This window comes from Staurois parvus, unplaced genomic scaffold (genome assembly GCF_062004578.1).
Source record: "Staurois parvus isolate SC_StPar_1 unplaced genomic scaffold, SC_StPar_1.0 ptg000141l, whole genome shotgun sequence".
Taxonomy (NCBI): domain Eukaryota; kingdom Metazoa; phylum Chordata; class Amphibia; order Anura; family Ranidae; genus Staurois; species Staurois parvus.
Window position 1 is genome coordinate 1186107 of NW_028317937.1, and position 67397 is coordinate 1253503.

Here is a 67397-nt window from a genome sequence, read left to right on the forward strand (position 1 = left end):
TCAGTAAAGGAGAAAAATTACCTGTTTGCAAAATTTTATAATAGAAAAAAAAAACAGCAGCCATTGAAGTTTTATGTGTATTTCTATATTGGGACACTTTTTGTTGACATTTCTATCTAGATATTTTCATGATATTTGTAATAAAATTATAATTTTTTAAACTTTGGTGTGAAACTCCTTGTTGGCCATCCTAGAACACCCTTTACTTTTTCTTATATGGAAGATGTTACCTTCAAAAAGAAAACACAAAGCTGGCCAAAGCACCTCAACAGATGGGCAAAGAAAGCCTAACCATCCAAATCCTGACTTGGCCTTGTGGACTTGGTAATTGTGGCAGCAGGATTATGCCAGGAATAAGGGGGTCATCACTGTATGAGCAATAGGTTGCCTGCTTCACACTGAAATAGTACTACCGGGAGCCACTGTCACCCCACTCTCATCACCATTGTCTGACATGGCTGATCTTGCTCAGATGAAAGATGTAAGTCAAAAGCTGGTTCACAGAAGTAAAAGCACACCTAAACAGAAAAGAATTGGTAGTTGAAACTGTGGAACATGGCCCACTCTCAATCTGCCCTCACTAAGGTGCCCAATGATGGCGCTACAAGAGAACAGGTGACACAGGATTCCCCAAGGCGTAAGTCTAAGAGCTAGTCATTTTTCACCAGGGTCCCCCACACAGGGGTTTGGACTCATCTAAGTACTGACCCCTGAGTTCATCTTGCTGTAGACATGATGGACCACAGAGAATACAGGTAACCTGGATACAAGCCTCTGGTGAGGACAGGCAGTAGACACGGATAACCAGGATACAAGCCAGAGGTCAGGGCAGGTAGCAGACACAAATATGCAGAGTGCAAGCCAGAGGTCAGGGCAAGCAGCAGACATGGGTGACCAGGATGCAGGGCAATGAAAAAAAAAAAAATTGTTGTTGGAAACCTTCCACGCCTAGACATGATGGAATGGAGCCTTCTTTCTAGGCAAAATACTGAGTAAAAAGAGAATATCCAGAACAGGATAATCCTCCAAATCTTCACTTTATTATAATAACATTAAAAAGCTGATTTCTTTTTAAAGCACAGCCTTGTAGCCTTCGCCCGCTACAAATCTGCCTTCCACACCTACACCTCCTCCCTCCACACAGCCAAACAAGTCTACTTCCTGACCCTCATCAAGACCCTCTCCTCCAATCCTCGCCGACTCTTCTCCACCTTCAACTCTCTACTCTCGCCACCCCCACCTCCACCCAGCACCTCACTCACTGCCCTTGAGATTGCCAATCACTTCAAAAACAAGATTGACACAATTCGCAAGGACATCGCCGCAACTCACACGCCCTCTCAACCCATCCCCTCTCACACAGCTACCCCCTCATCCCCCCTCTCCCTCGACATAACCCGCAGGGACTTCGTCGCTGCTCAAACTCTCTCCAACCCCGTTCCCCCTCACTCAACTACCCCCTCATCACCCCTCTCCCACGGCCCCACCACTGCTCTGACCCCCACTTCCACCCCACCCTACATTCCTCATACTGAAGCCCCCCCAACACTCCACACCTTTGACCTTACTACCATCGAGGAAGTCTCCAAGATCCTCTCTGATGCCCGCCTCACCACCTGCCCCCTCAACCCTATCCCCTCACAACTCCTACGACCTCCCTCCCCCTCCATCCTACGCTCCCTCACCTACATCTTTAATCTCTCCTCCCTCGAGCGCCTACAATAATAAAAAGCAGTGTTTAAAAAAAGTGAAGATTTGGAGGATTATGCTGTACTAGATATTTTCTCTTGTTACTCAGTATTTTGCCTACAAGGAAGGCTGCATTCCATGCACTTGTAGGGGTGGAAGGTCCACATGGAAGTGTTGACTTATTCTAACCTGCTTATACACTGGATGGCATTCCATATTTGATTCAACCTCATTTAACCTCTGCTGAGACAAATTATGAACCACACAGGGAGTCATTTAATAGACTTGCACTGTGATAAACAGCAGTAAATTCTCAATTCTCAGGCTTGGCAAACAATTCATACATACAGTTTCCACTCTGAACAGTGTCCAAACAATATTGAAGCAACATAGTTCAATTAAAAGCTAAACAAAGAATTACACCCCCATTACAAGAAAATAATAGTAATTAGCTGATCCACCTGCTTTGTGAATCAGTTTGCTTATCCCAATTGATGACAGTCTTCCCACCCTTAGACCCCCAGTACAGCTCCCACCCCTTAGCACCCCTAGTACAGAATACCTCCTACACTCTAGCCATCCCCAGTACAGAGCCCTGCCCTCCCACCACACCAGTACAGAGCTCCCTCCATCCTTTAGCACCTCCAGTACAGAGCTCCTTCTACCTCCTATCCCACTACTACCCTCCTCCCACCACACCAATACAGAGCTCCCCCACCACCACACAGAGATGACCCTTCCATCCGCTCAACCCCCCCCCCCCCCCCATTAAATATAGCGCTCTACCACCCAACCCTGGCTATTTACCTGCAGAGTGCCTCATGCCCAGACTCTTGGCAGCTCCTCCTTCTAAACTGAGAAGGCGCTGTCACTTGAGGCATGCTGTCATTTGTTAATACAGAGTACCACTGCGCTCTAGATTGAAAAAAAACACTGCTGATAGGAATGACATTTCAGTCACTCCTGTCAGTGAGAGCAGGGATAAGGGAGCTGCTGGAGCTCCCAGGGTGCCCCTCCCACCCCTAGAGGGGCCCCCTTCTGTCCTCCCCCTCCTTGTCCCAGCCCTGGTCTAGAGTCATATATGGTGGCTATGTAGCCAGAATTATATCTGTATGGTCCTCCCAATATGTAGCCAGAACGAAAAGCCCTAATGTTAAAAGGAAGAGAACTCAATTTCATGAAGATCACATGCGGTATTTGTGATTTTTGAAAGTGTGAAAATGTCATTTTTCAGTGACTGACAGAATTTGTGCCAATGCTCCACTCATCCTTTTTTGGCCAGAAATACTTTAAGAAAAAGAAATTCATCAAAACAGAAAAAACTGGGCTTTATACTTGATGTACAAGTGCTTTCTCAAATTTCAGATCTGCTACGATTACTTTTTAAAGTGAAACACTAAAGGATCCCAAGATCATCAGAATGTTTGCCCCAATGAACTATGTACTGTAGTGCAGCACTGTAAAATGAAACAGATTTTTCAAGGTATGCAGTTTCCATGCCATCTAGCGCCCTCAGCCTTTTTACCAAATGCTAGTTAATTTTTAAAAGTGTACAGAATATTTGCAGATTCAATTGCATGATTTTGAGAGAATAATATAAAAATAGAAGTCACTCGAAAGTGGGCAATAAAGAGAGACACTATGGCCCTGATTCACTAAGATGTGAGTGTAATAGCAGAGACTGACCATTCAGGCAGACTCCGGTCAATCAATCAGTGGTCTGACCAGCGTCTAGCAAGCTCATTAACGAGCGTCTACTGACTACTTTGCCATTAGTGAATGAGGTATCCTGTCTGGCACATTTTTAGGTGCAATACCGGATATATTCGCTAGATGGCGCACAAGCGCGGGCTTTATTAACATTGGCGTCTTTCTGATAGAAAATTCTAATACAGCTGTACTATTACATTCTGAAAATTCTCTTTTGCTATTTTTTTTTGGCTGTTTCTCCAAAATGATCAGGAAAGTATTGCATTTACTAATGAATGTCATACATTTTATTTTCAAATTTTTTACACTTATATCTCAAATAATTTATATACTTCTAATTTCCCAATATAGTTATATATCTTCATTCTCTTTAATCACATAACTATTCTATGTTAAAGACAAGTGCAGCGCTATAAATGCATGTGATCAATAATGAACGCATGTAAAAACCAAAAAGTGCAAAGAATTGCAATAATGATGTAAACTGGTAAATCGTGCTAAAATAAGTTCATAGAATCATTCCTGAATAATGGAATGTCCTTGGTGTGAGAGTACCAACTCAGAGAGTGCCTATGAATGGCACGTGTGGTCTCTCCGTGACGGACAGTAGTGCATGAACTCGTGAAAGGTAAACCACCCTTGGGACTGGTCTACACTCACCAGAAAAAAAGTATTAATGTGCATGGGTTATACACATCGCACATCTGGGGGTGCAGCGGTATGCTGGCAGCTATGGGTTAGTCATCCAGCTCCATCCATCCATCCATCAGGGTGGGTGCCCAAATGGTCCTGGGGAGGAATTAGCTCAGCCACAGGAGCCAGAAAGGTGCTCAATAGTGTAGTACACTGTCACAGGGGTGGATGACCTTTCACGAGTTCATGCACTACTGTTCGTAGTTATATTTATCTTGTGTAAGACCATTTTACTAGTCTATATCATGTGACCAGCGCTCGCTTTATCATTTTTAAACAATGTAACTATTCTACATTATAGCTCAAACTGTGTTTCCCACAGTGGTTTAGTGGTTAGAGCTCAGAACTTACAGCACTTGGGTCATGGGTTCTAATCCCAGTCTTGGCAACATCCCAAAAAAATGGAGATCAATTTTCTGGGTTGTGGCAGGAATATTGATCAATCAATTATGATTTTGCCTAGTGACTAGAAAGTGGATGAATGTTACTTGCGTACTGTTCTTCTGCCAATTAGGTCATGTGCAAGGTTCATGCCGTGTATATTTCATTGCAACTTTTTTCTCTTTTAAATCTGTCTCCTTATACAACTTGACCCCCTCCCCCACCCCATCATCACCTGTCCCATATGCAAATCTATGGATCACCGCCCCACTCTTTAACTATCTATTTACTGATCAAGTGAATGTGTCTCATTTTCTATCAGCTACAGTTCAGATCTCACATTATTATACAATTGCTGATTGTATCTCACCACTAGTCTGATTGAATTCACAATTCCTGGTCAGTCCTGTTCCCTGACCTCTAATAACCTTTAGGGCCAGTTCACACTACATGTGTTTCAGTTGCTTTTTCAGCATCACAAACGCACAGAAAGAAGGTTATATGGTTGTCAATGTCATAGTTCACATCAGCGCTTGCATTTTCAATGCATTGCAGGTGCTGTAAACAAAGTTGACCACGCTGCATTGTTTCTGCACAGAACTGTACTGGAACACATTGAAACGTCCTTGAATGTACTAAAACGCACATGTCCCTAACTACATTGAATACAAAGAAAATAGAAAAAAATAAGTGGAAGGGATACAAAAATGCAATGTAAACATGTCCAAAACGCATCCAAAATGTACTGGAACACACTAAACATGCATGCCAAAAGGGCATGAAAAAAAAATATCAGGAACACATCTAGACTGTTTCTATAGTGTGAACCAGCCCTTAGGACTTGTTCACACCATTGGTGGTGCAGAAACGCATGCAAGAACACACATTTTCCAGCACAGCAAAGAAATGCAATGCCCTATGTAGATGTGCGCAGGTACCATGATGAAAACGTTGTTGCACCTACACACGTCTATTAAAAACAGCCCCATTCACAGCCACAAATACGCATGGCACCACACTACTGTGCGGTTAGGTGCGACACACTTGGAAAATAACATAAAAATAAGCCAACATGGCTAAAACATATCTTGAAAATATGGGGACTCTGATATCCGGCGACAGTCCGTTCACGAACGAGAAGCAATTCTGCACCCTAAAACCAACATAGAGGAAAGGGATGGTCAAATTGCTGTGCTGCTTCCAAACCACCTCTGGCATGCCAGGGTCATTATGCAGGTCCTCGATGCCAGTTCTTGCCTGCGGCCACAAAATATCCACTGGCCACAAGTGAAGGTGAGTGGAGGACGTGAAGGTGGATTTCTACCAGCTTCAACCGCAAGCAGTACCACTCCTGAAAAATGAGAGCAAATAATCATTGACACGTCATCATGACAGTCAATTCTCAGTGCAGGCTATCTAGAGTGTCTTTCCTTTTTAACCATTTCAAGAGTTTAAGGAAACATTCTTGGAGCATCTACTGTGTTTGGAAAGGCCAAAGGTCCCCCCCTCCCCCAGGCACACTAATGCTTATGCAGGCCATAGACGGGGAGAAAAACAGCCGATTTTTCTTTTAAAAAATGAAAAATCGGTTGTTCAAGCGGCCGACGTTACCAGCAATGGTAAAAAAAAAAATCGGCCGATTTTCATCCCGTCTACAGCCGGCAAAAAGTGTCCCTGCAGAGAGCTCCGCTATTTCTTTGACAGTTCTTTGACATTTATAGCGGTTGCAACAATGTATTTGTATCCATTTCGGATACAGATGTTTTTATTCGGAAACAAATAGATACAATGTTGCAACCGCTGTAAATGTCAAGGAACTGTCAAAGAAATAGCGGAGCTCTCTGCAGGGACACTTTTTGCCATACTGGAATTCCTCTCATTTTTCATCCTTCTTCTTCCTCTTCTTCTTCCTCTTCTTCTTCATCATCATCCTCTTCTTCCTCTTCATCATCTTCTTCTTCTTCTTCATCATCATCCTCTTCTTCATCATCATCATCCTCTTCTTCTTTTTCTTCTTTTTGTCTTCCTCTTGCAGGTCACTGCTCATGTGCAGATTTTTTATCAGTAAAAAAATTGGCCGATTTGCCCATCATTGCCGCGAAAATCGGCCGATCGGCAAATTCGGCCGTTTTTTTCCAACTTTACCGAAAAAAAAAATCTGCCAAAATACCGAAAAACGGCCGAACAAATAGCCCACTAACGATCCGAAAATCGGCCGATTTTATTTTCGGCCGAAAAATCGGCCAATTTTCGACCCATCTATGGCCTGCATAAGATATGGTGTGGCCCTAGGGTCAATGTGTGTTTAGAATACTTCCAAAATGCACATACAAAAACACTACATCCAAATGCATGTTGCATTTCTATAGCATGTTAAACAGAAGAATAACGCACTTACATAATGTTAACATGCGCAAGTAAAAATAGACAAAATCCACATCCTTTTATTCTGGCTTCACATACATGCATTGTGGTCTAACACCGCACTCCTGGGCAAATCACATGCAATTTGTGTGCGTTGCAATTAGAGACAAACATTTTGCACACCTCAAATTGCACCGCATCCGGGCCAAAAATGTGCAGGACCCTTTTTCAGGGTATGCACATGGGTGTGAATAGGCATGCCATCCAATTTGGCAAATCGCAATACGCTTTGTGTACCAATATTGGTGTGTTGGTAACTTCACCTAGAAAGCCGCAGCAGGTGGCATGAAGGGGTTGCGGTTGTGATGCGGTGCAGCGCTTGCACAGAAAACACTGCAAATTTCACATCGCATCTGTGTGACACCAGAATGTGCCAATATGTGGCTTGACAAAGCACAGTGGTCAGTGCAGATTATTTTCAATCCATGTTTTTTTACACTTTTCATTCACTGGTTTAACTCAGGTGATCATTAATCACAATTATCTCCGGAGATCACATGCAGCCCCTCAACCATCTACACATATCTCTGGAAATCTATACAGATCTCCTTGAAAAAATGTCTCCTCTCCTCTTCGGAAAACAATTGTCCTCCACCTCATAAACAGGGGGACAGAGAAGACTTCTCCTTGATAACTAAAATCAGATGAATTATCTGTGCTTAATAAACATACACCAATACTGCAAATGCATTGTACTGTCCAAGGCATTGCACACTAACGCATTGCACACTAGAAATGTCAAATGCGTTAGTGTGTACAGTGCATGAGTGTAAAATGCTTTAGTGCACACTGCAGTGTACAACGCATTGCACACTGTAATACTCTGTACAAAGTAATACCGTGTACACCCACACATTGTAGACTGTAATGCACTGTACTCTGTCATGCAGGATGGAGCAACGCATTGCACACTGTGATACCGTGTACACCCACACATTGTAGACTGTAATGCACTGTACACTGTCATGCAGGCTGGAGCTACGCATTGCACACTGTGATACCGTGTACACCCACACATTGTAGACTGTAATGCACTGTACTCTGTCATGCAGGATGGAGCAACGCATTGCACACTGTGATACCGTGTACACCCACACATTGTAGACTGTAATGCACTGTACACTGTCATGCAGGCTGGAGCTACGCATTGCACACTGTGATACGCTGTCCACTGTCATGCAGAATCCAGCAACGCATTGCACACTGTAATACCATGTACACCAACACATTGTAGAATGTAATGCATTATACGCAGTATACATGTCCAGATATTCAAAGATTAGCCATGAAGGCCTAGCTGGTTACCTATTTGGCGACCGCAGATAGCCGAATAACGCTACACTGCATCCAGGCAGCTCTGGGAGGGTGTCATATGACATCCTGGCAGAACGCGCTCTCCGTGATTGCTGTGTCCTAAGGACACAGCTGATCACGTGATGTGGTAAAGACCAATCACAGCGGCTTTTTACCATGTGATCAGCCATGTCCAATGACACGCTGATCACCGGGAAATGCATTTGCCGGGTCTTGGCTGCACTTTCATCACGCTGTCAGAATGTGTGGAAAGTACTGCCGAGAACCAGCAGTTATCAAAGCAGGGGTCGGCCCCGATGATCAGTGCCCACCAGTGCCACCCAACAGTTCCGCCCACCTGTGGCCAGCAGTGCCGCCTCATCAACGCACATCAGTGTTGCTAAATTACCAGTTTACCAAATGTTATAATATAAACAGCCTTTTATTCATTATGAGCTATTTTGTGGTTTATCGAGCAAAAAGTGAAACTCACAGCAGCAAGTCAATACCACCCAAAGAAAGCTCTATTTGTCTGAAAAAACTGATACAAATTTAAGATGGGTACAATGTGGCATGACCGCACAATTGTCATTCAAAGGGTAACAGTGCAGAAAGATGAAAATTGGCCAGGACAGGAAGGGGGAAGGAGTACCCAGTAGGCAAGTGGTTAATATAATTGACCCATCAATACCCAGGAGCTAATGTACAGATAAGTAGCATGTGCACCAAGTGAGATTCTGCTAGGCCCCACCCACAAAATTACAATTACTTGTCCCTCACATGTTATAAACATATTTGCAATGGCCACAGTTACTTTACATATAAGGATCATCTCCTCAGTTGAGAACTGTGCTCTCGCCATGTCCAAATGCCAATAAAGTTATCAAAATTTTCAACCAACACAAAACCTCCAACCACTTCTCATCCACTTACACTCCCCACAACCACTTCCGGGTGCGCGCGCACGTGATGACGGACTTCCAGGAGGATAGCTGCTCGTGCGCCATGGGGGACACCTGTTTGGCGTTTATTTGTGCACGATCGCTCATATCTATGCACGATCGCTCATTTCTATGCACGGCTATGATAGCTTTCGCGAATGTGTGTTGTGATTTTTTTTCTTTTTAAACCTTGGCTAATATATCTTTGTTGCCAAAGGCCAAAAATCAACATACAGTGGGGACTATTTTATTACTGTAAATCAAATTGTAGAAAACCTGGAGCTGGCTGCACAGTGAATGTGACATATTCATTAGTACATAATATTGTGGTGCAAGCAGGTTTTTTTATTTTTTTGTTTGGTTTGGAAAAAGCCAGTTTGCACCCACTTGCATATTCACGCTCTTACAAGCTACATTTGAGCAGATTATATAAGTATACAAAGTAACTATTAAGGTTGTTCATATATTGAACATAAAATAAACACAAAAACATCGGTGAAACATTTATTGATCAAATATATCTTCATTTATTTGGTCAGCAGGAACAAGTAGGTACAGTCAATATCTTGGTGAGTCACAAAAATAGGATTGATGTGGCAAAAATAAAACACTCCTGCTCATAAGAGCTTACAATCTAAAGATACTTCTAATGAACTGTGTGTGCTCAGGTTATAGCAGGAAACAAAGGGGAAGATGAATCAAGTAACATTTTCGTGCACATAAGGTTTACTTACACAATCATTTAGTATAAAGATCCATTCACAAAAAAAGTCTACACATCAAAATATAAAGAAAACAAGACATATGTGAAAAACCCCTCCCACCTCTACAAACCCCCTACACATACATTTGTCAGCAGGTTTGTAAGAAAAATGCATTTGAGTCTAAATAAGCAAGCAAAATTAAAACAAGAGCAGATTTTAAACAAAACGATTGACATGTGTGAGGCTTTCAATGCAAAGAGAAAAAACACAATCATTGTGCAGTAACACACAAACACTTTACAAGGCCAAAAATATGCAAACATTTCCAGCCCACTTCCAAACACAGCCTGAGTGGTGTCTGGGGCAATTCAGCACAAAATCTCTTCCTCCCCCAAACCACTACAAGCAAGGACTTAGTCACAAACCACCCGGCCTAGTAACAGGCCAAATCACTCCCTACTGCACATCTTTATATAAACTAGGTTGTATTTGGAGCGTGCCAAACAAGGCCCCACACCCAATGAAGCCACACCCACCACTGACCTTAGTTTGGTCAGTGAAAGTGTTTTCACCTGATGAATCCCCTTCCTACCTGCATTAACCCTTGGTATACAGGCCCCACAAATCAGAAAGATATATACAGTGAAATGTACGTGTGCAGCATACAACAGAACATTGAGCAGGGATGTGAAAGGGAACCCCAATTGGAACCTTTATTGCTACTATGGTCACAATTCCCTCCAGATTCTCGCATGAGTTAAGACAGTCACATGACCACATCTTGTATGCAATACTGAAAATGACAAATCGATTTGACTAGTATGGTGAATTTCCCATCAATTGGTAAAACACTCCAGAAATCAAACATCACCAAACATTACACTCTGGGCAAAGCTGATTTACAAATCATGCAACTTACAGTAAAGTTGACCATTTCAATGCAATTTTCAAGACATCCGACACAGATCTCTATGCAAATTGCCACTAAAGTAGTACATGTACTACTATAGAAATCAGTGTTTGAAACGCACCCATATGGTCACTCTAATAGCAGACAATAGGGTGCGACTTTGCAGACGATTTACAGCTTGCATGTTGTGCAAATCACATGCCAAGTCCCACTCAATGAGCACGCTATTGGAGCGTTCATATTGTTGTGGTTCAAACTTGGTAGGAGCCGCAAGTAATAATAGAGTAATGAATACACTACTTTTCATGCAATTTGCTGAGAGATCGATGTCGAATGTCTTGCAAATTGCACTTGAAATCACCATGTACCCCGACTTTGAAATCATGCAACTTCTATGCAAGTCACATGATGTGACTGTGGTGTCAATAACACCACTTAGAAATCTGCTTTAATGTGACCGGGTAGCCCCCAGTAACATTGTTTGCGATTGCCATGCAATTGGCATGACAGGCGACTTGCAAATCGTAGACCAAGTCGCATCCTATTGGCCACTGTAGGCTCTGTTCACATCCAATTGGATTGTGAACTCGTGCAACTTCACTGTAAGTTGGACAATTGCCGCATCGGATTAGATGTGACAGTGGTGTTGGCCCCCAGTAACATTGGGTGCAATTTGCCATGCAAAGAGCAAGCTGCTGGCCATGCCAATCACATGACAAGTCACATCCAGGGTGTGCATTTTCAGGTGCGATTTGTGCATTGACATCGTACCTGATATTGGATATAATGAATGTGAGTGTATTAACATACACCATTTGTTGCAGCGAGAGTTCAAAGGTATTTGAGAATTGTGGCCATTTATTAGCAATTTAACATCTAGACTCAAATAGAAATCGCAATGCTACACACAATTGAAAACACAACTAGTTAGTAATTCTCTAGAAAACACATTAAAATTGGCAACTTAAAGAGTAATTTTCAATTGCATATAGTGTGAGCGAAGCAGGAAAATCAACAAAGGAAATAAATCTTTGAAGGCGTGCGGTACCTGCCTGCTGGGATAAGGGTCTGCTATGCATTTGGGGGAAAAATGCACGCCAGGATTTGTGACAAGTTTGATGTGTGGATTCACCAACCAAGTCTTTTCTCTCTCTTTATCACTCTTCTGAATGTCTCTCTTTATCACTCTTCAGTATGTATCTCTTGCTCACTCTTCTTTGTCTCACTGGCTCGCTCTTCTCTCTCGCTCACTCTTCTGAATGTCTCTCTTTATCACTCTTCATATGTATCTCTCGCTCACTCTTCTTCGTCTCACTCTTCTCTCTCTCTGTCAGCTCTTTGCTTGCCAAATCCTTCACAAAAGTGGGTGGAGTGTAAACCATCATTATCAAATCTATTAGTGATTCAGGCCCTTATCTTATCCCATTGTATGACATTCACATAAGGTGCAGCTTTGAAGGTGTTTCAACAGACAAGGCCTCATTCTAATTCACATTTTAGGGATCATTTAGACAGAAAGCAAAGATGTTGCCAGAATATGTATGTGAAGACAGCCACACAAGGAGATCATGCTACTACCACGCCGGGGTTGGGATTCAAACCGAAAACCCTAGAGTTATGAGGCAGTAGTGCTAACCACTAATCCACGGAGCTACATTGCTAACCCAGCCTGTATTTCTGTGCTGTGAATCAATCCTAGGTCCCTGGGCATGGTCAGTATAACTAGCCAGATATCTCCAATGTGACACAAATGTTGTGCTATGTTGCCAATTCAGATGTATGTTGGTTCTATGTATCCCAATACAAAGGATTGCAATACTAATACAGGCGTACCTCGGTTTACCAACGCCTCAGGGAACGTCATATTTGGGGTACAAATGCCAAACCATTTCAGTTAATTGGTCTGTTTACAAATGTTTGAATAATTTGGTATGGGCATGTGGCCTGGTATGGTTCAGGAGGGGGGGAGGCGCTCGCTTGTCCCCCCCCCCTTTCCTGACCTGCTGGGCTGCATGCTCGGATAAGTATGTGTTATGGATTTTGGGGGGTACCCCATGCTGTTTTTTATTTAATTTCAGCGTGGAGTTACCCCTTAACATCCATACGAGACCCGAAGGGCTTAGTATGGATGGGAGGGGGGACCCCACGCTGGTTATTTAAAACACTGTTTATAATTCCCTGCAATACTTTGACATTCAACTGTCAGTGGGGAACTCCGCCGACAGCTGAAACATGAGCGCTGCATTGGTTTTCACTACTAAAACGCTGCATGAGTTGATAACATAACTCATGCGGGATTGTAGGAGCGACAGCCATGTGTTAATGTTTCAGCTGTCAGCGGGGTTCCCCACTGACAGCTGAATGTAAAATAATTCCCTTTATTGCAGAAATAATAAAAAAAAAGCGTGGGTCCCCCCTCCCATCTGTACCAAGCCCTTCGGATCTGGTATGGATATTAAGGGGGAACTCCACGCTGAAATTTTAAAAAAAACAGCGTGGGTCCCCCTCAATATCCATACCAGACCCTTATCCGAGCATGCAGCCCGGCAGGTCAGAAAAGGGGGGGGACCCTGTACTGTGTTTTTTTTACACCACACTTTTTTTTTTTGTGAAGGAGTCTGCGGGAGCATGTACCGCAGACTCCTTCACGTAGGGGGGGGCGGGATCTGGGGGCCCCCTTGTTAAAGGGGGCTTCCAGATTCTGATAAGCCCCCTGCCCGCAGACCCCCACAACCACCGGCCAGGGTTGTGGGGAAGAGGCCCTTGTCCTCATCAACATGGGGACAAGGTGCTTTGGGGGGGAGCCCCCCCTGCCCCAAAGCACCTCCCCATGTTGAGGGCATGTGGCCTGGTATGGTTCAGGTTTTCTGACCTGCCGGGCTGCATGCTCGGATAAGGGTCTGGTATGGATATTGAGGGGGACCCACGCTGTTTTTTTTTTAAATTTCAGCGTGGAGTTCCCCCTTAATATCCATACCAGACCTGAAGGGCTTGGTAAGGATGAGAGGGGGGACCCACGCTGTTTTTTTTTTTTTTTTTTTTTTTTATTGCGGACCTTTATTTTTACATTCAGCTGTCAAAATAAATATTATCTAGACCTTTGAAATAAGTAAAATCATTACAGAAATAATTATAAAGTATAAGAAACAAAAATAGAATCACTAGAACTAAGGAAATCTAGTTAGATTACATGAAGATATGCCGAGTGCTGTTTATTAAACACAGTAGTCGCGACCGAGTGCCGGCTGTCAGAGGACTCCACAGTAAGATTCACTATTAGTCAGTGGCTAAAAAGCAAAAGCCCATGGCAGAGGTCTAAAATGTGTTCTGCACATGCTCAGTTGTATCTGCCAAAGACACTGCACGGGCGTCTAGATTTTTACTGTGTCGATTTCCTTCAAAAAAACGATTTTTAACACATTCTTAATTTTTTTTGAAATAGCAGATATTGTTTAAAGTGAAGTCCTGATATTTGGCAAAGCAAATTTCTAAGTGAACATGTCTCTGCAGTGATTTTTCATGGTGTTAGACTTGCTTCTTAGCAAGTCTGCTTTGTGAGTCTGATTTCGGGCGTGTGTCTTTTTGTGAATTAGATTGGGCATCTGCTTATGGGCTCTGGTCAATAGTGAATTAGGTTGCAGGGTAAAAAATAGACAGACGCCCATGAAAATTGGGCTTAAGCCCATGAATATGCGCCCACGCCCAATAGTGAATCAGGGCCTATATGTTGCCATACCCAAGAATGTTTTCAAATCCCTGGCCAACAAAATTACAGAAACCTTTTTGTGACTATGTACAAATGGAAAAGTCCAAATATTTTGGTTAGGCGATATTCCAAATCGACTGGAACGTTGTCAAGTGATGTCCTGGCACAGTTGTGTATAATGTGTGTAGGACAATCAGGGGTTGATTTATTAAAACTGGAGAGTGCAAAATCTTGTGTAGCTATGCATAGAAACCAATCAGCTTCCAGGTTTTGTCAAAGTGAAAATGAACAAGCTAGAAGCTGATTCGCTACCATGCACAGCTGCACCAGATGTGTGCATCAGTTTTAGTAAATCTACCCCTCAGAGTCAATAGTATTACAATCCAAAAATATTTTAACTTTGTTGTGCACATTTTCTCGATCCACAGTTTGTGCTGGTATTATCTGCTGAGAAAGCTACTACTTTGGTTTCGAAGTGAAAGTTTTAGACACAAGAAAAGTTCTCTGCAGCAATATGTTTTTTTTCAGAATGTGATTAAAAAAAAAATCAAGTAACTTAAGCTTGCCAAAAACAGATCGAAATTAGCCTGGTTCGGCAGGAACCCACTGAATTTCTTGTTCAATTAATTTTTTTTAAATTTTCAAGAACAATTGTAACAGCTGTTAAGCCCATGCAGAGGCTGTGGTTTCAAAAGACAACAGGTCATAACAGAGGAAATAAGAGTAGTGTATAAATACAAACTCTCAAGAGGCAAACAGTACAAAATGTGTAAAAGTCAATGAGCAACTGATGAGATATATTTTCCCAAGAGGTTTAGTAACTCTTAACAGGAAAGGTGAAGGGGAGGTTGGGTCTGGGTGGGAAATAAGAAAGGGGATAACAAGGTAGAGGAAAGGGTGGTGGTTGGATGAGAGATGTTGGGGGAAGGTCCCCAAGAACTTGGGCCCCAGTCCATGTGGGAGGCTAAAGGTAGGATAGGCTTGCAGAGTTTAACGAGGGCAGGGCATAATTAAGCCATGTTTCTCATGTCTTAGGAATTTAGGTTGGGAATTGTTAAGGATGCTGGACAGTTTTTTGTTGATTAGCATCAGTCATACAATCTCTGACTTTCTATAGAGAAACTGAGGAATTCTTCCAGGCTTTAGCTATCATTTGTTTGGCCATCAGAAAGAGATACATGGCCAGTCACGGTGAGCATAGGAATTGGGCAGTGAAACAGAGGAAACTTAGCATCCCGGGGAACAACTAGGTGGAACAATGTTTGAAGAAGTCCAAAGATTCTGGTCCAAAATGTAAACAGTTTTGGACAGGACCACCATGTATGTAATCCACGTTGACTGAAACCCTGAAAATATGTCAGTGTAACTAGAATTCAATGGAACGAAGCTGGTTATATTGAAGTCGATCTATGGTGCAGGAAACTATCTGAAGTGCAGTGTGCCATATTACTTACAGTGGAGCTCCACTCAAAAGGTGAAGTTCTGCTTTCAGGACTGGTCTCCTACTCCCCGATAAATTGGTACCTTTGGGGAGCGGGTACCTGATTCCCACTGCTTAGGTGATCGGAAGTAGAAGTTTTCCCCCCCTCCACGCAGTCTTCTGAGACACATGACAGGTTCCAGAAGACTACAGGACCATTCACAAGGCGCAGCACTACTCATGCATATGCAGTGAGCACCTGGCTGTGAAGTCGCAAATAGCGACAGCCGGGTGCCCACACTTAAGATGCCGGTGCCGAGGAGAGCGGACAGCCGGGGAACCTGGCTGGTGTGAACACACCGCTGGATTGTGGGGCATGTGAGTGGCTGTTTTTTTTTTTAATCAGCAGCTACAAAAAACTTTTTTGTAAGAGAAGACTGGTGCTTCACTTTAAGCAGAAATACCTGTTTTATGTTTATCTACACCACCTGCATCAGTTTATATTTCAGAGTAAAATAAAAACTGGAGTGGGTTCTGGGACTGATTAACAAAGATTGTCAGTTTCAGTGCAGAAAACTGCTTCCGATCCATGCCAGGTCAGACCTGGTGTATGGATGTGACGGGGTGGGAGAGGGGGATGGATGGGCAGAGGAATCCAGGGCATGCAACTCCAGCTGTACTGTTCTGTGTTGTGTCTATCACAGAGACAGCATAGCACACAGAATAAATTATTCCTAATAAAAAAATGGTTTTGATCCCCATTTGTGAATTGGGAGCTGCAACTGATCCCTTTTCTAAGTTTAGTATAGTGGTGCACGCATTATTCTTGCACCATTTTTTGTTTTTCCCTTTTTATCTTTTCCCAGGTAAAACAATATATGCTACTTATTTCAGCATCTTGCAACTACAACCCTTTTTGCTATTTAAAATTATTTGGTTGACATCCACACCACTAATAGGTGCATTCTTTGAGCTCATTACTAGCTTACCCCGCCTATATATTTTGTGGTAAATTTACATTTTTGAATATGGCAAAGGTTGCCCTGGGCTTACTCTACTTTTTTCCACTGCAAACCAACGCATATCAACGCACTGCAACAGTGTGACATGCTCCTGTTCACATGCTTTATTTTTTACGAGTCCTGGTATTGACATCCGTTGAAAAAAAAAGTGCCATTACATCTAGTGTAAATGGACCCTACAGGAAATTAAAATACTAAGAAAAAAAAAAAATCATACACGAGCTTGTATAATAAATAGTGAAAGAAACAGAGTGAATAGTGTAATATGAAGTAACCCCTAGCAACCAATTTGAATTAGTTTATTCAAGTCCCATGAGGCATTGCAAGATTGAAAGTTATAGGTATGACTCTGAAAGGCAGAGGCATGATGGGACTTGTAGTTTCGCAACAGCTGGAGGGCCGCCAGTTTGACACCCTCACTGTAGCTCATACTCTGTCACTTTCTAATATAGATAGCATTCCTATACTCTAAGTCATGTTCGAGGTGGAATTAACATGGAATCATATATTTAAATGGTGAGAGGACACCACACTACAGCAGCATCATTTATTGTACAAATATAAGTGTATATAAGTTTTTATCTATGATGAAGTTTCATTAATATTATTTCCTCCGATCTGTCTTCCATAGAAGCATGATAGCTACTTTAATAACTTTTGATAATGCCTCTTGCATAACAGTTATGCATTTGAGGTAATTTTGAAGATATGTGGTTAGATTGTACCAATTCTAATTACTCCACAGTCAGGAAACCACTGCAATATCAATATTAAGTCAGTAAACAATAGGGATGTGGAAATGCTGGGTATTCTTTAGTCAAGCATAATGTAGCAATGTTCAGTTAACATTGCCATAGTTGCTGTGGCTTATTGCCAAGTCAAACTGAGTTCAATAGAAAATGTAGTTTGTATGTAAATAAAAAAAAAACCATCTGGTTGTAACATATACAAAATATATACAAGAATAAATAATACATAGGAAGCTATTCTGTTTTATCTAAAATGACAGAACGAGACCCGGTCACTGTGAGAAGACAGGAAAATGTGGCACAGGATTCACATTTAGGGTGAATGTGACGTTCCAGACTAGTGCTTCTGGGCAGAGAAAGCTGTGGATTGGTCTCTCTCTGGATTCTGCAGCTCTGAATCAGAACATTCAATCCCGTGTCTGGGTTTTGCTAGTCACCTACAACCTGGCTAAGTACACAGCGGTGAGGTGTCAATATATACTCAGGTCTGAGAATAACTCAGAGCTCCCAGTTGGAGACCTCTCCAAGATGGAAGGTCTCACCAAGTGGTCAAAGAACCCATCCAGAAGCCAAGAGACAGGTCTCAGTTCCAGGAGTCAGGTCGACTGTTATTGGGCCTCAGGAGAACCCCAATCCAGAGGCCAGAGGCGGACCTTACAGCAGGGCGCTGTGTCTGAAGGCTAGAGAGCCAGGTATTCAGCAGAGGTACTGCTATTGAAGTTGAGTGAGCTCATGAGCCAGGTGGCTTGGCATTTTTCAGTGTATGGATTTCTGTTCAAGTCTGAAAAAATCCCCTGCATGGGAAATCATTAGTTTGTGAACTTTGCTTTTTTTTTTTTATAAATAAAAGTGGACTCACTGAAATAATGCATCTACCACGAGAGCTAACTACCCCGTGTCATACATTTATGATAAAGGTTCTTGATGTAAATTAATCACTTTGGAGTCCGGACACTTTCACCCCCTTCCAGTCCAGGCCAATTTTCAGCTTTCAGCACAGTCTCACTTTGAATGGCAATGATTTAGGCATGCAGCACTGTATACAAGTGAAATTTTTATTACTGTTTTGAGACAGATAGAGCTTTCTTTTGGTGGTATTAAATCACCACTGGATTTTGTATTTTTTGCTATAGAAATGAAAAAATACTGACAATTTTGAAAAAAAAAATAGTTTCTCAGTTTCTGTTATAGATTTTTGCAAATAATCTTTAATAAATTTGAGCCAAAATGTATGCTGCTAGTTTTAAAAATAACCCCAAATCAGCATATATTGTATGCTCTGTGTGAATGTTATAGTGTCTACAAACTATGGTGTGTATACAGTGAGGAACATAAGTATTTGAACGTCCTGTGATTTTGCAAGTTCTCCCACTTAGAAATCATGGAGGGGTCTGAAATTCACATTGTAGGTGCATTCCCACTCTGAGAGAATTCAGGAAATCACATTGTATGATTTTTAAAGAATTTATTTGTCTTGCACTGCTGAACATAAGTATTTGAACACCTGAGAAAATCAGTGTTAATATTTGGTACAGAAGCCTTTGTTTGCAATTACAGAGGTCAAACGTTTCCTGTAGTTCTTGACCAGGTTTGCATACACTGCAACAGGGATTTTGGCCCACTCCTCCACACAGATCTCCTCTAGATCTGTCAGGTTTCGGGGCTGTCGCTAAACAACACGGAGTTTCAGCTCCATCCAAAGATGTTCTATTGGATTTAGGGCTGGAGACTGGCTAGGCCACTCCAGAACCTTGATATGCTTCTTACGGAGCCACTCCTTGGTTATCTTGGCTGTGTGCTTCGGGTCGTTGTCATGTTGGAAGACCTAGCCACGACCCATCTTCAATGCTCTGACTGAGGGAAGGAGGTTGTTGCTCAAAATCTCACAATAAATGGCCCCATTCATCCTCTCCTTAATACAGTGCAGTCGTCCTGTCCCCTTCGCAGAAAAGCACCCCCAAAGCATGATGTTACCACCCCCATGCTTCACAGTAGGAATGGTGTTCTTGGGATGCAACTCATCCTTCTTTTTCCTCCAAACACAACGAGTGAAGTTTAGACCAAAAAGTTCTACTTTGGTCTCATCTGACCACATGACTTTCTCCTATGCCTCCTCTGGATCATCCAGATGGTTATTGGCAAACTTCAGACGTGCCTGGACATGTGATGACTTGAGCAGGGGAACCTTCCGTGCAATGCATGATTTGAAACCATGATGGCGTAGTGTTCTACCGACAGTGACCTTTGAAACTGTGGTCCCAGCTCTCTTCATGTCATAGACCAGCTCCTCCCTTGTAGTTCTTGGCTGATTCCTCACCTTTGTTATCAGAGATACCCCACGAGGTGAGATCTTGCATGGAGCCCCAGTCCGAGGGAGACTGACAGTCGTCTTTAGCCTCTTCCATTTTCTAACAATTGCTCCAACAGTTGATCTATTTTCACCAAGCTGCTTGGCAATTGCCCCGTAGCCCTTTCCAGCCTTGTGGAGGTCCACAATTTTGTCTCTGGTGTCTTGACAGGTCTTTAGTCTTGCCCATGGTAGTAGTTGGCGCCTGACTGACTGTGGGGTGGACAGGTGTCTTTAAAGAGCTCAGACAGGTGCTACTAAGTTAGATTAATGAGTGGAGTAGAGATGGACCTTTTAAAGGCACAGTAACAGGTCTTTGAGAGGCAGAATTCTTGCTGTTTCTTAGGTGTTCAAATACTTATGTTCAGCAGTGCAAGACAAATAAATTCTTTAAAAGTCATACAATGTGATTTCCGGAATTTTTCTTTAAATTCTCTCAGAGTGGGAATGCACCTACAATGTGAATTTCAGACCCCTCCATGATTTCTAAGTGGGAGAACTTTCAAAATCACAGGACGTTCAAATACTTATGTTCCTCACTGTATATATATATATATATATATATATATATACACATACACACACACACACACACACACACAGTTGTGTTCAAAATAATAGCAGTCAGACATCACTAACCTGATCAATCACTGTTTTTAGTAGAAAAGATTTTTCTACATGGCAAATAATTTACTAGCAGGTGTAGTAGAGTAATAGAAATCCAGCAGACCCAACAGTCATGACATGCATGCTGCTGATTCTGTGTAATTGAATCACTAATTGAAAGGGGCATGTTCAAAATAATAGCAGTGTGGAGTTCTATTAGTGAGGTCATTCATTCTTTGAAAAACAGGTGGCAATTATTGCCCTTATTTAAGGAAGGACGGCAGCAAATGTTGTACATGCTGGTTACAGTGCATTTCTGTCTGAAATTCTGAGGAAAATGGGTCGTTCCAGACATTGTTCAGAAGAACAGCGTACCTTGATTAAAAAGTTGATTGGAGAGGGGAAAACATATAAAGAAGTTCAGAAAATGATAGGCTGCTCAGCTAAAATGATCACAAATGCTTTAAAATGGCAACCAAAACCTGAAAGATGTGGAAGAACGCGAAAAACTACCATTCAAATGGATAGAATAGTCAAAATGGCAAGGACTCAGCCAACAATCAGCTCCAGGAAGATCAAAGGTGGTCTAAAGTTACCTGTGAGTACTGTTACAATTAGAAGACGCCTATGTGAAGCCAAGCTACCTGCAAGAAGCCCCCGCAAAGTCCCACTGTTGAAAAAAAGACATGTGCCGAAGAGGTTACAATTTGTCAAAGAGCACATTGACTGGCCTAAAGAGAAATGGCGCAACATTTTGTGGACTGATGAAAGTAAGATTGTTCTTTTTGGGTCTAGTGGCCGGAGACAGTTTGTCAGATGACCCCCAAACACTGAATTCAAACCACAGTACACTGTGAAGACATTAAAGCATGGTTGTGCAAGCATCATGATATGGGGATGTTTCTCATACTACGGTGTTGGCCCTATTTATCGCATACCAGGGATCATGGATCAGTTTGAATATATCAGAATACTTGAAGAGGTCATGCTGCCTTATGCTGAAGAGGAAATGCCCTTGAAATGGGTGTTCCAACAAGACAACGACCCCAAACACACCAGTAAACGTGCAACATCTTGGTTCAAGACCAACAAGATTGACGTTATGGAGTGGGCAGCCCAATCCCCCGATCTTAATCCAATAGAAAACTTGTGGTGTGACATCAAAAATGCAGTTTCTGAGGCAAAACCAAGAAATAGAGAAGAACTGTGGAATGTAGTCCAATCATCCTGGGCTGGAATACCTGTTCACAGGTGCCAGAAGTTGGTTGACTTCATGCAACACAGATGTACAGCAGTTCTCAGAAACAGTGCTTATACAACTAAATATTAATTGATTCAAAGGAAAGCAAAATCTTCAAACATTTTTCAGTTTATATAGTGAATGTTTGAGTTTGTAAAGCAGAATACAAACACTGCTATTTTTTTTTTGAACAGTCTAATAATCACTTTTCTTACATTTTTTTTTTTAGAGGAACAACACAAATTTGATATATTTTTCTTCATGTTTTGATTTGGAATAGAATGTGTAGTGTTCCCAATGCATTTGTGTGTATGGAAATAAAAGCTGTTAGAATGATTTTGAGCTTTATTCACTTTTTTCAACACACTGCTATTATTTTGAACACAACTGTATATCTGGCAAGCAGACTGCTGGCTGTCAGACACAAGTGATCCAGTCACTGGATTATTTCCGCACACCCTTGTTACTACACCCCTCCACCCTCATGCACACCTCTGCCATGTTTCCCAGGCTCTGCACAATCATCAGCAGGCCCGGGACAGGCATGGCAGGTTGTGCTGGATAGAGGGGAGGGGGACCAGTGAATATTTGCTGGCCTGCCCTTCCTGTTACAGAGGAAATAATAGGACAATAAGAAAGACCCAGGGCTGTCAAGCAGTTAGAATCCTATATCAGGCAAGAATGGGACAACATTCCCATCCCAAACTGCAACAACTGGTCGTCTCAGTTCCCAGATGTTTACAGAGTGTTCTTAAAAGAAGAGGGGATGCTACTTGGTGGTAAACATTGAGCTGTCTTTTTTGCTGCAATCAATTTCAGAATGACCTTCTTTGGTTTCTTTAAAAATGGTACATTTTCTCATTTTAATCATTTATGTATTCAATTTTCTATTGTAAATAAAATATGGGTTTATGAGTATTGGAAATCATTGCATTCTGTTTTTAATCCGATTTTACACAGCATCCAAATTTTTCAGGAATTAGGGTTGTACACTCAAGGCATATCATGAATGATAACTGTCACAGCTGCTTGAACTCTCAACTGAACTGCCATGCCAACAAATGTCTGGTGCCACAACTGATCACATGTGCAGCATCATGGCAATAGCAGATCAGCCACTTGCCCTCCAGAAGATTTGCCCTCCTTCCTGACCAGGCCATTGTTTGCGATACGCCGCGGCATTATTTTAACTGAAAATTGCACAGTCATGTAATGTTGTACCCAAATGAGATTTGTCCCCCCCCCCCACCACCAATATAGAGCTTTCTTTTGGTGATATTTGATCACCTTGCGGTTTTTACTTTTTGTGCTATAAAAAAAATTGACAATTTTGGAAAAAAAACCCCAAAAAATCCAATATTCTTTATTTTCTGCTATAAAACAATTTAAAAAAATAACATTTCTTCATAAATTTATACCAAAATGTATTTCTATTTTTGTAAAAAAAAAATCCCAGTAAATGTATATTGATTAGTCTGCGCAAAACTTATAGCAACTACAAACTCTGGTACATATACTGGAATTTTCTTTATTTTTATACTAGTAATGGTGGCGATCAGAGACTTAGAGTGGGACTGCGATATTGCGGCGGACATTTTTACACTGACACTTTGTGGGAACCAGTGACACGAATACAGTGATCACTGCTAAGAATATGCACTGACACTGCACTAATGACACGGGCGGGATAGGGCTCTTCATCTAGGGTGATCAAAGGGTTAAGTGTGTGCTTAGCTATGTGCTTTGTGTACATTACTTGGTGCTTTTACTATGGGAAGTGATGAATCGTGTTCTTAGAGCTACAGAGAGAAACGATTCAAAACTTTCCCGTCACAACAATGCTATGGCTATGTAAAGATAGCCATAGCTCTGTTCTTCCTTCCAGACTGATGATCTGCAGGTGGCTTGCAGATCGTTTTGTGCTGTGACAGTTTAAACAGCCAAAGATTTCCTCTGGCACCACGTGCATGCTCCCATGTGGCAGAAGTGCAAAATGACGACATTTATATACGTGATTTTGCACAGGAATGCCACCCTGTAGCAGTAAAACTGCTATAGGGCAAGTGGTTAAACAGAGGCTAAGACAGTAGCTTCGTTGACTGCAAAGGATAACAGGGTTTAGTTCTGCTTTAAATTATAGTTAATGCTACATACCCTAAGATTGCCGTCCCATCAGGTGACAACAGTTTTGTGCACTTTCACTGTAGAAAAGTGTTGTAATCCTGTTAAAGGTAATGGGAAAATAACAAATAAATCGGTAGAATCAACAGGAAATAATTATTTTGCAGGTGGGATTTACACAGAGAAAAACAGATAAGGCAGTGACTGATGTAATTTTTGCCCATAGTTCCACTTTAGGCAGTACAACCAGGTCACCTACAAAACTTTCTTGCAGGATAATGAAGGGGCAGCAGCAGAAAGATAGGCTTATATCTCTGCTATTTTCTGTTGTCAGCAATGCAGCATACCCCGATTGCCTCTTTGTGCTTTTCCTCTATCAGTCTAAGTGCTCCTGTACAGGTTAAGCTGTGTGACATAGGGGCTGGTGGATAGATCCACAGTGTATGGAAGAGACCAAGTATCCAACACACACCCACTGTTTTCAGGATTTCCATTATTTTGCACAGGTGATTTGATCAGTTTCACTGCCTTAGTAATTACCACAGCTGTTTCATCTGAGGGAAATCCTGAAAACATGACCTGTTGGGGGTCCATGAGGACTGGAGTTGAGAAACACTGCATTAGGGAGATTAACGCTATTTGTCCTGTTTATCAAAAGTGAAAATAAAAGAAAATCTCAAATTTTGGGTTGACATCACAACACTAATAAAAGGGGAAATCTTCCAATGGGGACACAGTAGGACCCCTCCCTATAGATTTCCCCAAAATTTCTGTTTTGGCTATGGCATAGGAAGTGAGAGAAATCTTCCAAACTGGATACAATGTAGAATTAAAATTACTTTGATGAAGAGAGTCCAGTAAAAGATGAATTCTTACTAATTGCTATGTTATAACTATTAATTGAATTTGGCTGTATAATTCAAAAGGTCAAAGTGGCATTGGAGCAAAGCACTCCAAAACAATTTTAGCAGTACCAGCTGCATGCAGCACTATCCCACATGTATGTGTTGATTATTGCCAATTCATCAAAAGATGTCTAAAAGTGATGGTGTAAATCAGTGGTCTCCAAATGGCAGTGCTTTGCTTACTTGTATCGGGCCCTCAGGCATTATTTTTCTCCACCAATACAAACAATGGGGCATAATTCCCCCCACTGATAACAATGAAGGGGCAGAATAACCCCCAATGGTAGGACACAATTCCTCTCAAAGACACCAACAATGGGGCTAATTGACATCAACAATGGGGTGCTATTCCTCCCACTGACACCAAAGAAGGGTCATTGTTTATTCCACAGAAGTCAGGACCTTTTCTAATGCTAATAGTCCGGCCCTCCTTAAGTGTGAATGACAGTAAACTGGCCCTTTGTTTAAAAAGTTTGGAGACCCCTGGTGTACATTATGGTATTTAGGGGTTGTTGTTCACAGGTGGTGTTCTGGCTCCATGCTTGGTTTTTAGAAGCCATAAGCAGAACATCAAAAACACTCCATAAATAACACTATCGAAGTATAAGGAGTAATACAAAAAATATGGACCTTTTGGTTTTTGTTAAAATAACCTGTAAAAAGTAGGGAAAAAAAGCATTTAAAATTGTATATTTGAGAAGCCCTGAAGGATGAGAACACTAGACACATCCTCAAAATAACTCCATCTAGAAAACAATTCCTCCAGCCATAACATGGTGATTATTATAGTATAATAGGTGGAGCTTAAGTAGAAAACTATGCTATATTGTATTTTTTCCTGCAGCAATGGTAAAATAATGATAAATTTGAAATATGAATTTTAAGTATATTCTATTGTTCTTTTTGAACAGGCATCTTAATAAGGTCAGGTATGTGAAAATAAGATTACTCTAAAATAGCAATTTTAAATGTTGTTTTAGAAGTCAGTGAAGAGTTGATTGAAGAATCAAAGATAAAATAATACACTACTGTGAACCTCTGTGAGGGGGAAGAAGTCCATTACCTTAGGACACTAGCAAAAACCCAAGGCCCCACAGAGTAGGGTAGGGTTATAGGGAGATGCCCAGGGGCCATGGACCTGGTTCAAATTTCAGCAGGAACCAGCCAAAATTTGATCTGTGTATTGGCTGAACAAGAAAAATCAATTGTTTCCCCAATTTACACTTAACAGCATGGATGGTGAAAAAATGTCCTCGCAGAATAATGTTCCCTGAAAGCCGCTAACCCACAGGTTTGAACTCTGAGTCACCATAAGGCAAAAATACGCAAGTATGCACGAATGGTACTTTAACAATTGACCATGGCCTTGAAATGTTTACTAGGGTCAGAGACAGCCAAGCACCTACAATCTTCAAAAGGTGGTCAGTAGTGCAACCACGTGTCTCTACATACGAAAAAAAACAATGGTTTACAGAATAAATTTATTATAAAAAGTCACCATGTAACATCCATAAAGCAGGAAAGACAAAATCCTACACAACGTTTCTCCTTCACTACAAAGGTTTAAAGTTGCATCAGCAAAGCATACTTATGTTGTCACTCTGGATCCTAAAGAAGATCTGTCCTGTGAAAGTATGGAAGCTGCCACTGCTGAAATTTTGTTGAAAATGTTAGTGGTCTGGCTGTGATGCATGACTTCTATCAAAGTCCCAGAGCTATGACTTCCCTGATCTATACTTTTGTTACAAGTCAATAATTGAAGTCACTGCTGCAACATGACAGTCAGTCAGCTAGCATTTTCAGAAGGGGGACAGTAAAGGTAGTATTCACAAAGTATTCACGCAGGGAGATGAAAACAAATGCACACCACACTTTTCAGATATTTGTAACAAATTTTGAAAACCATTTATCATTTTCCTTCCACTTCAAAGTTATGTGCCACTTTGTGTTGGTCTATCACATAAAATATATTTACGTTTTTAGGTATGAATATTTTTTCAAGGCACTATGTTATGTTATATGATTTTGGTAAATCTAAAGGAAAATTGTACAAGAAAATGATATAATGTATGGCCAAGTCTTAGATTTTGTTTTAAAAAGGGGAAGGATGTGAAGTCTGAACACAGAAGACTTAAAGTGGAACTTCACTCTATTAATCAACATTGACTATTTTTAATCCTTATGCTGCTAGCATTAGTAAATAGATAGGAACGTGTATAATATTTACTTGTTTTCAACAAGTAAATGTCATACATCCCAGGAGTCTTCAGGAGGGTTTTTACAGTTAAAGTACACCCTCCTGCTTGTATGCCTGAACTAAGGCAGGTTGGATTCCATGAAATCAATGCTATATGAATCATCTGCCCTTACTCAAGATGGCCACATCCAGAAATGCTAGGAGAGTGTTTTTCAGAGTGATTTCTCAGCAAAATAAAGCATGGAGACATGAATGGATGGGGGAGTTTGCTTTGAATATTAAAAATGAATCAAACAACACTTTGTGGTGCTTAATCTCTTGGCGCCGGCCTAATGCAAATGTGCGGCCTCCCGGCGTCTGGGCCTAGACGCCGAGCGGCTGCACATTTGCGTTCTATTAAAAAAACACATATGTGCTGAGAGCGCGCGCCCTGCACGCTCCCAGCACACGCGTTCAATACTCACGGAAAGGTCCCAATCTCCTCTCTTGATCGGGACCTTTCCTGATCACGTGACTGCCGTGACAGCGAATCACGGAGGTCACATGACCCTAAAACCCTGCCTCAGCTTATGGAACCCTTAAAGGGCCGGGAGGCGCCGGCGCCAAGGGGTTAAATTGAGTGTAGCTCCGCTTTAAGCAAGCCATAGATTATACAATTTTCTTTCCTTCCACCACGGGTCGAAGGAAAGAAAATTGCTTGATTCCCCCATTACACAGTCAGTGCTGATGGGGGAATCTCTCCTGCAGCGCTATTGTGTTCTGCCAGCAGGAGTCTTCCCTGCTGGCAGAACACGATGATCACTGCTAACAATTATAAACTTCAGTACAACCAGCCTGCCCATAGATGGACTGAATTTCGTCTGGTCCCTGCTTAACAGACTGAGATTCAATCCATCTATGGCTGGCTTAAGTAAGAGCAGACCTTTACAAAATTCTGTGTCCAACCCTTTAGATATCAGAATTATTGCACTGGTCAACCCTGGAAATACCTGCAACAAACCTAGACTTTAATAGAATACCAGCTTCCTGGAAACAAGTCCCATGGCTTAGGGAACACCTGTGATGTAATGCAGGTACCGACTTTTTGGAAAAATTGTTTTCCCACTCTTAAAGCCCAGTTTAGAAATTCTATTTTTTTTTTTCCAGAACAGCAACTCAGAAGTTAGCAAAGACAGCCTTCAAAATTTTGCTTGATAAAATTCACCCATCATAAAGCAAAACACCTATGTCCTTACACATCATCATCTTGTTTAAGATTCCTTTTCTTTTAAATAAAAAACAGCAAATTGCATTAATCGTACATAAAGTCATACATTAAATAATACTAAAAAAGGACTTCTCTCCATCTCCAGTTCAGCACATATGCTGGGCAGACTGCTATTATTCCCTATGGCCATTAGTCAGACGAAAAGTCAGCATCCTGGTACTTAACACTGTGCCATTCATAGGCAGGGAAAGTGAACATTTATGGTAGGGCATTGCTGCACTTTACTTCTGTACTAACTTTATCACTAATTTTTTTTTGGCATGTACCTTCAAACATGCACTGTGTGTGTAATTATTAGGCAAGTGAGTATTTTGACCAAATCATCATTTTTATGCATATTGTCCAACTCTAAGCTGTATAAACTCGAATGCTTATTGGATTTAAGCATATCAGGTGATGTGTATTTGTGTAATCAGAGAGGGTGTGGCCTAAGGAGATCAACACCCTATATGAAGGTGTGCATAATTATTATGCAACTCCATTTCCTCAGGCAAAATGGGCCATAAAAAAAAGATTTATGGACTCTGAAAAGTAACAATTATAAAAAAAAAAAAAAAAAAAAAAAAAAAAAAGTGTTTCAGAAAGATTCAGCACTCTTGAAATTGCTAAGATATTGGGGCGTGATTACAGAGCCATCCAACGTTGCAAGAAACTGGTTGAGAAAATAAAATTAGCTGCCAAAGATTTGAGAAGAATCAAACGTGAAGCTACCAGGAGCCCATTATCCTCCAGTGCTGTCATATTTCAGAACGGCAAGCTACCTGGAGTGCCCAGAACGTGTTCAGTGCTCAGAGACATGGCCAAGGTAAGGAAGACTGAAACCTGACCACCACTGAACAAGACACACAAGTTGAACATCAAGACTGGGCCAAGAAATATCTGAAGGCAAATTTTTCAAAGGTTTTATGGACTGATAAGATGAGGGTGACTCTTGACAGACCAGATGGATGGGCCCGTGGCTGAATCAGTAATGGGCACAGAGTTCCACTTTCACTCAGACGCCAGTAAGGTGGAGGTGGGGTACTGGTATGGGCAGTTATTATTAAAGATGAGCTTTTCGGGTTGAAGATGTACTCAAAATCAACTCCCAATTCTACTGCCAGTTTTTAGAAGACACTTTCTTGAAGCAGTGGTACAGGAAAAAGTCTGCAACTTTCATGCAGGACAATGCTCCATCACATGCATCAAAGTATTCCACTTTGTGGCTAGCCAGTTAAAGACCCTAAATATGAACAAATAATGACATGGCCCCCTTCCTCACCTGACCTAAACCCTATTGAGAACTTGTGGGCTCTTCTTAAATGGGAGATTTACAGTGAAGGAAAACAGTACACCTCTCTGAGGTGACTGGGAGGCTGTGGTTGCTGCTGCACAAAAAGTTGATAGTCAACAGAATCCATGAATGGACAGCTTATGACTGTTATTGGATAGAAGGGTGGATATATATATTTTTTTAATGTCAGAACTGTTTGTAAATTTTGAGTTAATTATTCTCACTTTAACAGATGAAAAATTAGTGAAATCTGGACATTTTTGTTTTTCATTTAGTTGCATAATAATTCTGCACACTAATAGCTGCCCAATAATTGCGCACACAAAAATATTCTCCTAAAAAAGCAAAAACCTCACTTTTACTTTCTTAAATATTCAGGTTTGAGGTTTATTAACATTTTGGATTGACCGAGAGCACTGTAGTTGTTCAATAATGAAATTAATCCTCAAAAATATAACTCGTCCAACAATTGTGCTCACAGTTTGTGATCTACATTCTGTGCAATCTCAACTGCTAAGTAGGCAAGTGCTGAAAAGGCAAGTTGAATCTACGAGGTGGAACAGGTAGGTTGTGAGAATATATTTTTCATGGAAGTAAGTTTCTTACACAGGTCAGTAATGTTGGCCATAGTGTGGACAATTTAGTGGCACAACAAAATGAAGCCAGCTCACCTTTATGCTCCCTTAATCTGAGTTTCCTTTTCATTCTTTAGGTTCACAATTGTATTCTCGGTTAGCAGTTCTTATTTACAGTTCAACTGCCATTTACAGGATGGTGTTCTTTTAGATAAAAAAAAAGAAACAAACATGGCTGCATAGGAATTCTAGAGATATTAGTTTCTGTACAAAAAGCTTCTCTCAGTTTCCTTGACTGTCATTCTCCACTGTAGAAGTAGTTTGTCTGGTAGGAGACACATACTATCAAGAAGTGGGGAAAAGGGCACAGGCTCATATTCCACTTCTTTAGTTTCCCAAACCATTGCTATGCTTGAATTTTGCAAGAGAAATATCAAGAGTAAGTATGGGGCATCTTTCTCCAAAGCCCTCCACAAAGACAGGTTTTTATCCAACGCTGCTCCCACTGCTTCACTGCAGTCGCCTTATTCGGGGACTTCAACATTGTTACACAGCCACACCTGAGCAAAAATGAGAGAAAATTTCTTCTATAAAAAGGAAATTAAAATGACAGTACTAATTTTATCCTCAGATAAAAAAAACAAAACAAACAGTTTTACTATTAATTACAATAATGATTTGATATAATATCAAGTGGAACTCAATATACATATTACCTTTCTCAAGTGTAAGAGAGACGTTTCAAAGGGAAAGAAGGGATGCAAGGTTTCAGCTGTTCTGGTATGCCTTACAACTATCGCAAGTGATGCAAATGGGCAAATCATACAAATATGCTGTATGTCTGTGTGGTTTTATGTGTATTTTTGTCAAACTTCAAAGGATTTTTCAATGTGCACATTTTTTTTTTATGTGAAATTTAAAACAGTTTTTTTTTCTGAAAGCAAACGTCTAAAACTACAGTTGAAGTACACAAATGGGTGCATTTCTTTCTGTCAAAGTACTTTTGCCTACTGCGGTTATACAATATGGACTAGTCCCCTGTCCTAGCATGCGACAGTATTGGAGCAGAAATAGACTCCTGAGATTATCAGCATGTCCCTTTTCAGTGTGCATGAATGCAGCACATTGACTGGTTCCCCAAATAGCTACCACTTCCACCAGGCATAGTTACATAGCTAATCTGGTTGGAAAAAAAAGAGGGACTAGTCCGTCCAGTAAAAACAAAAAACACACACAAGCTTCAAAGGAAGGTAAAAAAACCAAAAAACCAAAAAAAAAAAAAACCAAAAAAACAATAATAAAGCATGATGCAATTTGCTCCAGCAGGGGAATATTCCCTGGATCAACTTCACCTATAAATACTAGTATCCCGGTATAGTGTGTGTATCTAGGAAAAAATCCAGTCCTTTTTTTAAACAATCTCCTAAGCTGGCCAGAACCAGAGTTCTGTAAGTCAGATTCAGGAACTTACACTAGTTGCATTTAAAAATATACTTTATTATTTTAATAAATTCACAAGTACACTAATTAGTGTTTTTATCTGCCTGGGGTTCAGCTCTAAATGAGCACCTGTTTAAAAAAAAAATAAAATAAAAAAAATAAATAATAGACTGACCTAAATGTGCCCCCTAGTGGATCACATATGAGAGAACGTTCTTCAAATTTCTATATTGAGAGCTGCAGCTGCCATCTACTGGATGACGTTTTTCTAGACTGTTTCCAAATGTCTGTGCAATTGCAGTCTTTGATCTTGTACAGATTTTAATTTAGGGTGTTCACTACATTCTTTTGGTATTAGAAAGATATCTGCATTTTTTGTTGGTGAGGGGGAGGGGTCCCAGTTAAATCAGATCCTGGACATTTGTTCCACTGCGAAGCACACAAGGGGTAGTCAATGCAAAACGAAATCCCCCAAAATACAGCTCTTTATTTTGGACTTCACAACAAGCAGTTGTGTTACCCATTACCTAGAAACCTTAAAAACCAGAACAGGCCAGATAGCATCACTGCTTGGCATAAAACTAACAATGGCAGGACACAACGTATGTCATACACGTACATACACCAGCATATTGATCCCCCCCCCCCGCCCCCCCTCGCAGCCAGCACAATAAGAGAGGAGTGTGGAAGCACTTCTCTTATGGCACAGAGATCTTTCCCCATCTCCCTGCTGGCAAACAGGGCAATAATGCTAATGTGCATGGGGCGATTGTAGTGTGCCCAGGCACACGCCTATGCAAGTACAGGAAGGAATACACAAACTGGGATCTCAGGAAATGTTTCTGGGTCACCACTGGGTACATGAATGTTTTAAATAGCAATTCCAGGCACCTAGTAAAATCGGTGAGCTAAAAAAACCTTTCCTTTGTAGGTATGCATGTGCAGCAATCTTATTCCCTTCGTTTGATGCTGGTTATCTAGCTAATACACACAATACACTCACCAAACCTTTTCAATGACTAGGAACATTAGGAAACCCAGATTAAAATCAGACATCCTTATCTGACCATACTTCACTTAAACAAAATGTATTTAATAGGGAAAACTGAGTAGCTAGAAAAATAGCATGTTTAGAATGTAAAAAAAGCAATAGCAGCCTTGGTTTCTCTCGCAAAAGGTTTCCTTTGATGCCCCTCAGAAAACACAGCAACTGTGCCAAATGCAGAAGTCTCAATTTATCTCCAACTGAATTGTCTGTAGTACACTTCAGCCAGATTCCAGAGAGCTCCATACATGGGGAGTGGATGGAGGTGGTAGGTCAAGTACATGCTTTCTACTCTATGATCTAAAGTTCCAAGGTAGGCCCGAAGTGGATTTATGGATGCAAAGAACTCTCTTGATGTGCTTATCATATGCAGCTCACAAACATCCTACAGTAAAAACAAAACACACTCTATTAGACAGAGAATACCAAACTAACCGTGTACAGGATTTGCAAGGCTCTGTAGGAAATGTTCCTAAATGCAATCTTCTCAGATGGTCAATTTTTGGTTGTGAGGGAGACCTGGACAAAATTAAAAGGGTATCAGCAGTTTATAGCAAGGTCTGTCTTTATTCCACAAACCCAACTATTCACAACAGAGCTGTTTAGACCTACCTTGTATATGCTTCATACTGCACAGATGCATGGCTGGGGGCCCCAGGAGGTTTTCCAAACTGCAGACGCAGAGGAAGCTTGCCCTGCAGCCGACTGATCAATCCATTCCCCAGAGGCAACCAATCCATGTTTGGGATTAGAAGCTGGCTGGGAAGAAGGCAGCACTCATCTATTAGTGCCTCGTCTGGCTCACAGGGGTGATTTTCATCCCGACCTATATGCCAAACACATTACAGTCAGAGTAGACTCGGCATTATACAATAAGTCACAGAAGAAGATCAATCCTTACAGCACATCCAGAGGCGGGTGAGCAGACGGAAAAGCAGAGACATGCTATCCTGTGTATCTGATGTGGCTGTGTATACGGGAAGACAGCTGGGTTTCAGAAGGCCCCAAATTCGAATCATCACCATCATTTCACGTAGTGTACCCAGTGAGGCTCCATCACGTAAAAAACTGTGCCCAGGCCGGAATGAAGAGCCCTGTTGAATACAGTCCTGAGTAAGGGCATGTAATCATTTTTATTATTTAAAAAAAAAAATTATATTATATACAGTTGTGTTCAAAATAATAGCAGTGTGTTGAAAAAAGTGAATAAAGCTCAAAATCCTTCTAATAGCTTTTATTTCCATACACACAAATGCATTGGGAACACTACACATTCTATTCCAAATCAAAACATGAAGAAAAATATATCAAATTTGTGTTGTTCCTCTAAAAAAATTGAAGAAAAGTGAATATTAGACTGTTCAAAAAAATAGCAGTGTTTGTATTCTTCTTTACAAACTCAAACATTCACTATATAAACTGAAAACTGTTTGAAGATTTTGCTTTCCTTTGAATCACTTAATTAATATTTAGTTGTATAAGCACTGTTTCTGAGAACTGCTGTACATCTGTGTTGCATGGAGTCAACCAACTTCTGGCACCTGTGAACAGGTATTCCAGCCCAGGATGATTGGACTACATTCCACAGTTCTTCTCAATTTCTTGGTTTTGCCTCAGAGACTGCATTTTTGATGTCACCCCACAAGTTTTCTATTGGATTAAGATCCGGGGATTGGGCTGGCCACTCCATAACGTCAATCTTGTTGGTCTGGAACCAAGATGTTGCACGTTTACTGGTGTGTTTGGAGTCGTTGTCTTGTTGGAACACCCATTTCAAGGGCATTTCCTCTTCAGCATAAGGCAGCATGACCTCTTCAAGTATTCTGATGTATTCAAACCGATCCATGATCCCTGATATGCGATAAATAGGCCCAACACCGTAGTATGAGAAACATCCCCATATCATGATGCTTGCGCAACCATGCTTCACTGTCTTCACAGTGTACTGTGGCTTGAAGTCAGTGTTTGGGGGTTGTCTGACAAACTGTCTCCGGCCACTAGACCCAAAAAGAACAATCTTACTTTCATCAGTACACAAAATGTTGCGCCATGCTCTTTAGGCCAGTCAATGTGCTCTTTGGCAAATTGTAACCTCTTCAGCACGTCTTTTTTTCAACAGTGGGACTTTGCGGGGGCTCCTTGCAGATAGCTTGGCTTCACATAGGCTTCTTCTAATTGTAACAGTACTCACAGGTAACTTTAGACCTTCTTTGATCTTCCTGGAGCTGATTGTTGGCTGAGTCCTTGCCATTTTGGCTATTCTTCTATCCATTCGAATGGTAGCTTTTTGCTTTCTTCCACGTCTTTCAGGTTTTGGTTGCCATTTTAAAGCATTTGCGATCATTTTAGCTGAGCAGCCTATCATTTTCTGCACTTCTTTATATGTTTTCCCCTCTCCAATCAACTTTTTAATCAAGGTACGCTGTTCTTCTGAACAATGTCTGGAATGACCCATTTCCTCAGAATGTCAGAGAGAAATGCACTGTAACCAGCATGTACAACATTTGCTGCCTTCCTTCCTTAAATAAGGGCAATAATTGGCACCTGTTTTTCAAAGAATGAATGACCTCACTAATAGAACATGCCCCTTTCAATTAGTGATTCAATTACACAGAATCAGCAGCATGCATGTCATGACTGTTGGATTTCTATTACTCTACTACACCTGCTAGTAAATTATTTGCCATGTAGAAATATCATTTCTACCAAAAACAGTGATTGATCAGGTTAGTGATGTCTGACTGCTATTATTTTGAACACAACTGTGTGTATATATATATATATATATATATATATATATATATATATATATATCTATATCTATCTCTATCTCAGTAAGACCAGTCTCATGAATTCATTCCATTAACATGGGGATATTACCTAAAATTTTATACAAATTTCAAATGTTGCAGATTTATTTGCCACAAAACGTATTTTCATATGCTAAAAGTGATGGTACTCAAGTATATAAGGCAGGGTAAAAAAGCGAAGATACATTCGGTTTTAGGTAAAGAGAAAGCACATGGGGGTTTAGCTACACCAGATTTTAAGAGGTATTACAATGCTGTGCTGCTGGCACAAACTGTAGATTGGATGGTTAGTTCAAGTGAAAAGAGTTGGGCGAAAATTGAGGGCACATTAAGTAATACACCATTGGGTAAAGTTATCTGGGTTCCACAGCAATATCGCACATTCTCTAAAGACACAAGTATATTGACGTTAAACGGTTTCAAGATTTGGGATAAGATTCACAAACAAGTTAAATGAGAATATGATTCACCTTTAATACCCCTCATTGGAACAAACTATTTTTCCCCGGGAAAAGAGGGAAAAAAAAACTGTATAAGGGTTAGGAATGTACAATTAAGAGATTATGAAGGGAGGGGGGGATAGGCACAATTCAAGAATTGAAACACAAATGGGGATTATCTTTGCTGGATGGATGGGGGTATTATCAGTTGAAACATTTTGTTGTGTCATTACAGCCAAGAATCTACTCCTATTCGAAAGAATGTTTGGTTCACAGGATGCTCTCAAACAATGTATTTCCCAAATCTTACTGTAATACTGTACTTACTGTAATGGCAGGGTCAAAGATGCTGCCATACATAGAAAAATGGGAAAAAGATTTCGGGGTGACTGACTGAAAATGAAAGTTCTATAGTTAACAGGTGATTTGTTGGTAGATACCAAAACAATAGAGATGAACTTTAAGTGTGGTATATACCACCAATTAAAGCAAATAAATTTCAGCCAGAAAGTCACCATTTTGTTGGAGAGGATGTAAGCTAGAGGGGACAATAGCACATTTATGGTGGAAATGCCCAAGAATACAGGAGTTCTGGCAGGAGGTTATCCAGCTGGTACAGGAAATAACAGGAAGCAGTATTAGTAGAGATCCATGGGTATGTTTGTTCCATAATACAGATTTAAACAGCAAAACAATACAGAAATAGACTGAACCCCCTCATTTACTGAATGCAGCATAATGGTTAATAACAAAGCAGTGGCAAGTACAGGAAAGTCCATCAGTAAAGGAGTGGATTAGGAGAATAGAATAACACTAACACGCACACTTGTGTTATGCTGGGGAGGACAAAATGGGGAAAAACTTGAAGAAATATGGGGAAATAAATTTAAGATATCAAGGACATAAACAGAACTGGTGGGAATATAACGGGGTGGAAGGAAAGTACATGGGAACTGGTATATAAACATTCATAGATGAGAAGGAAATATTAGGTAAATGCAGACTTATGGGTGAGGGAACGGAGGGGCAACCAGGGGGGTGGGAATTCTGAGATGGTTTTAAGGTGCAATGTGGTGGAAAATTTGTGAAGATGATGTAAACATAGCTGTTCTTTTTCTATGGACGTAGAAAATTAATAAATAAGAATAAAAAATAAAGAGAATCTGTGTGCTAGATGTTTTTGTTGCTCAATACAGTATCCACCACTGGATTGCTACATCTGTACAGCTGCCTCATGGGTTTAAAGCAGTCGACAATTGTGGAAAGTATAAACTCAAACAGAAGCTTATTCTATGTATCTCTTGTTCCTTGCTGAACAGAGCATCTGTTTGATTGTTACATATGCTACAAGGACACAGAGCTATGGCAGGTTTATTACTGTGAAGAGAACTGAACTCTCTCCCCTTTCTTCAAATACTGGAAAGCACCTGAGCCCACAGAACTGTACTAGCACATCTATTCATGCATTGCATAACTGTTACTGCTATTTTAGCAGATGAAACCTTGATTTTATCATTTTCTGGTGCCCGATTGCCCATAGTACAGGGAATATATAAAGCCAAAATGCTGGCTGAAACACCTGCAGTATTTTTTTTGGAGTTTAGCCTGCTACAGACAACATTGTATAATTCTTTTCTAACAGTATGGGTTTGTGTGATGTGATCATTACTTTTGTATAATATTCTTAATGAAATTAAGAGGTTCTGCAATTTAGATTAATTCAAGGTTCTGTATACAATATTTTTTTTGGTTTAGGGAACAGAACAGATTTAGAGGTGGAATTCCAACTTACACCTACTGTAACTAGCCTTAAAACGCCCTCCTTCGCCACTCCTAACACCTATGCTAACTAACCTGTGTAACAAAGATGTACGCACTTACCTATTTTCAGGCAGCTCCAGTCCAGTCACAAACTCCCTTATGTCAGCTAGCAGCAGCAGGGAAAAGAAGATCATGCCCTGACAATGGCTAGTAAAGCCTGGAGCTGTGACATCACCCATGGGTTTCTCCCCTGAAGCCCTGCTGGCTGACAGAGGGGAGCTGGATCATGTGACTGGACTAGAGCAGCATGAAATTGGTTAAGTATTTATATATCTTTCTTACATTGGTTAGTTAGCAAAGGTGTTAGGAGGTGACAGTTTAAAGGCTAGTTGGGTATATACTGGAATTACACTTTAAACATGCCATTTATCTACTGGTTTTAGCAATTCTTTTAACAAAAAATTATATAATACAAGACTCTAAAAAAGATTATATTAGCTTTCCTGCTAAAAAGTATGTAAATACTTTTTAATAAAAATGCCCAAGACTTTTTAAAAAGTATCCATAGTGTGTTTGGATACGGAGTCCAGCAGTGGTTCACATTTGTAAAGCTCCTATCATATGGAACCCTTTGCATACACTACATTGCCAAAAGTATTAGGACGCCTGCCTTTACAAGCATAAGAACTTTAACCCCTTCACGCCGGCCGCACGCAAATGTACGACCTCCCGATGTCTGGGCCAAGACGCCGAGCGGCCGCACATTTGTGTTCATGTAACAAAAAACATATGTGCTGAGAGCGTGCGCCCTGCGCGCTCCCAGCACACGTGCGGTACTCACGGAAAGGTCTCGGTCCGCTCTTTCGATCGGGACCTTTCCTGAGCATGTGACCGGCCGTGACATGATGTCACGGCGGCCAAATGACACTGAGCCCCGCCCAGCTCCCGGCACAGGAACTCCTCTTCATGCCAGGACGATCCGGCGTGAAGGGGTTAATGGCATCCCAGGCTTAGTCTATAGGGTTCAATATTGAGTTGGCCCACCCTTTGCAGCTATAACAGCTTCAACCCTTCTGTGAAGGCTGTCCACAAGGTTTAGGAGTGCTTCTATGGGAATGTTTGACCATTCTTCCAGAAGAGCATTTGTGAGGTCAGGCACTGATGTCAGACAAGAGAGCCTGGCTTGCAGTCTCCGCTCTAATTCATCCCAAAGGTGTTCTATTGGGTTTAGGTCAGGACTCATGCAGGCCAGGCATGTTCCTCCACACCAAACTCGCTCATTCATGTCTTTATGGACCTTGCTTTGTGCACTGGTGCACAGTCATGTTGGAACAGGAAGGAGCCATCCCCAAACTGTTCCCACAAAGTTGGGAGCATGAAATTGTCCAAAATGTCTTGGTATGCTGATGCCTTAAGAGTTCCCTTCACTGGAACTAAAGGGCCAAGGATCCATTATCTCCTGCGCTCAAAGACTCAGATCAAACAGGCGTTAGTAACAAACAGCGTGTTCATCCGCTGGTGATCAGAGGTTGTGCGGCTCAATCACGAAGCTGGGGAAGCTTAATAGAACTGTAAAAGGGGATGAAAGAAAGAGCGTACAAACCTTGCGCATTACCTTAATAAATGAATAATGTTATTTTATTTAAGAAATATACTCACAAACGTGATGGTATAACAGGCATAAGTTAACTATACTGCACACAGGGTTACAGGTAAAACCAAAAGGGGGGATAAAAGCTAACACGTTTCAAAGGGTGCTCCCTTCATCAGAGCTGGGTTTGGTAGATAGAAACTTCAGTATAGCAGAGTTCTCATAGCAAGGAGACATTCAGCCACTGAGTGTCAATATTACAGCCACTCAGTGGCTGAATGTCTCCTTGCTATGGGAACTCTGCTATACTGAAGTTTCTATCTGCCAAACCCAGCTCTGATGAAGAAGGGAGCACCCTTTGAAACGTGTTAGCTTTTATCCCCCCTTTTGGAAATACCTGTAACCCTGTGTGGATTATGGTTAACATGCGCCTGTTTTACCGTCACGTTTGTGAGTATATTTCTTAAATAAAATAATTCATTATTTATTGAGGTAATGCACAAGGTTTGTGCGCTCTCTCTTTCATCCCCTTTTGCACTAAGGGGCCAAGCCCAATGTCTGAAAAAACAACCCCACACCATAATCTCCCCTCCAACAAACTTCACACTTGGCACACTGCAGTCATGCAAGTACCATTCTTCTGGCAACCGCCAAACCTAGACACGTCCATTGGATTGCCAGACAGAGAAGCGTGATTGGTCACTCCAGAGAACGTTTCCACTGCTCTAGAGTCTAGTGGCAGCGTGCTTTACACCACTACATCCAATACTTTGCATTGCACTTGGTAATTTAAGGCTTGGGTGCAACTGCCCGGCTCTCTACGCACTGTTATGCTAATCTGAAGGCCATGTGAAGTTTGGAGGTCTTTAGCTATTGACTGTGCAGACATTTGGCAACTTCTGCGCACTGTGTGCTTCAGCATGCGCTGACCCCGCTCTGTCATTTTACGTGGCCTACCACTTTGTGGCTGAATTGCTGCTGTTTCCAGTTACTTCCACTTTGTTATAATACCACCAACATTTGACCATAGAATATTTAGTAGCAAGGAAATTTCACAGATGGACTTATTGCACAGGTGGCAACCTATCACAGTACCACACTTTAATTCACTGAGCTTCAGAGAACAACCCATTCTTTCACAAATGTTTTAGAAGCAGTCTGCATGCCTAGGGGCTTGATTTTGTACACCTGTGGTCATGGAGGTGATTGGAACACCTGATTCCAATGATATGGAGAGGTGTCCCAATACTTTTGGCAATATAGTATAGCTTAAAGCAGAACTACAGGAATTACAACACTTAAAAATCTTCTCTTATTTATTTACATTTTTACAGTGCCAGGAGCATAGGTATTGTTATACTTCCAGCACTCTGACACAAAATCTTCAGGTCTTCAATACAGCAGACGCTCTGCATGCTCCTCTTCATTTCTTGCCCAATCACAGAATGCTTTGTTTTATGTGAACCCATTTATAAAATACAAGGTATTTCGTGAATGGACAGTGGAACAGAGGGGCAGCCAGAGCTACTGCTGTGTAATAGAGTGCATATTTCCTGTCAGAGTGCCAGGAGTGTAACAATAGCTGTACTCTCTATGATCAGTAAAATATTAAAAACAGTAAATAAAAGAGATAAGTCCACAAAGTGGAATACACCTCCTTCAACTTATTCCCTTATAAATCTACATTTTTTTTTTTTTTTTTTTTTTTTAAGCGCTGCAATACCTGGAGTTCTGCTTAGGACTGAAACTATATTTGTCAAGTAATGGTGTAGGAGTCACATAAGGCTTTTGTCAGTCTTTCAACAAAAACTTTTAAGCTATAAGATACTACTCTTTCCTGAACACTTGCAGTATAGGTAATTTACAGGTTTTCTAGCCACCTAATTATAGCACACCTTTATGTAAGCATTATGACTAGATGATCTGAACATCATACACCAGGAAAAATAGAACTGTAAAACAGACAAAAGGGGCCCAGGGTAAAGTGCAGTTACCTGGTTGGGAAGGCTGGCCAGCAGATACAACACAAAGTCACCAATCCACTGAATAAGTTGCTGTAGTGACTGAAGAGTTGGCATGTCTAGAACAAACTCCTCTGTTTTCAGATTAATCATCACTTTGTCTATATCTAAAAGAGAAAGTCTGGTTTACAGCTAATAACAAGCAGGACTTATTTCTATTGGTACTTCAACTTTGCAATAGATGTACCTGTATCAGGATATTTATTGCAGATCTCGGTAAGCCTGTCTCCTGGGCTTTTGTCGGGAGTGTTTAAAAAGTGGGGTCGCAGCAAAGACTTCAGAGTGCAGCTGACTGAAATAAGGAACAACTTGGCATGATAGTCACAGACTCGAGTGATGGTGCTAGGTGAAAGTTTACAAAGCGATGCTTTCATAGCCAGGATCCGGGTGGACAGGACCTAAATTATCATTAGCAAAAAGGTATAATTCATAGTATTTCATATGGAAAACACACTTGCTTTAAATCAGGATGTTTTGCACTTAACGAGATCTCACCTGTTGCAGTGCTGCATTTTGTTTGGTATACTCTTCATGTAGTTTCTCTACTAAATTATGTACCATGTTAGGTTGTACATGTAGCAGGATATCCCACCAGTCGTACCCAGTCACCATGCAATATTCTAGCAGGAACAGGAGATGACGAAGTGAAGTAGTCATATCAAGTGCGTGACCCATAGATGGGGAGACTCTCAGCATGCTGAGCTGTTAAGACAGAGAACTCAAATTACTAACCAAGAATAAGTATATTCTCATTTTACTACAGTATCTCCCAGAACACATTTTCACTGATGTGCTTTACATCCTTACAAAACTGAAAAAAAAAAAAGAAAAAAAGATAAAATGGCCCCCTTTAAAAACTTTCTGCCAACATCCCAATATATAAAAATCAAGAAAAAAAACTGTATTCCCCTGGGACTTTATATGGCAAAACCTACAGTAGGTACAGTTGCAAGAAAAAGTATGTGAACCCCTTGGGATTACGTGGAGTTTTGCATGAATTGGGCATAAAATGTGCTCTGAACGTCATCTAAGTCACAACAATAGAAAAACACAGTCTGCTGAACATAATACTACACAAACATTAGATGTTGCCATGGTTTAATTGCACATAACATGTAAACATTCACAGTGCAGGGAGGAAAAAGTATGTGAGGCCCTAGCTTAATGACTTCTCCCGCAGCTAATTGGAGCCAGGAGTGAGCCAACCTTGACTCCAATCAGTGTGATGATATTGGATGTGTTGCTGACAGCTGTCCTGCCCTTAAAAAACACACACCTGTTTTGGGTTTGCTGATTTCAAGAAGCACTGTCTGATGTGAACCATGCCTCGCAGAAAAGAGCTCTCAGAAGACCTACGATCAAGAATTGTTGACTTGCATGAAGCTGGAAAGGGTTACAAAAGTATCTCCAAAAGCCATGATGTTCATGTGTCCACGGTAAGACAGACGGTCTACAAATGGAGAAAGTTTAGCACTGTTGCTACTCTCCCTAGGCGTGGTCGTCCTGTAAAAATGACTGCAAGAGCACAGCGCAGAATGCAGCATGAGGTAAAGAAGAATCCCAGAGTGTCAGCTAAAGACCTACAGAAATCTCTGGCACATGCTAACATTTTTGTTGACACATCTACAATAAGGAAAACATTAAACAAGAATGGAGTACAAGCCATTGCTGTCCAAAAAGAATATTGCAGCACGTTTGAAGTTTGCAAAAGAGCACCTGGATGTTCCACAGCACTACTGGCAAAATATACTGTGGACAGATGAAACCAAGATTGAGTTGTTTGGGAAGAACACACAACACTATATGTGGAGAAAAAAAAGGCACAGCACACCAACATCAAAACCTCATCCCCACTGTAAAACATGGCGGAGGGAGCATCATGGTTTGGGGCTGCTTTGCTGCCTCAGGGCCTGGACGGATTGTTGTCATTGATGGGAAAATTAATTCCAGAGTTTATCAAGACATTTTGCAGGAAAACGTACGACCATCTGTCCGCCAACTGAAGCTCCGCAGAGGATGGGTGATGCAACAGGACAATGACCCAAAGCATACAAGTAATTCAACAAAACAATGGCTGCAACAGCACAGAATACGCCTTCTGGAGTGGCCCAGTCAGACTCCTGACCTCAACCCGATTGAAATGCTGTGGCATTAAGAGAGCGATTCACACCAGACATCCCAAGAATATTGCTACACTGAAACAGTTTTGTGAAGAGGAGTGGTCCAAAATTACTCCAGATCGTTGTGCATGTCTGATCTGCAACTACAGGAAACGTTTGGTTGAGGTTATTGCTGCCAAAGGATGGTTGAGGTTATTGCTGCCAAAGGAGGGTCAACTAGTTATTAAGTCCAAAGGTTCACATACTTTTTCCTCCCTGCACTGTGAATGTTTACATGTTATGTGCAATTAAACCATGGCAACATCTAATGTTTGTGTAGTATTATGTTCAGCAGACTGTGTTTTTCTATTGTTGTGACTTAGATGATATTCAGAGCACATTTTATGCCCAATTCATGCAAAACTCCACGTAATCCCAAGGGGTTCACATACTTTTTCTTGCAACTGTATATAACAGTATAAAATGGTAATGTTTATTACGAAAGTCTGTTACAATAAAAACGAACCAGTGGGTTTGATAGAGTGAACTCCAATACAATAGTTCACCTGCAGAACATACACAAAATGCAAATAACCTGCCAGCTTTTTTGCTGGTTGATGTATCTCAGACTAACAGCTCAAAAGAACTCATACAGTGATGTTGTCCAGACAAATCCAATGCGTTTTGGAACTCATGTTTACTTCTTCTGGAACCAAGCATGTCAAGTCTAAAACACAACAGCATATCAGGAAAATTTGAACAACATAGTACATGATATCACTTTAATACTACATAGAAGAAAGCCGATTGCTCAAACACTTACAAATTACATCACATCACATAGTGGATGACAGATATTCGTAAGAGATTGAATGGAAAAAAAAAAAACAAGTTCCGAAATGCGTTAGATTTGTCTGGAAAATATCACTGTACGTGTTCTTTTGAGCTTTTAGCATTTTTGCCAGTTGATGTATCAGACTGTCAGGTTATTTGCACTTTCTGTATGTTTTGCATGTCTTGTATCACCTGGAAGAAACCCATGCAAACACAGGGATAATATAGATACTCCATTCAGCCCTATGTGTACAGTAAGTGCAGCAACAAGGAGAAAATGCAGGATGGAACATAGAAAAAAATATAATGCAGCTATCTTCTACCTGTCAATTTGTACAATCATGAATATTCATGAGAATGTCTCCTGTACTCCTCATTAGGTCTACATACAGTGGATATAAAAAGTCTACAAACCCCTGTTAAAATGTCAGGTTTCTGTGATGTAAAAAAATGAGACAAAGATAAATAATTTCAGAACTTTTTCCACCTTTAATGTGACCTATAAACTGTACAACTCAATTGAAAAACAAACTGAAATCTTTTTGGGGGGGGAAGTAAACATAAAAAAAAACTGAAATAATAGGGGTTGCAGAAGTGTACACACCCTCTCATAACTGGAGATGTAGCTGTGTTCACAATTAAGGACCACATTCAAAATCATGTTAAATAGGAGTCAGTACATACCTGCCATCATTTAAAGTGCCTCTGATTAACCCCAAATAAAGTTCAGCTGTTCTAGTAGGTCTTTCCTGATATTTTCTTAGTCGCAACCTACAGCAAAAGCCATGGTCCACAGAGAGCTTCCAAAGCATCAGAGGGATCTCATTGTTAAAAGGTATTAGTCAGGAGAAGGGTACAAAAGAATTTCCAAGGCATTAGATATACCATGGAACACAGAGAAAACAGATATCAAGTGGAGAAAATATGGCACAACAGTGGCATTCCCAAGAACTGGACGTCACTCCAAAATTGATGCAAAGACGAGAATAAAACTGGTCTGGGAGGTTGCCAAGAGGCCTACAGAAACATTAACCACTTGCCTACCAGACACTTATACCTCCTTCCTTACCAGACTAATTTTCAGCTTTCAGCACTGTCGCACTTTGAATGACAATTGCGCAGTCATGCAAGATTGTACCCATATGAAAGTTTTATCATTTTTTTCTCATAAATAGAGCTTTCTTTTGGTGGTATTTAATCATCGCTGGGTGTTTTACTTTTTGCGCTATAAACAAAAAAAGTGCAAAAAAAAAAAGTTTCTTTGTTTCCATTATAAAATTTTGCAAACAGGCAATTTTTCTCCTTCACTGATGTACGTTGATGAGGCAGCAGTGATAGGCACTAATAGGCGGCACTGATAGGCAGCACTAATGGATAATGGCAGGCAGCACTAATGGATAGGCGGCACTGATGATGAGCACCGAAAGTCAGAACTGATAGGTGGCACTGACTGGCGGAACTGTTGGGCACTGAATGGCGGCACTGCTGGGCACAGGTGGGTGGCACAGATAAAGCACAGGTGGGCGGAGCTGGTGGGTGGCACTGCTGGGCACTGATCATCAGTGCCCTGATAATCTGTGCCGATCCCTGCTCTGACAACTGCCGGTTCTCGGCAGTACTTTCCTCACGCTTTGACAGCGAGAGGAAAGTTCAGCCGAGAACCGGCAATTGCATTTCCCTGTGATCAGTGTGTCATTGGACACGGCTTATCACATGGTAAAAGGCCGTTGTGATTGGCATTTTACCACATCACGTGATCAGCTATGTCCGTAGGACACAACGATCACGGAGATTGCCGGAGGCATCCAAAGGGGGGCGCGCAGGACAGCGTGTTCTGGGAGGACGTCATATGATGCCCTCCCAGAACTGGCCGGCCGCAGTGTAGCCGTCATTCGGCTATCTGTGGTCGGCAACTGGTTAAAGGAGCTGCAGCAATATCTGGCAAGTACTGGATGTGTGGTACATGTGACAATCTCCCGTATTCTTCATATGTCTGGGTTATGGGGTAGAAGCCTTTTCTTACGAAGAAAAACATCTAAGCCTGGCTAAATTTTGCAAAAACACAACTGAAGTCTCTCAAAAGCATGTGGAAAAATGTGTTCTGGTCTGATGAAACCAAGGTTGAACAGTGAAGCATGGTGGTGGCAGCATCATGCTTTGGGGCTGTTTTTCTTCAGCTGGAACCTTAGTCAAGGTAGAGGGAATTATCAGTACCAAATACCAGTCAATATTGGCACAAAACCTTCAGGCTTCTGCTAGAAAGCTGACCATGAAGAGGAACTTCATCTTTCAGCATGACAACGACCCAAAGCATACATCCTACTCAACAAAGGAATGATTTTACCAGAAGATGATTAACTAGTTGCCGACCGCAGATAGCCGAATGACGGCTACACTGCAGCCGGCCAGTTCTGAGTGGACGTCATATGACGTCCTCCCAGAACGCGCTCTCCTGGGCGCGCACCCGGCGATCTCCGTGAACGCTGTGTCCTACGGACACAGCTGATCACGTAATGTGGTAAAAGGCCAATCACAGCGGCCTTTTACCACGTGATCAGCGGTGTCCAATGACACGCTGATCACAGGGAAATGCAAGTGCCGGTTCTCGGCTGCACTTTCCTCACGCTGTCAGATCGTGAGGAAAGTACTGCCGAGAACCGGCAGTTGTCAGAGCGGGGATCGGCACCGATCATCAGGGCACTGATGATCAGTGCCCTGATGATCGGTGCCCAGCAGTGCCACCCGCAAGTTCCGCCCACCTGTGCCCAGCAGTGCGCCCACTAGCTCCGCCCACCTGTGCCCAGCAGTGCACCCACCTGTTCCCAGAAGTGCACCCACCTGTGCCACTCTGCAGTGTCACACACCTGTGCCCAGAAGTGCCACCCACCTGTGCCCAGAAGTGCCACCCACCTGTGCCCACCCACCAGTGCAGCCCAGCAGTGCTGCCAGTCAGTGCCCAGGGGTTGTGCCAGTCAGTGCCGCCAGTCAGTGCCCAGCAGTGATGCCAGTCAGTGCCGTCTATCAGTACCCATCATCAGTGTCACCTATCAGTGCCGCCTATCAGTGCTGCATATTAGTGCCGCCTATCCGTGACACCTCATTAGTGCTGTCTATCAGTGCCGCCTATCCGTGCCACCTCATTAGTACTGCCTATCAGTGCTGCCTATCAGTGCCGCCTATCAGTGCCGCCTATCAGTGCTGCCTCATCAGCGCACATCAGTGAAGGAGAAAAAATACCTGTTTGAAAAATTTTATAATAGAAACAAAGAAACTTTTTTTTTTCAAATTTTTTGCACTTTTTTTTTTATTTATAGCGCAAAAAGTAAAGCGCCCAGTGGAGATTAAATACCGCCAAAAGAAAGCTCTATTTGTGAGAAAAAAAAATGATCAAAATTTCATATGGGTACAATGTTGCATGACCGCGCAACTGTCAATCAAAGTGCGGCAGCGCTGAAAGCTGAAAATTGGCCTGGTAAATAAGGGGGTATAAGTGCCTGGTAGGCAAGTGGTTAAAGTTATGGAATGGCCAAACCAGAGCCCAGACCTCAACCTGATCAAAAATCTGTGGGGTGACCTGAAGAGGGCTGTGCAAGGGAGATGCCCTCACAATCTGACAGATCTGGAGTGTTTTTCCAATGAAGAGTGGGCAAATATTGCCAAGTCAATATGTGTTATGCTAAAAAGACTCATGCTCAAAAAGACTGAGTGCTGGAATAAAATCAAAACGTGCTTCAATAAAGTATTAGTTTAAGGGTGTGCACACTTATGCAACCATATTATTTTAGTTTTTTATTTTTACTTCCCTCCACCTCAAGATTTCCGTTGTTGTTCAGCTGAGTTGTACAGTTATAGGTTACATTAAAAAGTTGGAAAAAGTTGGAAAAAGTTCTGAAAATTATTTATCTGATTTTTTTACATTACAGAAACCTGACATTTTAACAGGGGTCTGTAGACTTTTTATATCCACTGTACATCTTATACAGGTGAAACTCGAAAAATTTGAATATCGTGCAAAAGTTCATTTATTTCAGTAATGCAACTTAAAAGGTGAAATTAATGTATGAAATAAACTCATTACATGCAAAGTAAGATAGTTCAAGCCATAATTTGTCATAATTGTGATGATTATGGCTTACAGCTCATGAAAACCCCAAATCCACAATCTCAGAAAATTAGAATATTGTGAAAAGGTGCAATATTCTAGGCTCAAAGTGTCACACTCTAATCAGCTAATTAAGCCATAACACCTGCAAAGGAGCAGGGATGACAGCAGCCTGGAGAGGATTGTCAGGAAAAGGCCATTCAAAAGTGTTGGGGACTTTCACAAGGAGTGGACTGAGGCTGGAGTCAGTGCATCAAGAGCCACCATACACAGACGGATCCTGGACATGGGCTTCAAATGTCGTATTCCTCTTGTCAAGCCGCTCCTGGACAAAAAACAACATCAGATGCGTCTTACCTGGGATAAAGAAAAACAGACCTGCTCTGCTGTTCAGTGGTCCAAAGTCCTCTTTTCTGATGTGAGCAACTTTTGCATCTCGTTTGGAAACCAAGGACCCAGAGTATGGAGGAAGAATGGAGAGGCACACACTGCAAGATGCTTGAAGTCCAGTGTGAAGTTTCCACAGTCTGTGTTGATTTGGGGAGCCATGTCATCTGCTGGTGTTGGTCCACTGTGCTTCACTAAGTCCAGGGTCAACACAGCCGTCTACCAGGAGATATTGGAGCACTTCATGCTTCCTTCCGCAAGCGAGCTTTATGGGGATGCGGACTTCATTTTCCAGCAGGACTTTGCACCTGCCCACACTGCCAAAAGCACCAAAACCTGGTTCAATGACCGTGAGATTACTGTGCTTGATTGGCCAGCAAACTCGCCTGACCTGAACCCCATAGAGAATCTATGGGGTATTCCCAAGAGAAAGATGAGAGACATGAGACCGAACAATGCAGAAGAGCTGAAGGCCACTATTGAAGCATCCTGGTCTTCCATAACACCTCAGCAGTGCCACAGGCTGATAGCTTCCATGCCACGTCGCATTGAGGCAGTAATTGCTGCAAAAGGGGCCCAAACCAAGTACTGAGTACATATGCATGCTTATACTTTTCAAGGGTCCGATATTGTCCTATGTACAATCCTTGTTATATTGATCGCATGTAATTTTCTGAGATTGTGGATTTGGGTTTTCATGAGCTGTAAGCCATAATCATCAAATTATGACAAATCACGGCTTGAATTATTTTGCTTTGCATGTAATGAGTCTATCTCATATATTAGTTTCACCTATTAAGATGCATTACTGAAATAAATGAACTTTTGCACGATATTCTAATTTTTCAAGTTTCACCTGTATGTGGCATGAATGTGTGCTTACAGACTAGGGCTAAAATGTGATACAGACAAATTAATCTATCTCGGACTGCTGTTATTTCTGTAGTCACTAATACATGGGCAGAAGTCAATAAAATACAGTCTAAGAATTTCTTCTTAACCTTGCCCTGGGTGTCTAATCCAACTAATGCCAATGAAGTCCAGGACATCTGCAGGGCCTTGAAATGAACACAAGGGGTAGGCGAACGTTGACGTTTTAAACTGGGCTCCTCAGAGGGACGCATGGATGAACCAAATAAGACAGCCATTGTCTGCAGTGATAATCTGTGCACAATGTGAACATTACCATCGTGGAATGCCAGTGCTAAACCTGAAAAGAAAATGTAACAAATCCTGATTACTAGAGAACGTGTACTTTATTTGTAGCCATAAACTTTAACTAGCCTTCCCAGGTAACAAAGGTACATAAAAATAATTGTATCATACCTAGCCCAGGATAAAACTTAGTCTCATTTGCCACTTTGATGTCCGTATTGGTAAGGGAAATTGGAAGTTTGGGTAGAGCTACAGCAGACACACGCTCCAGTTCATTGGTAGCCGACAAGATACGCCACTTCAGTATCATTGGCTGCTTATCACTCACTGAAAAAAATGACCAAATTAGCAATTCATTTATTTATATAAAGTTTAGTTGATATATTCCACAAACTGTTAGAAAGCACTAGGCCCTGAATTAGCTGACAATATCCTACAAAATCCTACTAGAGAGAAACAGGTGCGTATACACACACACACACACACACACACACACACACACACACACACACACACACACACACACACACACACACACACACACACACACACACACACACACACACACACACACACACACACACACACACACACACACACACACACACACACACACACACACACACACACACACACACAGCTCCTGAGGATCACTTTTGCCTTTGTTTAGATGTTCCTGTTTAAAATAGGTTTAGCTGAGTTTAGTTTAAAATCAGATCCTAAACACACAGAATTAATTTTTTTTCTTGAACGCAGCTATATTGACTGCGCCTAAACTGAAAAGGTACCATTGAAAAATAAATACATGCATTCATATGCACTTAGAAATGTCCTCTAAATGCATATAAAATGCAGGTTTGACAGTTCCAATGTGAATGAGGCCTTATTGTTTCTCTCATTGCCTCCTGTAACTAACACACACACACACACACACTTTACGGCCTAATGCTAGGTACACACAGAGTTTTTTTTCCATTCAACCCAGCGGACTGAACAAAAAATAAAAAAAACAGGAGGTGGGCCCTCCACCACTACCCCCAGCCAGAACACACTGATTGGATGCTGGTTTTTCCAGTATGTCCGTTCAATAAAAGCTGGTTAGAATGGCTTCTGTCAGACAGGCTGCTGTATAGAGGGGCTGTAAAATCGGTCGGTTTCTGTTGAACCAGCTGATATTTGGCCCGTGTGTACCAGCCTTAAAAGTGTTATATGGAGTTAAGCTTTAATTTATCTTTTGCTTAAGAGTCCATTCAAAAGTCCACCAAAGACTATCCTGTCCACAGAGTGACAGTGCAGCTGTGAGATTTCACTACATAACAGTCGTCACCTCGATAAAGGAAACATACTCAGTGGCAGGATCAACAGATAAAAGTATGTTACATGGGGGACTAATAACATAAAAACTAAACCGCTGTGCTAACAAAAGACAAAACTGCTAGTTCTAGTAATAGTCTGCATTACATTTCTGACTTTGTGCATAGTTCTATTGTAATGGTAATTTCTTGGTGTACAGGTACAAAACACCTTAAAGCTGAACTTCACCCAAAAAAGGGAAGTTCCGTTTGTTTGCACCCCCCTCCCACTAACATTTGCCACCTTTTATTTTGGGGGGGAGAGAGTACCTGGTATCGACAGTTACCCGCTCTCAGTCAGATTGCCCCAGTACTCAGAGTGGCAGTTTCCCCCCTCCCCCAGCAGATTTCTGGGACACATCACAGGTCCCAGAAAACTACAGGACTAATCACAGAGCACAGCATGGCTCACACAAGCGCAGATGGAAACCCTGCCGGTTTCGCCTAGGTAAGATTCCAGCATCTGGACCCAAAGCCGATTGAAAAGTTGACTCGAGTAAAGACAGCGCTGGATCCCAAAACAGGTACGTGTCCTTATATTAAAAGGACAGCAGCTAAAGTAAAGTAATTTCTTGGGAGGACTGGAGCGCCTTTTTAATTGTCTGCTGAAAAAGGAACTGAAGATGTGCTCCAAAAAGACAGACAAAGAGCAAAAAAGACTAGTCACCAGTATTGCCTTTGGTCTACCTGCAGATGATACTTTCTTCATTACTGACATACAATGCCTTGTCCTGGATTGTGTCTAAGTGTGCAGGCACACATATTGGTAGAGGTCGAGTTTTTTTCCCCTCATGTCAAAGCTTACAGTAAGGAGAACAGTGAATAGCTCATGCGTGACAACACTAAATCTCACGATTACATACTGCAGATATGCTTGGGGTGGTAGGAACTTCATAGACACCATTAACCTTTGTAAATGCTACCTATAAACACACTTTTTAATACATACAAAAGTATATCCGTCTTTTTTCCAATCTTATTATTCTAGAAGAACCCATGAAATAGCTTCCTAGTCTACGGGAACCATTGCTAAAAACAATTTATTGGCAGCCAGTGGGGAAAATCCACCTTACAGTGGAGGTCAGTAGGAAGAATGCCCCGTGCATTGGTTACAGTTCTGGTTTGCATGCCACCCTTAAAGACAGCTTTAAAAAAAAAAAAAAAAAAAAAAAAGCGATCATCAGTGTCTTGCTGCTAGCTCTTTCATGTGGTGTTGGCCCAAAAGCTATGCAGTCAGAATAGGTGAGAAATCAGCCAGCCAAACCCCAAAGAAATCTTTGTAACCTCTGAAGTAACTCCAGGATTCCACAGAGCCAACACTACTTGGCTAAACCAGCAGCTTGACCCAGTTATCTTTTTAGTGGTCTGTAAGGGTGGCATTCTGACCGCCACTGTAGTGTTGCTTACTTTCTATTTATCACCAATGTAAGTGGCATTTTTCCTATTAGTTGGTTTTGTAGGGATTCCTCAAGGCCTGAATATTTTAGGGTTCCCTCTGGGGTAAAAAAAAGTTTAGAAAGCCAGATTTAAACACTGATTGCAGGGCAACAAAGACAGTCTCAATTACAGACACTTTTACTACACATCATGCAGCACAAAATATGAAAATGTATCAATCTGCTAAAGAAATTGGGTATGAGCAGCGGTCAACTTACAACATAAAAGGGGCCACAAATGTTGCCTCAGACTTTAATGACGGTTCACAGATTACTTTTACCAGCAGCTCTACCAACAAAGGCAATCTGTGAATTGTTCCTAAAGTCTGTGCTTTGTGTGAAACAAGAGATTGATAAACTAGGGAGAAGCATCCCATATCAATCTTGACTCCCAATAGTGCCATACTGCAGTCTTAACTTCAGAGCCGACCCCAACTAATGCAAAACATCATGTGGGACAGCTCGAACAGAGGAAAGTGAAGGGACTGAAAAGGAGATAGTGGAGCATGTGCAGGATGGGGACAATGCAGCAGCCACAGAATTGATTGCTATAAAAAAAAAATTCACCATGATAATATCAAAATTCCAGGAGAAAAGTTCTGGATTTAACAACACTTTAAAGAAAATTATCAGAGATTGCGGACATACTACAATAGATGGTCAAGGATTGTGGACATGCTAAAGGCAAATGGTCAGAGATTACAGGCATGTGGCAGGGTTGGTAAGAGACCAAGGGCATACAAGGGAGGTAGTTTGAAACTGGGGATATGTTACATAAGGCAATACAATAGAATTAGCGCTCCCTATAAGTTTTTGGCAGCACATTTGACATTACCCTTAACATTAACCACTATAAAAAGGTCAGAAAGAAAGAAATACATAAAAAGATAAAAAGGGAATGAATAGCAAAGAAAGTGTGAAACCAAACCCTTACTTAGTAAATACATATATTTATTCTATCACTAGGGCCATGTGAGCACCGAGGTTAGGAAAATACCAGCTACTGGGGTCCAAGAGAAACCTAGGTACCAAAAAGAAACATTTGACCCCAATTCTGCAGTTTGGGAAGTTACAGTGAGGGCTTTGCCAGGTGACACAGGCAGAGGCTGAACCTGTAGAAGGAGTAGTCCAATCTAGAGGCTGTAATAATGCTACTTTACCTCCAGGAGAAAGTTGCTGGAAAATGTTATTGAGGGGGAGTCCTTCCTTACGCAAGGACCAGCACTCTGCTACACTGGAACACTGATTAGAGGCACATAGGAGAACCTAATTAATGGAAGGAAAGAAAAGAGTTAACTATCTACCTGTTAATATAAACTTGTTATCAGATTAAAAAAAAAACTGTACCTATTTAAAGAGTATTTATATTTGTAGACCCTTTACTGCCATCACCAACTCAAGTAGATGGGCTTGTACTGATAACTATTAGCTTGAATTTTGGATTGAACTGAGTCAATTTCCATAAAACTGTCCTACATTCCTATGTACGTTTTTTCCATGCCTAGGGTAGAGTAGTGAAGGATTGGACCAGTCAGGTTTCTTTGCTGCCCATATGCCTGCCTCACTGTTCGTTCTGGGGACTGGTTAAATGTAAAAAATGAACATAGTCACCAGAACAAGAGAAAAGTGTAAATCATACAATGGGGGCATGTGTTTCTCTAACATCTGTCCAAGAGAGGAATTACTCTTCCCTTGTAGAGATTTTCTGTTTTATCTCCAGAACAGAAAGTAAAAGGAAAATTTCCCCAACAACACACAAACAAAAATAATAAACTAATAGGGGTTTTAACCCATTTCCTTCTCTATCCAAAAATACTATCCTATATGTAAACATTTCCCACTATACTGTCATGTCAGAGCTTTTGAGCAATGTCATATAAATTATGTGCAAAAGGCCACCACAGTTAGAAAATTGGGAACAAAGACAACCATTTTTTCTATTTACCTGCTCGGACATGTCTCTGGCAAGAAATTTGAGATGAGTAACAGCAGGAAACTTGTCTTTGCGAGCTGGATCTGTAGTGCAGCGCATGAAGAGTGAAGGCAAAATCTCTGTGTCAATTTTGCACTTTTCGCTCACAACAGACACACAGACTTTGTAGAATTGTACTGGGGATGTGCTGCTTCCATCACAGGTGGCTACAACAATGTTTCCTCCACCAGTAAAAGCAATATCAGCCAGTGCAACCCGACATCGCAGACGACACAAACTTTCTGTAGCCGTCAGAACTTGTCCATTGGGCTTTAACAAAGATACAGTAACAAGTCCACTGATAGTGACAGCAATCCATCCTTCCATTGGCTTTCCTCCAAATAAAGTTAGAGATGGAGAAAACTTCACACGAGAGAATTTCTCCCCAAAACTGGAGACACCTGACTATAAGAAAACAGAATAGATAAATATAAGCAGGAACTACTGCAGATGCAAGCATACTGACCCAGACAAAGACAAATGATTGGAAAAGAATGTATGCAGGTTAGAAACGTATTACTGTTTACCTTTTCCACATGCAGTGCCAGTTTCACCCCATTGTGAAGCCATGAAAGTGCCACGATTGGGTCTCCATCTACCTCACTGCTTACTATACACTGCCAGCTATTTGCCAAGTGATCCGTCATGCCCCAACACTTAATCCGGCCATCAGCATCAGCTGACAGTAGACGAGAGCCTGAAAAAACCCCCAAAAACAAAACATTAAAAAACTAGAACATTACCGATCTAATTTTAAGATGATTCTTTTGTAGAGATCTTTCAAAACATTTCTTCATCCACTGTATCTGCTTGTGTCGTGTTTTATCTACACTGCTTACCAGACTGGTCCCACTCCAAGCTTGTGATGACTTCTTGGTGTCCAGAGTTGATAGAATAGACATCCCAAGGATGTTCTGTGTCAAGGATGTGGATCATATGGGTAAGATCTTTAAAAAGAAAAAAAAGGCTGCTTAGTTGTAAAGCCATGGATTGTTTTGGACTTGATAGTGTTCACTTCAACAGAAAACAAAGGCTTGAAAAATTAAATATAGACTAGTTTAGACGTAACTCCACATATTCCTACAAAAGTTCTTGAGCCAATGTTGCTGAAGAGCCTGTATACCTGGTTTATACTAGTCATGGTGTGTCAGACTGGTACCTTTTGAAAGTGGTGGTGGTAGTGGTGGTGGGGGGGGTGAGTGGAGAGACCATCTTATTTTTTTTAAAGCACTTCATGAATGAATATGCAAAGTGTTATGATCTGCTAGAATGCAACCATTTCATTCACACAGGTGCACCATGAAAAGCATCCAGGAACATATTTCTGCTTCTGAATCTCAGCTGTTTGTGTACAGCCATCTGTATAAATCAATGACAGGTTGTGGCTGCATGTTGGTAGCTGCACATCCAAGCATTCACATGTGTACATGGATAGATGTGTCCCCCTTGATATAGTTTACATCCAGGGCTATTCATTTGTCACTGTATGCAAGTAACTGCTTGGATGTGTGATTACCAGCATGCAGCCGGTCATTAATTTGTACAGATAGCTGTACATGAACACCTGAGACTCTTGGGTGCAGAAATATGCTTGTTTTTCACGTTGTATGGCTCTCTGAACCTGCATTTGTTTTTTTAAATTGCTTGCAGTTGATCAAAACTGGATTTTACTGTAACCACCAAACTTTTTGTACCTTCACTCTTTCCTCAATTACAGCTTATTTATACTTTTGTGGAGATCTGGGATATTCTGCACTAGAAAAATGCCTCACAAACAATTGTTTTCTATGTGCCCCGCACTAGAACATAGGCAGAATATGCAAATTGGAAAAAAATACATATCTACAAATTTTCTGCATCGCTTTGCAGCTCTCTGTCACACCTTGTGTTTCTATGCACTGCATCTGGGCAGTGGGTCACTTTGTGACATTTCAATAAAGAAAAAGGTAAACGGTGCCTTGTGTTGTAAATGCATAAGGCACCCACACCTGAAGCCCATCTACCAGCCCTTAGGCAGCATTCACATCTAGTGTTTGTTAGCCGTGCATTTTTTTTTGTCACATTTTTGCATGTCACACACAGAGCAGCCTATTTATTTGAAAGAAGCCGATGTAGCTTTTTGTACTTGTATACAGTGCGTTTTGCTGCATTTGTTGTGCACGGCAAAAAACATGCAACTTCTCGGCAGATTTGAAACTAATTTTCTTACCGCATTTTGCATCGTGTGCAGTAAGGCGGGAGTTTGTGTGTATTTGCAAAGCACAAAAGTGTGAATAGAGCCTTTTAGGATAACAGAGCATTTTCCTGTGTGGTTAGTGTGAGCATGCCCTTAGTTGTGTAGCAGACTTCATTTAGGTTAACTTGCAAAGTATCCTCTACCCTTCATTCCACCACTAAGCTCCAGTTCACAGTAGAACATGGTGTGGGAAACCAGTAGGGCTGCAACAAACAAATATTTTCATATTCGATTAGTTGGCTGATTATGGTTTCGATTAAAACCTCAAAAAAAGTTTGGTGTATAATTTAGTTAATACAGTATGTAAAGTAATTTATTCTTCAATATCTATATGCAGTGGTAAATATAAATAATCAGCTATATGGTTGGGAAACAATATCTAATCCACTCTGAGAATAACCGACAGAAGAGATGTATAAAGAAGTTGAATCTGGCACATATCATCAGACTTTATTTAAATAATTTTTTTTTAAAAGACTTTAAAATGCGGTTTAGCAGATTTTCAGACAGGATTGTAATATAATACTCCCTTGTCATAAGCAGGTAACTTGATACAAGCTACCTATGCTTGGTGTGCCCTATGCTGGCCATACACAAATTTTTAATTCGAAAAGGTTTGGTTTAGGAATGTTCATTCAGATTTCTAATTGGTAAAGGGATGAAATCAACATTCATTTTTGACCAAAGTGACAGGAAAACAAAAAAAACCAAAAACCAAAAACAAAACACCTTTAAAAAAAAAAAAAAAAGAACGCTGGGCAATTTTTTTTTTCCCATGCTGTGCCCGCACTGCATGGGTAAACTGCTCATTTCTGTCTGGGGGATTGCAGAGTGGAGTTAATCAGAGGATATAAAAAGTCTACACACCCCTGTTAAAATGTCAGATTTCTGTGATGTAGAAAAATGAGACAAAGATAAATAATCTCAGAATTTCTTCCACCTTTTGTGACATAGAAACTGTACAACTCAATTGAAAAAAAAAATCTTTTGGGGGTAGGTAGGGGGTAAACATGAAAAAACTAAAATCATATGGTTGCATAAGTGTGCACACCCTAAAACTAATACGTTGTTGAAGCACCTTTTGATTTGATTCCAGCACTCAGTCTTTTTGGGTATGAGTCTATCAGCTTGGCACATCTTGACTTGGCAATATTTGCCCACTCTTCCTTGCAAAAACACTCCAAATCTGTCAGATTGCAAGGGTATCTCCTGTGCACAGCCACTTCAGATCACCCCACAGATTTTCCATCAGATTCAGGTCTGGGCTCTGGCTGGGCCATTCCAAAACTTTAATCTTCTGGTGAAGCCATTCCTTTGTTGATTTATTATTATTATACAGTATTTATATAGCGCCAACCGTTTTCTCAGCACTGTACATTACAATGGGAGACAATACAACAATACAGTGCGATACACGAGGGGTTCGAGGGCCCTGCTCCTTGGAGCTTACAATCTAGGATTTGGATACCTGTGTGATTCTAGGAGTGAACCTAAACTAAAAGCAGATCTTTACCCTCTGAATAGGCTTTCCTCCAAGCCATCCCTCCTCCCATATGCTACATGAATAGCCCTGTTTTTTATTTTTTTGAAAAGCAAGAAATGTGCCCCCCCATGCATATCAGTCACCTAAGTGAATGACATGCACAGTGCTCACTGCGCCTCCTGAGATATGCCCATCACATATCCCAGGAGGCATAGCCTTTCATTCAGAAAAGAAGGGGGTGTGCCTGACACCGCGTCATTGGGAGGGGTGTTGGCTGAACCTGGCTGACCTCTCGATGTCACAAGCAACATGGCAGCGTGGGACTGAGCGGTGGCAAAAGACAAGAGGATCTCAACAGGTTAATACTGGACCCTCTCAGTGGGTGAGTATCTGAAATGTGCACCACACAAAAAATGGGGGGCAGCAAACAATCACTTTAATAACGACAAACCCAGGTGTGTTCAGATCCTAGTCTGAACCCAGCCCTCCAGGAAGCTGTCACTGTACTGGACCAATCATCTGCAACTAGGGCATTCCCACCTAACCAATATACTTGCTGCTGCGGGGCGTGGAATGCCTCGACCGCTTACGATTGGCCCAGTACAGGTCAGCACTTTTTGGTGGTGCTGGATCAGGTAAGCACGGTGCTAGGCTCTGAACAGGTCTTTACTACTGAATCCAGGAACAGTGCTGACCAACGACTGAGTGAAAACCTCCCTATTGCCATGACATCCAGCAGATTATACTAATAAACAATGGTCCATTCTGCCACACCACTAAGTGATCTGCAGCAAATGAACAGCAATCTTAATAAAGCACTTCATTGTGAATGTTTACTTCCAGAAGTTCTAGGAAGGTGACAGGAAGGCCAGAGGTGACAAGAGGTGTACCAGTACCTTTCTCATCTTCGCTCCTCTGGTCTGATGTGAAGGCGATCAGGTTACGGCAGGACCAAGCACACACCGGCGGGCTGGAGGGGCAGTGACTGCTCCGGGGCTTTCTGTCCCACTCACAGATATAGGCCACGTCCATGACGACCCCCTTCCTGGCCTTAGCAGAGTGTGCAGGACCGACAAAGGAGCCAAACTCCCCTCTAATGATTATTACACCGACACTGGAAGCTCCGCGCTACCATTCATATATTCAGTACCCAGGAAGCCTACAAATCACACCGCATAACAAAACATACACACTTCCTGCTCATGCTGCTCGGGAAAGGCGCCTTCTAATGACGTCACGTCTAGATTTGCATGCGGCAGCTGCTAAAACATGAAACAGCAGCCTCCCACAGTGCAACGCAAACGGCCCCTAACTACAATAATCAGTGCTAACACTCCAGAACTACATAGGAGGCTGAAGTTTCAGTAAAAGCTTGGAAAATATTCATGATTAGAGGACATATGTAAAGATATATCATTAGTCCTTGTAAAGGGAACTATTCTTTCACTTGGAATATACGCTTCTGCTTGTCCTTGTCCCTACTTCTAAACACAAGAAGGAAAATTGATAGTATTGTAGCATATCGGTCCTTAGATGTGGTGGCTGCATTAGTCACACTGTCGTTAAACCACTCGAAGACCAGGCCGATTCAGAGACATCGCTCCTACACGGGCGGACTGACAACTCATGGGGCCCCCAGGCAATAATGAATCATGGGGCCCCTGTGTCCTTTCCCAAACTCAAAAAAGCCTATGAAAAAGGTACCAGGGACATCTCATGGGGCCCCCTACTGACCTCGGGGCAGTGCCAGAGTTTCCAAATGGTCAGTCCGCCCCTGCTCCTACATGTAAATATTATAGAAAATTACTTAGAACCCTCAAACCTATATAGTGGGAGCAAGGCTTGGTCCACAGCCTTACTTCCTGCTTCCCATTTCCGGTCCTGTGCTCTTTTCTGGAGGAACCAGTAGTGGACTCAACCGCGGCTACCTCGCTCACCCTACAGGGGAGCACCTCTGTATGCCGGCCGTCCTCACCCGCAAGAAGCACCTCGCGACCCAGTCCTCTTCACTGCCCTAAAAGAGGGAGGAAGGGTGCTCATCCTTGGAACGCCAAGCATGGGAAGCTCCTCAGAAGTAGGACCCTGGCAGCGAAACGTTGTTTTGTGGACCTGGGACTGGAGGTCCTGCCCTCCTCGGCTCAGCTGTTTACCCCCTAGGGGGGACCTCCAGCCCCCAGGTCCACAAAACAACAAACGTTTCACTGCTAAGGAAACACAATCAAAAACTGAGGAGAGGAGGGAATGGCAGGGAATTTAAGCTTTGTCAATTATTGATTGTGTTTCCTGTCAGGTGGAGTTTGTCATCTCTCTCAGGTGTGCTGTCCTGGAAGATGACTAGAGAAAGGCCCCTGTCACACGAGCGTTCCGTATGTCTGTTTTTCATCTGTCCATTTACAAATGAAAAATGGACACCCATTTATTTCTATGGACTAGCGGATGTAAACAGATGATCATCTGTTTACATCCGTTGATGTTAACATCCGTTTTTTTGAACGGAAGAAAACTCTAATTTTCTTCCATAAAAAACCCCAGAAGGGATGAAAAACGGATGTGAACGGACATACAGTCCGTTTTTGCATTGGTAAAGGAAGTAAAAAAAACAGATGTAAACTGACTGTTTTTTTTGGAAAAAACCTGACTGAACTGATGAAAAAAACAGAACACCCATGTGAAAGAACCCAAAATTAGTTTTTGGCCCCTTTCACACGGGTGTTCCATATGTCCGTTTTTCATTTGTCCATTTACGGATGAAAGACGGACACCCATGTATTTCTATGGACTAGCACAGGGTTCGAAATTTCCGCTCGCCAAATGTGGAAATTTCCTTTGTGGCGAGCACAGATGGAGCGGGTGGCTTGCAATGGAGTGGGTGGCTTGCAATGCGATCCCCAGGCCCCAAGGGATCGATTTACATTCCACTCTCCATCGCCGCGGGGGACACAAGGAGAGGCCCGCTCTCCCCCGTCTTTGGGGACACGAGGAGAGGCCCGCTCTCCACCGCCTTGGGGGACACGAGGAGAGGCCCACTCTCCACCGCCTTGGGGGACAAGAGGAGAGGCCCACTCTCCACCGCTTTGGGGGACACGAGGGCCGCTCTCCACCTCCTTGGGGGACACGAGGGCCGCTCTCCACCTCCTTGGGGGACACGAGGCCTGCTCTCCACCGCCTTGGGTGACTCGAGGTCCACTCTACACCACCTTGGGGGACACGAGGCCCACTGTACACTGCCTTGGGGGACACGAGGCCTGTTCTACACTGCCTTGGGGGACACGAGGAGAGGCCCACTCTACACCGTCTTGGGGGACAGGAGAGGCCCGCTCTCCACTGCTTTGGGGGACACAAGGCCTGCTCTACACCGCCTTGGGGGACACGAGGAGAGGCCCATTGTACACCGCGTTGAGAGACACGAGGAGAGGCCCGCTCTACACTGACATGGGGGACACGTGAAGGAGAGACCTGCCAATGGTGCACATCCCTACACCTGTCAGTTTAAGGTAAATTACATTTTTTGTGCTGCGCTCTGGGGGCAAACTGCCTTTAATGTGAACTGCCATTAAGCTGACCTGCCGTTGAGCTGAACTGCCTTGTTTAATCTGAACTGCCTTGTTTAATCTGACCTGCCGTTGAGCTGAACTGCCTTTGATCTGAACTGCCTTTGATCTGAACTGCCTTTAATCTGAACTGCCGTTGATCTGAACTGCCTAGTTTAATTTGAACTGTCATTGAGCTGAACTGCCTTGTTTAATCTGAACTACCGTTAATCTGAACTGCCTTTAATCTGAACTGCCTTGTTTAATCTGAACTGCCTTTAATCTAAACTGCCATTAATCTGAACTGCCGTTGAGCTGAACTACCTTCTTTAATCTGAACTGCCTTCTTTAATCTGAACTGCCGTTGAGTTGAACTGCCTTGTTTAATCTGACCTGCCGTTGAGCTGACCTGCCATTGAGCTAACCTGCTGTTGAGCTGACCTGTTGTTGAGCTAACCTGCCTTTGATCTGAACTGCCTTTAATCTGAACTGCCGTTGAGCTGAACTGCCTTGTTTAATTTGAACTGCCATTGAGCTGAACTTCCGTTAATCTGAACTGCCATTGAGCTGAACTGCCTTGTTTGAGCTGAACTGCCGTTGAGCTGACCTACCGTTAATCTGAACTGCCACTCAGATAACCTTCCGTTAATCTGTCTTCAAGCAGACTAGCCTTTTAAGCAGGCCATCAATCAGACCAGCCAGCAGACCAGCCTTTAATCAGGCCATCAATCATACCAGCCAGCAGAACTGTCAGGGATCCCCTCGATCCCCGCCGCGATTGTCCCGGCGCAGGCGCACTGCACCGCCCTGTGCAGGGACACGGGCACTAGGTCCGGGCCGCGGCGTTCGAGTTCGCGCATGCGCAGTAGAAGCCGCGGCCGCCCGCTGGGCACCAATGGCAGCACAAGGCGGGATATTTAAATGTCCCTGAGCTGTCATTTTGGTGCCTTCTGGTCTTACCTGTTCCCTGTGTATCTGAACCTGTGCCTAGTAAGTTATTTGACCCGGATTGTTCTTGACCTGCTGATTTCTCCTGCCCAGACCCTTGCTTTGCCTGACCTCTCTTCCTGGATGCCCCTCATTAGATTTGACCTACTGTTGCTGACCTGGCGTGTGACCCGACGATTCTCTGCCCGCTCCCTTGTACCTTACCGTCCTCTACGTTACCAACTCGGCCTGTCTGACTTCGCACTTGCTCAGCCACCCATCCATCCATCCCATCGGGGTCACCCGACCTCCTCACATCTGGCTCTCCCTGGTTGGAGCCCCTGGCGAACACCCCTACCACTGACAGGTGTGCTCAGTAGTGGCGACCTGGTCCCGGGGTACTACAAGTCCATCACCACCATCAGGGGCTCTGGTGAACAAGTACCCTGGGGCTTCGACTCCGCGCTCTGGGCACACCTGACCAGTGGAGTGCTAGTGGTGCCGCTCGGCGGTCCCTCACAGTACCAGAAGGCCATGACTGAGCCACGAGGAGGACCCTCCCCGATGGAGGAGGTTTGCAGGCACCTGGCTACCCTGACGCAAGCAGTAAACACTTTGCAGGAGAGATGTTTGCAGATTGAGAATCGGTTTCAGGCCTGCACCATATCTGTTCCTGTTTCACAGGCCCCGGCTCCTGCACCCCCGGTCGCAGCAGCCCAGGAGCCGGGTCCTGGGCCTTCCGCATCACTCCCTATAGTGGAACCCCGAGTACCCCTACCTGAGCGCTTCCACGGGAATCGCACATGCTTCCGGTCATTCCGTGACTCCTGTCTGCTCTATTTTGAACTACAACCACAGACTTTTTTGACAGAATCGGTGAAAGTGGGGTTTGTTATCTCCCTGTTGCAGGGGTAACCCCAAGACTGGGCCCACCGACTAAGGGGAAATAATGACCCCCATCTGGTGACGGTTGACAACTTTTTTAATGCTATGGCCATCTTATACGATGATCCACAACGGGCAGCCTCGGCCGAGGCCACATTATACGCACTCCGACAAGGTCGGCGAGCGGCTGAGGAATACGCCTCTGACTTTAGGCGTTGGATGGGAGACACTCGCTGGAACGAGTTTGCGCTTTTGCACCAGTTCCGTATGGGCCTATCTGAGGCTCTGAAAGACGAGCTCGCCCGGGTGGAGGTGCCTGAGACATTAGAGGACTTGATTGCACTCACCATTAAAATTGACCGTAGGCTACGGGAGCGCAGATTGGAGAGGTCTGGTCAGGGTCGCGGAAATACCTGGGGGTCATTCCAAGGAGCCAGTCAAAATACTAACCCAAACTTCCAGAACCTGCCGTCTGAAGATGCTCCCGAACCTATGCAGCTAGGCCTGGCACGGCCTAAACTACCGCCAGAGGAACGCCAGCGCAGACGCTCCCAGAACCTGTGTCTCTATTGCGGTGAAGCTGGTCACATGGTACGTTCCTGCCCGCAGAAACTGAGTAAGTTCACCTCATCTTCCTTATCTATTGGCAATATGAATCCGTCCCAATACTTAGTTGTCCCCCTCTCCTTTCAGCTTTCAGAAAGGACCGTGGAGGTGACGGCCATAGTTGATTCGGGGGCATGCAGCTGTTTTGTGGATATCAATTTTGCTCACCGGCAGGGTATCCCCCTCCGTCCAAAGGAGAAGGGGTTTCACATCTTTTTGGCTGATGGTTCCCGGATAAAGTCAGGGGTGGTTAACCAGGAGACCCCTTCCATTGTGACTTCCATTGCCGGTCAGCACCGGGAGCTCCTCCGCCTGGACGCTATTGCATCACCCCTTTTCCCAGTCATTCTGGGGCTCCCATGGTTGCGGGCCCATAACCCCCAAATTGACTGGGAGACTGGGGTTGTCTCGTTCCCTTCCCCATACTGTCGGGAACTGTGCCGAACTTCGGGCCCGGAGGTCCCCCAGGTCCTCCTGTGCTCTGAAGGGGATGCTAGCCTAAAACAAGTGAGTCCTGCAGCCTATCATAAGTTTCTTGATGTGTTCAGTGAACGGGGAGCAGATACTCTACCCCCCCACCGCCCATATGACTGTCCTATTGATCTGTTACCCGGTTCTGAAATTCCCTTCGGGCGAATTTTTCCCCTTTCTGAGCTAGAATTAGGGGCCCTGAAGGATTATATTGAGGACAGCCTTCGGAAGGGATTCATCCGTCCCTCCACTTCCCCAGCAGGTGCAGGGATCTTTTTTGTAGAAAAGAAAGACAAGACTTTGAGGCCATGTATCGACTATCGGGAACTGAATAGGGTCACAATCAAGAACCGTTACCCATTACCACTGGTACCAGAATTATTCCAGAGTTTAAAGGCTGCAGTAGTATTTACCAAGCTGGACTTAAGGGGAGCCTACAACTTGGTTCGCATAAGGGAGGGGGATGAGTGGAAAACGGCCTTCCGCACCCGTTTCGGCCATTTTGAGTACCTGGTCATGCCTTTCGGGTTGTGCAATGCGCCGGCCACCTTCCAGCACTTTATAAACAACATCTTTAGGGACTTCCTGGACATCTTTGTCATCGTCTACTTAGACGACATCTTGATTTTCTCATCCTCCCTGGGGGAGCACAGGGTACATGTAACAAAGGTGTTGGGGTGGTTGCGGCACCATGGGTTGTACGCTAAAGCAGAGAAATGTTGCTTTGAACAGGCTAGCGTTACATTTCTGGGTCTGATTATCTCCACCACGGGGGTCGCAATGGACCCTCAGAAGGTCTCTGCGATCCTAGATTGGCCTGAACCCACGGACAGGAAAAGCGTCCAACGTTTTATCGGGTTCGCAAACGTCTACCGGAAGTTCATCAAGAACTTCTCGGGTCTGGTCTCCCCCATCACTCAGTTAACCAAGCTTGGGACGCGATTCAGATGGACGCCAGAGGCACAGGAAGCTTTTGAAGCATTAAAGAAGTTATTTACCTCGGCACCCATTCTGGGTCATCCTGACGCCTCCTTGCCCTACATCTTAGAAGTAGATGCATCAGAAAACGCGGTTGGCTCCATTCTTTCCCAGCGAAAGGGCGCCAAGGAATTACTTCACCCAGTAGCATTCTTCTCACGGAAACTTACCCCTGCGGAGAAGAATTACGACATTGGGGATCGAGAACTACTGGCTATCAAGACCGCATTAGAAGAATGGAGGTACCTGCTGGAAGGTGCCTCACACCCCATCCTGATATTCACGGACCACAAGAACCTGGAATATCTGAGGACCGCCAAACGTTTGCGCCCATGACAAGCAAGATGGGCATTGTTTTTCTCGAGGTTCCAGTTCCACATCACATACAGGCCGGGATCAAAAAACACGAAGCTGGACGCGTTGTCACGCATGTACGAGGACGCCAAGGAGATCCCAGTACCTGACACTATTCTGCCTGCAGGAAACTTCTTGGCTCTCCAGACTAACCTTCGCTCCGAGATAATGAGAGCGTCCACAGCCATGTCTACCTCCGATGGGGCACCCCTCCTGAACAAGGGGGGACTCCTATGGAGGGAGGACCGGATTGTGGTGCCGGAGGAAGCCCGAACCCTAGTCTTGGGACATTGCCATGACCACCCGATGGCAGGACATTTTGGCCCGGTCAAGACCTTGGAACTTCTCCGACGTTCCTTCTGGTGGCCGGACATGGCCAAGGATTGTAAGAGTTACGCGGGCTCCTGTGTCATCTGCCAGCGGAACAAGCCTACAAGAAATAAGGCGTGGGGCCTGCTACGTCCGTTGCCCATCCCTGAACGGCCCTGGCAGAAGATCTCTATGGACTTCATAGTCGAGCTTCCACCTTCACTGGATCACACAGCAATTCTCGTGGTTGTGGACCGTTTATCCAAGATGGCCCATTTCATTCCTTTACGGAAGACTCCATCAGCAGCCGAGACGGCGCAAGCTTTTATTCGAGAGGTTGTTAGACTGCATGGGGTCCCCGAAGACATCGTCTCGGACCGAGGGGTGCAGTTTACCTCGAGATTCTGGAGGGCATTGTGCAAGGCCCTGGATATCAAGCTTTCCCTGTCCTCGGCATTTCACCCTCAGACCAATGGTCAGACCGAAAGAACCAACCAGACCCTAGAGCAATACTTGCGATGCTACACATCATTCTCTCAGGACGACTGGGTGCGGAATTCTCCGCTTTGGCGGAATTCGCGTACAACAACGCTTGCCATTCAGCAACAGGGCAGTCCCCGTTCTTCTCCAACTATGGGTTTCACCCTATCTTCCTCCCGGATTTAGTCCCGGAATGCCCAATTCCAGCAACACAGGATGCACTAACCTTTTTCGCTTCAAACAATAAAAAACTACAGGAAGCCATCAGTCAGGCCCAAGAAGATTACAAGAGGGCTTTTAATAGGAAGCGAAGAGGGGATCTGGTGTTGCGGCCCGGAGAGAAGGTTTGGCTGGCTACTTCTAACTTGAAGATGCTCTGCCCATCAAAAAAGTTGGGACCTAAATTTATAGGCCCTTTTTGCATTAAGCGGATGGTCAATGAAGTTGATTTCTGATTTCTCCTGCCCAGACCCTTGCTTTGCCTGACCTCTCTTCCTGGATGCCCCTCATTAGATTTGAC

General features: G+C 42.7%; 1 protein-coding gene across 1 annotated transcript; it reads right to left on the minus strand.

The window, feature by feature from the left end:
- Positions 1–26328: 26328 nt before the first annotated feature.
- Positions 26329–59561, minus strand: MED16 (mediator complex subunit 16). The gene is made up of 14 exons (XM_089673573.1): positions 59234–59561; positions 55458–55565; positions 55146–55315; positions 54592–55023; positions 53807–53912; positions 50030–50185; positions 49705–49913; positions 41777–41983; positions 41469–41679; positions 41255–41388; positions 33560–33752; positions 33271–33484; positions 33094–33177; positions 26329–30733 (listed from the first exon to the last, which is right to left on the minus strand). Exons 1-14 carry the CDS (start codon positions 59367–59369, stop codon positions 30607–30609), a joined length of 2487 nt encoding a protein of 828 aa, XP_089529699.1. The 5' UTR covers positions 59370–59561; the 3' UTR covers positions 26329–30606.
- Between the last annotated feature and the right edge of the window lie 7836 nt (positions 59562–67397).

Coding starts and splice junctions, on each gene's coding strand:
- MED16 (XM_089673573.1), bottom strand. CDS start 59,369: ATGGACGTGGCCTATATCTGTGAGTGGGACAGAAAGCCCCGGAGCAGT. Junction 55,316..55,457: donor CTTGGAGTGGGACCAGTCTG/GTAAGCAGTGTA, acceptor GGGTTTTTTCAG/GCTCTCGTCTACTGTCAGCT. Junction 50,186..53,806: donor CCAGCAACTTTCTCCTGGAG/GTAAAGTAGCAT, acceptor CATTTTTTTCAG/TGAGTGATAAGCAGCCAATG.